The sequence below is a fragment of the Hypanus sabinus genome, chromosome 2 (assembly GCF_030144855.1).
Source record: "Hypanus sabinus isolate sHypSab1 chromosome 2, sHypSab1.hap1, whole genome shotgun sequence".
NCBI classification, from domain to species: Eukaryota; Metazoa; Chordata; class Chondrichthyes; order Myliobatiformes; family Dasyatidae; genus Hypanus; species Hypanus sabinus.
This window is the reverse complement of record NC_082707.1, coordinates 51,382,523-51,454,611: the sequence shown is the minus strand read 5'-3', so window position 1 is coordinate 51,454,611 and position 72,089 is coordinate 51,382,523. Positions and strand designations below refer to the sequence as shown.

At 41.0% G+C, this 72,089-nt stretch overlaps 1 long non-coding RNA gene across 1 annotated transcript; it reads left to right on the top strand.

Annotated features, from left to right (window-relative positions):
* The first annotated feature begins 23,886 nt into the window (after positions 1 to 23,886).
* On the top strand, positions 23,887 to 43,414 carry LOC132378693 (uncharacterized). The gene is made up of 3 exons (XR_009507160.1): positions 23,887 to 24,279; positions 24,966 to 25,116; positions 40,822 to 43,414. It is a non-coding gene; the product is annotated as an uncharacterized LOC132378693 (long non-coding RNA).
* The last annotated feature ends 28,675 nt before the right edge of the window (positions 43,415 to 72,089 follow it).

Sequence of the window (72,089 nt, the reverse complement as noted above, 5' to 3'; positions counted from 1 at the left end):
TATGGTCCCTGTAGGTTAATACAGAAGATGAAGGCTCATGAGATCCATGGCAGCTTGGATTAAAAATTGGCTTGGGCATAGAATACTGAGGGTAGAGGTGGAGATGCTGTTATTCTAAATGGAGGTCTGTAACCAGTGGTGTTCCACAGGATCGGTTTTGGGATCTCTGGATGAAAATCCAGATGGGCTAATGAGCAAGTTTGAAGATCACACAAAAACTGGTGGAGTTGTGGATGCTGAGGAAGGTTGTCAAAGGATTCAGCATGATATAGACCAGTTAGAAATGTAGGCAGAGAAATGGCAGATAGGGTTTAATCCAGTCGTGTAAAATACTGGACTTTAGGAGATGAAGTACAAAAGGAAAATATACAGTAAATAGCAGAATCCTTAGGTGTATTGATGTACAGAGGAATCTTGGGGAGGGGTATTGTTTGGAGTTCTGGATACCACATTACAGGAAGCAAAACACCCCTTAGGAACCAGTGATCGCTATATGATTGAGTTCAACTTAAAATTTGATAGGGAGGAAGTAAAGTCTGACGTAGCAGTATTTCAATGGAGCAAGGGAAATTGCAGTGGTATGAGAGAGAAGTTGGCTGAAATAAATTGGAAGGAGCAGCTGACATGCATTTTTGGGGAAAAAAATGAGGAAGGTGCTAGACATATGTATTCCAAAAATGAAGCAAAATTTAGTGGGAAGATAGAGTATTGGGAAGTTTTTACAAACCTAAGGAAAGCAACAAAAAAATCATTAGAAGGGAAAAGATGAAATAGGAAAGCAAGATAGCAAATAATATCAAAGTGGATAGTAAAAGTTTTTTCAAGTATGTTAAAAATACGAGAGAAATGAGAGTGGATATAGGACCACTAGAAGAGGAGGCAGGAGAAATAATAACAGTGGACAAGGAGATGGCTAATGAACTAAATGAGTATTTTGCATCGGTCTTCACTGTGGAAGACACTAGCAATGTGCCTGATGTTGCAGTGTGTGAAGGAAGAGAAATAGGTGCAGTTATTACTTCAAGAGAGAAGGTGCTTAAAAAGCTGAAAGACCTAAAGATACATAAGTCACCAGGACCAGATGAACTGCACCATAGTGTTCTGAAAGAGGTAGCATTAGAAATGATCTTTCAAAAATCATTGAACTCTGGCATAGTGCCAGAGGACTGGAAAATTGCAAATGTCACTCCACTCCTTAAGAAATGGGGAAGGCAGCAGAAAGGAAATTATAATCCAGTTAGCCTGACCTTAGTGGTTGGGAAGATGTTAGAGTCAATTGTTAAGCTGAGGTGATGGAGTACTTGGTGACACAGGACAAAATAGTACAAAGTCAGCGTGGTTTCCTTCAGGGAAAATCCTGCCTGACGAACCTGTGGGAATTCTTTGAGGAGATTACAAGTAGGAAAGAGAAAGGGGATGTAGTGGATATTGTATATTTGGACTTTCAGAAGGCCTTTGACAAGGTGCCACACATAAGGCTGCTTACCAAGTTAAGAGCCCAAGGTATTACAAGAAAGTTACTAAGATGGTTAGAGCATTGGCTGTTTGGTAGGAGGCAGCAAATAAAGGGATCCTTTTCTGGTTGGCTGCCAGTGATAGTGGTGTTCTGCAGGGGTTGGTGTTGGGACTACTTCTTTTTATGCTGTATATAAATGATTTAGGTGATGGAATAGAAGGCTTTGTTGCCAAGTTTGCAAATGATATGAAGATTGATGGAGGGGCAGGTAGTGTTGAGGAAATAGGTAGGATGCAGAAGGACTTAGATTAGGAGAATGGGCAAGAAATAAAATGAAATACAATGTTGGAAAATGCATGGTCATGCACTTTGGTAGCAGAAATAAATGTACAGACTATTTTCTAAATGGAGAGAAAACCAAATATCTGTGATGCAAAGGAACTTGGGAGCCCTTGTGCAGAACACCCTGAAGGTTAACTTGCAGGTTGAGTTGGTGGTGAGGAAGGCAAATGCCATGTTTCCATTTATTTCAAGAGCTCTAGAAAACAAGAGTTAGGATGTGACACTGAGGCTTTATAAGGCACTGGTGAGGCCTCACCTTGAGTATTGTGAATAGTTTTGGGCCTCCCATCTTAGAAAAGATATCCTGGCATTGGAGAGGGTCCAGAGGAGGTTCACAAGGATGGTTCCAGGAAGGAAAGGGTTATCATATGAGTAATGTTTGGGTCTGTACTCGAATTCAGAAGGATGAAGGGGGATCTCATTGAAACCTGTCTCATATTGAAAGGCCTAGACAGAGTAGATGTGGAAAGGATGTTTTCCATGGTGGGAGAGTCTAGGACAAGAGGGCACAGCCCCAGGATAGAGGGGCACCCTCTCAAAATAGAGATGTGGAGAAAATTCTTTAGCCAAAGGGTAGTGAATTTGTAGAATTTGTTGCCACATGCAGCTGTGGAAGCCTGGTTGTTAGGTATATTTAAAGCAGAGAGTGATAGGTTCTTGATTGGACATGGCATCAAAAGTTACAGGGAGAAGTCCGGGAACTGGGGTTGAGGAGGAGAAAAAAAATCAGCCATGATTGAATGGCAGACCAGACTCGATGGGCCAGAGGGCCTAATTCTGCCCCTATGTCTTATGGTCTTACGTGAATCCATTGGAGAGAATAAAGAAAAGTTTCATCAAGGTATTGCATGGATTACAAACTATGAGCTACCAGGGAGAGCTTGGACAGACTTCGATCCTTTTCTCTGGTACTTTGTAAGATGAGTGTCGACTTATTAGAAGTGTATAAAATTACGAGAGTAATTGACATGATTGATAAATTCCTTTTCCCAGGATGGAAACGTAAAATTGTAGAGTGTACCTTTCTCCTTTCCTATCAGATTCCTTCTTCTTTAGCCCTTTACCTTTCCCACCTAATACCTCCCAGCTTTTCACTTCATTTCCACCTACTTTCCCCTTACCTGGCTTCACTTATCACCTAGCTTGTACTCCTTCCCCTCCCCACTTTCTTATTCTGACTTCTTTCTCTTTCTTTCCAGTTCTGATGAAGGGTCCCTGCTCATAATATTGACTCTTTATTCCCTTCCATAGATACTGCCTGGCCGGCTGAGTTCAGCAAGCATTTTATGTGAACTACTGGAGGGAATATTTTTTAAGTTTTGAGGGGGAAAGTTTAAGGGAGATGAATGAGACATATTTGACATAGAGAATGGTGGGTGTCTGGAATACTTTGCTTGTAAATACAACAGTAATGTCTTAAAAGCATTTGAACCGGGTGGAAATGGAGAGATAAAGCCAGGGACAAACACAAGAAAATCTGCAGATGCTGGAAATCCAAACAACACACACAAAATGCTGGAGGAACTCAGCAGGCCAGGCAGCATCTATGGACAAGACTAAACAGTCGACATTTCCTGCTGAGACCGTTCAACAGGACTGTATTTGGAAAAGGTAAAGGGCTGAAGAAGATGGAATCTGATAGGAGAGGAGACGGGTACCCTTTAGTGTTTGATATTTCCACCCTGGGATAAAGACAGTGTGCAGGTAGATGGGATTAGTTTGGATTGGCCTGTTCTTATGCTGTTCCGTTCTATGTGTATTTTACTCTACTCTAAATTATAGACTCACCAGTTCCTGAAAGTAGATGTTAGGCAAACCGGGTGTGCTTTCTCTCTTGCTTTCACTTCCTTTTTTCTTTATTAACTAGTAGAGTGAATTATGCAAATTTTCAATCTGGAGGAATCGTTATCTTATCAAGGAAACTATATTTGGTTGTGATGTGCTTGTGGAAAAGCCTTGAGTGGAAATCCTCAAGTGCTGAGGATTTGTTACATTATAGTGTCAAAGTTTTCTTCTTCGCCATTTTATTTTGTAATGTAAATGTTGGCAGCTGCCTCACCAAGAATAAGTGTACTAAATCACACTGGCTCAGAGCTGGAGGCTCCAAGGGGGACCACCAGCAATCAGCAGTTTGTGGCTCAACATTGCCTCAGACTTTGTGTGCTCATGTGGACAAAAGTGGAAGCAAATTAGATTAGATGTCAGGTGCTGGTGCATCTGATCTTCTGATCCAGCACTGAAGTGTCCTCAGGTTCAGGAGACTAGAGGCATGCAGCAGAAAAGGTTTGGATGCACTTTATATCCAGCCCTCAGCTTTATCTCAGGGAGGGCTAATGCACCATCGGCAACTTGTTTCATTTGAGCAACACACACAAAATGCTGGAGGAACTGGTAATTACAGACCAGTGAGCTTTACATCTGTGGTGGGAAAGCTGTTGGAAAAGATTCTTAGAGATAGGATCTATGGGCATTTAGAGATCAGGGACAGTCTGATCAGGGACAGTCAGCATGGCTTTGTGAAGGGCAGATCATGCCTAACAAGCCTGATAGAGATCTTTGAGAAGGTGACCAGGCATATAGATGAGGGTAGTGCAGTGGATGTGATCTACATGGGTTTTAGTAAGGCATTTGACAAGGTTCCACATGGTAGGCTTATTCAGAAAGTCAGAAGGCAAGGGATCCAGGGAAGTTTGGCCAGGAGGATTCAGAATTAGCTTGCCTGCAGAAGGCAGAGGGTCGTGGTGGAGGGAGTACATTCAGATTGGGGGGTTGTGACTAGTGGTGTCCAACAAGGATCTGTTCTGGGACCTCTACTTTTCGTGATTTTTATTAATGACCTGGATGTGGGGGTAGAAGGGTGGGTTGGCAAGTTTGCAGACGACACGAAGGTTGGTGGTGTTGTAGATAGTGTAGAGGATTGTTAAAGATTGCAGAGAGACATTGATAGGATGCAGAAGTGGGCTGAGTAGTGGCAGATGGAGTTCAACCCAAGGAAGTGTGAGGTGGTACACTTTGGAAAGACAAACTCCAAGGCAGAGTACAAAGTAAATGGTAGGATACTTGGTAGTGTAGAGGAGCAGAGGGATCTGGGGGTACATGTCCATGGATCCCTGAAAGTTGCCTCACATGTAGATAGGGTAGTTAAGAAAGCTTATGGGGTGTTAGCTTTCATAAATCGAGGGATAGAGTTTAAGAGATGCGACGTAATGATGCAGCTCTATAAAACTCTAGTTAGCCCATACTTGGAGTGCTGTGTCCAGTTCTGGTCACCTCACTATAGGAAGGATGTGGAAGCATTGGAAAGGGTACAGAGGAGATTGACCAGGATGCTGCCTGGTTTAGAGAGTATGGATTATGATCAGAGATTAAGGGAGCTATGTCTTTACTCTTTGGAGAGAAGGAGGATGAGAGGAGACATGATAGAGGTGTACAAGATATTAAGAGGAATAGTCAGAGTGGAAAGCAAGCGCCTCTTCCCCAGGGCACCACTGCTCAGTACAAGAGGACATGGCTTTAAGGTAAGGGGAGGGAAGTTCAAGGGGGATATTAGAGGAAGGTTTTTCACTCAGAGAGTGGTTGGTGTGTGGAATGCACTGCCTGAATCAGAGGTGGAGGCAGACACACTAGTGAAGTTTAAGAGACAACTAGACAAGTATATGAAGGAATTTAAGGTGGGGGGTTATATGGGAGGCAAGGTTTGAGGGTCGGCACAACATTGTGGGCCAAAGGGCCTGTAATGTGCTGTACTATTCTATGTTCTATGTTCTAACTCAGCAGGCCAGGCAACATCTACGGAAAAAAGTCCAGTCAACGTTTTGGGCTGAAACCCTCTGGCATTTTGTGTGTTTTCCTCAGATTTCCAGCTTCTGCAGATTTTCTCTTGTTTGTGATTTGATTCATTTGTATCAGGTTACCAACCCTATTGAGAAAGATAAGCACTTAACTTATTTTGTTTCAATTTATTTTAACATTTTTAAGTTAAGTAAAATTAAAACAGTTAAAAAGCCCTTGATAGCCACTGAGCTGTTAATCTGAACTCGGTCATATCCCCACTGGATCTGAATGATCTCCTCACTTGGCCATCTGCATGTTGAAAATGTATGTCAGCTGAGGTGAGAGCTATGGGCAGCAGGTTTAGCAGGTGGCTGGGTCGAGGCTATCGGGCACAATACTAATTTTGTCAGAATGTTGTTATATCACTGTTGTCCATTTTAAAGGGCCCCATGGTGTTTTTTCCTAATGTAGTTTAGTTCTTTCTATGTTGACTTTGATTCATCTTGAAATTTTTACTAATATTCCCTTTTGCTACCTTTCAGATTTTCCTTTATTTTTGTGCTTCTCTTAACTACTGGAATCAGCAATCTGTTTAGTTTTTGAACGTATTTTAGTTCTCTTTCTTAGTTTTAAGCTATCCCTTGTCTGTATCACTATCTGTGGATATTTTATTGGCAGCATGAACACTTGTCCAAGTATATAACCAATCAGGGGTACAAGGCTTTGACGGCTCCCACATAAAGCTCTCAGTAATTGTAGCAAGAAGTTCTCCTAATCCCTGGTGTGCACAGATTGCATGTGATAGTATGTGGAGTATCCTGCACATCAAGACACAAATTTGGAAAATATTCTACTCCATTCATTCTCTTTAACTTCCAGATCTCTTCTTAATTATTATTGATAGCTGTTCATTTGATTATTATTCCACAGACAATCTTTGAATGTTAAATTTATAACTGATATCATTACTCTTCATGGAAGAATGACTTGTGCTTTTTTTTATATCATTTTGGAGAATGGCCTTCACATTAACCCTTTTCAAATAATTTTTCCCCTAGAAAACATAGATTAATATTGAGAAAAGAAAGTTTACAGGAGATACATGAGGCAAGATTTTTACGTAGAGAATGGCAGGTGGCTGGAATAGACTGCTAGCAGGAATAGTAGTGGAATCAGATACAATAATCATATTTAAGAGGTTTTTGAATACACACATAAATATACAGGGAATGCAGGGATATGGAACATGTGCTGGTAGAAGAGATTTAGTTTAACTTGGCATTGTGTTTGGTGCCAACATTGCGGGCTAAAGGGCCTGTTCTTCAGCTGTACTGTTTAGAAAATAGCCAATCCTTTCATTTCTTCTACCGAATTACATGACTATCCGTCATAATATCCCATCTGCCATTTCTTTGCCCATTCTCCTAATCTGTCTAAGTCCTTCTGCAGCCTCTTCACTTCCTCAAAACCATCTGCCTCTCCCCCTAACTTCATATCATCTGCAAACTTTGCAACAAGGCCAACAATTCCATCACCCAAATCATTGACATATAACATAAAAAGAAGCAGTCCCAACACTAACCGCATACCACTGGCAGCCAGCCAGAAAAGGCTCCCTTTATTCCCACTCTTTGCCTCCTGCGTATCAGCTACTGCTTTATCCATGCTAGAATCTTTGCTGTAGTACCATGGGCTTGTAGCTTGCTTGTTCAGCAGCCTCACGTGTGGCAACTTGTCAGAGGCTTTCTGAAAATCCAAGAACACAACACCAACTGATTCTCCATTGTCTATCCTTCTTGCCATTTCTTCAAAGAATTACAACAGATTTATCAGGCAAGATTATCCCTCGAGGAAACAATGCTGACTGTGGCCTATTTTATCATGGGCCTCCAAAAACCCCAAAGCGACATCCTTAACAATTGACTCCACCATCTTCCCATCCACTTGCTTCCAGAAATACTAGCCATTCTGCTCTGCCATCATCCTTGCCAGTGCTCTTTTCCAATCAATTTTGGCCAACTCCTCTCTCATGCCTCTACAATTCCCTTTATTCCAATACATCTGATGTTAGCTTCTCCTTCTGAAATTTCAGGGTGAATTCAATCATATTATGATCACTTGTCCCAAAGTGTTCTTTTACCTTAAGTTCTCATCAATTCTGGTTCATTGCACAACACCCAATCCAGAATAATTGACCCTCTAGTGGGCTCAACCATGAGCTGCTCTAAAAAACCATCCAGTAGGCACTCTGGAAAATCCCCCCTCCTGGAAGTCAGCACCAACCAGATTTTCCCAATTTACCTGCATATTGAAGCCCCCCCCCCCCCGTGACTATTGTAACATCACCCTATTGGCTTGCATTTTCTACCTCCTGTTGCAATCTGTAGGCCACATCCTTACTGCTGTTTGGGGGTCTGTATACCACTCCCAACAAGATCTTTTTACCCTTGCAGATCCTTAGCTCTATTCACAATGATTCAACACCTTCCAACCCTGTGTCAAATCTTTCTAATGACTTGATTTCATTTTTTTTACCAACAGAGCAACACTGCCCCCTCTGCCTTCCTGCCTGTCCTTTTGATACTATGTGTACCCTTAGACATTAAGCTCCCTGCTGTAATCTTCTTTCAGCCATGATTCAATGATGCCTACAACATCATACCTGCCAAAATATACCTGACATAATCTCTATGTATACCTGAAATATAATCACTATGTACTAGCTATTTACTCTACTATGTAATCATTCCTATGTACTGAATATTACTATGTATTATTTTACTAGAAACATTTTACTATGTATTGTTTTACTAGAAACCTTGTATTCTCTTAGCTACATACCATGGCAGTTAAAGAACACCTGTTTAGCTAGCAGAACTAATTAGCTGAAATGTACTCCATATATTATACAACAGCATGGCTTATGAAGAGATAACGGTGGCAGACAGGATAGTATGAACAGGAAATGTGATGTGAGGGAGGTTAAGGAGGCTGACTGAGAAACAACCATGGCCAGGAATGAGGCCCAAGATGTGAACTGGAAAGAAATACTGGTGACGCACCGAGAGCTAGGCAAGAGCGATTGATTAGTTAATGTATAGATGATATGCAACTAAAAATTGATTGGGTATGCTGATAAAACCGAAATGTAACTGAGATAAGAAATTACTATAAAGAATGCTGTACACCGGAGCTCGGCGGGCTTTTGGTGACAAGTTCATTGATTGCCTCAGCCTTTGTTTGCAAATAAAGGTTTAAACTTCTCGAGGAATTGTCTGCGTCTCCTGGTCATTTCAAGTAACCACGACATCTGCAATTGTGCTACGAGTTCAAATGTATCTTTTGACACACTTCCTATAATCTGGTTGATCATTCTTCTCAGCACTCATTCAAAATTCATTCTGCTGTCTGTATTCTCATTTTTTTTCATCAAATCTCCAGCCTTGTTTGGTTACTGGCCTACATTGAGACCCAGATAATAATAATACTTCAATTTTTAAACACTATTCATGTGTTCAAATCCCTTCACAGCCTGATGACTCTCAATCAGAATCAAGTATAATATCACTGACATACATTGTGAAATTTATTGTTTTGTGGCAGCAGTAGATTGTAGTAAATAATAATAAAAATATAAATTACAATAAGCAGTATATATAAAAAATTAACTTAAATAAGTCGTGCAAAAAGAGCAGAAAAAATAGTGAGGCAGTTGTCATGTATTGAAATGGTAAGGTCAGATTGACATTTGTCAAGTACGGTGATGATGCCGTCAGTCTGGGACAGAACAACACGTGATGTGAGGGAGCACGGAAGTGAGAATGAGAAATAAAGGCATGTTCAGAGCTTGAAGCGTTGAGTCATGATATATGCACTAATTACGTACTAAGGTGGGTTGCAAATACACATGGGCGACGAGGATACAGACTTTGAAAGTAAGTTTCTATTAATTGATGAGAATGGAGAAATCCAGGATACAATTTTTCCAAAGTTTTATGGAGCCAGCTAGGCTGGTCAGAGATGGACCAGTGGCTCAAATCATTTGAACTTTATGTGGCAGTAAAAGACTGATAGTGGGCGATAACTTAACAGATAATTCAAAACAAAGGAGAGCACTACTTTTGCACCTTGCAGGACCAGATGTGCAGGATATATTCTCAACACTACCCCACACGGGTCAAGTCACAAACTGCGTGGCAGTGGTGGATGCCCTGAATGCTTACTTCATTCCCCAGGCCAACACTCTGTCTACCCGGCAGCATTTTCATCAGCTTGCCCAAAAACAAGGTGAGACAGTTCAACAGTTCTCTACTTGCCTTCGAATGGACAGAGACAATCAAAGCAGGGATGCCATTGTGGGAGAACGTAACTCAGACTATGCGTGGAGAAACACTTGCCTGCACACTGGAAATAGCACAATGTGATCAAGTAGAGGAGTAGTTGTCAGCCATGTTACTCCAAGGAAGCCAGACAGAGACTGTGCGCCATGTTTCACACCGTGAGGACACAACACAAGGCAAAAAGACAGAGGGGAAAAAATGTCTACAAATACAAATGAAAGGAAATGCTATAGATGAGGAACCACATATGACCTGGGTAGAGACCCAAAGTGCCCAACTCTTGGACAGACTTACAGAAGATGCACTATAAAGGACCACTTTGCAAAAGTTCTAGGCAAAAAGGATTAAAGACTCAAAAAGTGAACAATGTCAAAGATGAACAGAAGAAATTTGTATTTGTTGTTAATTAGTCATCTAAAAACATGACTTTTTGTGTAGGGGGTGTAAATCTGTGCATGTTAGTAGATTCAGGAGTCAGGAATAATGTACTGGGTGAAAATGTGGGCGGAACTCAAGTCAGAGAAGATGAAGTGCCATTCCTATACACAGAAGAGAAAGCTGTACCCATATTCACCCTGCACATTACGGGAGGTTGAGGAGGTGTTTGAATGTGGAAGAAATGTTGGACACAGAACAGACTAGGCAGAGTTCATCATGATAAAAGGCAAAGGTGAACCATTCCTAGGGAGAGAAACAGCTACAGCACTGGGTGTGTTGAAGATTGGAGAAAGTGTGTCAGTAGTGACAGACTGCAGTACCTAAGAGTGTTTGAAAGGGAAGGAGAGCTGAAAACTAAGCAGATCAGTCTGCACACTAACCCACAAGACAAAGTTTTCCTCAAATAAAAATTCCCTGAGAGACCGTGGGAACGATCGAGAAAGTCTGCCGGCTGAGGCAGAGGTCCCGCCGGGAGCTAGTGGTAAGGTTGAGGGGGAAAGGCCAGACGGCCAGAGATTTCAGGGCTTGACCTGTTTTAATTGTGGGAAGAGCGGGCATGTTGCATCTCGGTGCTTTGCTCCAAGGAGGGAGACGGGAAAAGGGAAAGCAGCAGTCCCTCTCAGATGTGCAGTGGTAATCAGTAAATCGACAAGAGAACCCCGGGTAGACAGAGTACGAGAAGGGTCTGAGACTTCTCTGTCACATGGAACCGTGTCTTTGAGGAAGGGGGACCCACCAATTCCGTACGAATCTAGAGAGACACGGGGGCTGAGCTGTCGTTGATCAGCAGTAAGGTATTAGAATTTGGTCAGAAAATGGGAATGGTAGTGGTGAGGGGAATAAGTAAAAGGATAGAAATGGTGGCCTTACATGAGGTCATTATGGATTGTGAGCTGGTGCCTGGACCCGTTGAAATAGGAGTGCCATCAGAATTCCCGAGAACTGACGCGGATGTCCTTCTCGGTAACGATTTAGCAGGTGGTAAAGTTTGGGCAGCCATGACGATGACCAGCCGGCCGGTGAGTGTTGCGGCCCCACCCCTAGAGTCCCAGATCTATCCCGCATGCACGGTCACTCGCAGCATGTCGAGACAGGCAGCTGAGAACGAAAGCAGTTTAAATCTGGCCAGTTTTGATTTGGCCGAGACTTTTCTACCGATCCTGTACCACGAGGGTTTAGAGGGTGGTAAAACGAAGAGTAGTGAAGTGAAAGGGGGTAAGGGAGCAGAGGTAGATCTGCCCTTAGCGAGGAGAAAGGTCCTAGAGGCAGAAAATAAAGATGAGGAACCGACAGAGCAGTTAAGAGGTCCAGAGTTGGACAGGGATGATCTGTCTGGTTTGGCAGAACTGTTTGAAGAAGTTGAAAATTCTAAAGGTGTTCCCATTAATGAAATGAGGGCAGCCCTAGATGAAAAGGGTGCCCTTACCTCGAAGAAGTCTGCTGGGTTGGCAGATGAGGTTGTTTCAGCCCGCGGGGTTGAGTTTACTCCGGAAGGGAGTTGCCCAGAGAGTACCTGGGAGGATCGGGGGAACTTAGAATTTGAAAAGGGTATGGGTATTGAAAGCCTGGAAGAGGTCAATATCCCATTTGAGTGTGTCCAAGATGGGGATGCACGTGGTACTGAACCTAGTAATGGAGCTCAGAAAAAGTCTGAGGTATTTGATTCAGTGGAACGGGACGGCTGTCCTTGTGGGTCAGATAGACTTGGTTCAGTGAAAAAAGGGTTAACCTTGGTGACAGTGGGAAGTGAGAGTTCCCAGGTGTTTGTGCTCGAAGGTGTGTTCAAACTTAATGCAGAGCTCAGGAATGGGGAGATAAATATTATTATTGAAGGAAACGGAAAGTCTGTAGTTCCCAAGTCGAATGAAGAAATTTTAAACCCGGCAGATCGCTTACAGAGTAAGCCGGGAGATAGCAGGGCCCCCCACGCTATTGTTATGCCAGGATGTGGTGTGAAGAGGCCGAATTCGAAATGCTGCTTGAACGAAGAGTTCGAATTAAAAACCAATAGCCTGAAAGGTCCTGACGAGAGGGCTAGCCACCTGTGTAAAATTAAAGAATTGGGTGGAAATGGTCTAAGTTTGGGACACGGTGTTGATAAAATAACCCCTCTGAAAAAGGCAGGCGGGAGTTTACCTCGCCAGATTACTCAAGTTCCCCACGTGGGAACTCACCGGAAAAGAGGCGACGGCTAATGGGAATGCCATTTTAAATAGCAAAGCAGGTTGTACGGGATTGCGCCAAAGCCTGTGAATAATAAAGACAACCCCCTTGGAAGCCTGCCTGTTAAGTTGAAAACAGCCGAAAAGATTAGTATTCACATAAACTTTTGTAGGTGCACATAAGCTAAGATCACAACTCCTTAGTTTTGTTGCTGAAAAAAAAAATAGGTGGTTATTAAGTTGAAGTCTGATGCCACAAGACTTTAATAAGGTACAAGATGTTAAAATATTAAAGGAAATGCCATTGTAATCGTTAACCGTTTGGATGCTGAATTGAATGTATCACTGTATTACTCTGTAGAAAAAAAAACTTTTGTATTGTGCTAGATTCTAAAACCCTGTAATACTCTGTACTACTTTGTTTCACCGCTGGTGAAAACGCTTTGAAGAAAGGGGGTGTTATGAATGTACCACAGCTCTGAGGGGCCGACGGGTGCGGGGTAGCCCCCTCCTTTGTGAGAATCGCAAGAGCATTATTGGGTTGGGTCAGAGGACCCAGGAAATGAGAGAGAGTGACATGAACATTGTCTCCTGGAGACAACGTTTGTGGATTGGGGACTATGCTATGTGCAAGCCCTTGAGCAAAGTGGGCTGGTTGAGAGAGACATCACCTCAACCTGATTGACATCTACTACCCGGCGAGTTAAGATAAAAGGGGGGCTGTAGGGACAGCCCCTCAGACGCACCAGAAGAAACGCTAGCGATCCCATAATAGCAGGAAGCCATTTGAAGGAAGCCACGTGCGTTCGGTTCCCTTGCCTGGGGGCTGGTGGCTGGTACCACAGAAAACGACTTGGAACTAACAACGGGGAACCAACTCTCCCGACTCAACGGATTGGCCTCATAAAAGACCCGGGCAAGTTTCAAACCGTCTCTCTCTTAAACCCAAAGAGTTGCATCTTGAAAGGACAGTGACTTTTATCTTTCCATCAGACAATACAAAATCCCTTAGACAAACGATAGAGCTATTGCTTAATTGATGATTATTATTATACCCGCGTTTTTAGATTGAGTATTGACGACGTATTTTATCTTAATGTCTGTATTAATCTTATTTTTGTGCCCTTTTATAAATAAAGACTTTTAAAAATAGTACCATCAGACTTCAACGGACCTCTCTATCTTTGCTGGTAAGTGATCCAGTTACGGGAATTTCATAACACCAGATATTGAAAGCAAAGAGAAACTGGTAGAGAGACCTCAACAGTTAGTAAACAACCTCTGAAGTTTAACAATTTTGTATTGAAGTAAGCCTTAAGTTGTGGGTTTTGAAACAATGAAAACTGATGTAGGTTGAAAATAACGCTTTCAGTTCCAGAGTTATCATGAAGTTGAAGCAGAAAATGTGTTGGTTATAGTCATGCATATTAGAGAAGATGTGTTGAATTGAAACGGTTAAATTGGTGAGTTAAATGTGCTCTTAAACATTGAAGTTCATTTTTCAGGAAAGGAGGGATGTCATGTATTGAAATGGTAAGGTCAGTTCATGTAGTTTGACACTTATCAAGTGCAGTGAGGATGTCATCAGTCTGGGACAGAACAACACATGTGAGGGAGCATGGAAAGGAGAATGCGAAATAAAGACAGAGCATGAAGTACCGAGTCATGATAAATGCACTATCTAATTAAGTATTAAGATAGGTTGCAAATACACAACAATAGTGTTCATGGATTCATTGTCCATCCAGAAATCTGATGGTGGAGCAGAAGACGCTGTTCCTGAAATGTGTCTTTAGGCTCCTGTACCTCTCCCATGATAGTGGTAATGAGAAGAGGACATTTCCTAGGTGATGGGGGACCTTAATGATGGATGCCGCCCAGAGGCAAAGGTTTTGGAGCTTATTGGTTAGAAATGAGGGTGTGATTGTGTTGAATGCTGAGCTGTAATCAATAAACAGCAGCCTGATGTACGCAACACACACAAAATGCTGGTGGAACACAGCAGGCCAGGCAGCATCTACAGGGAGAAGCACTGTCAACATTTCAGGCCGAGACCCTTCGTCAGGACTAACTGAAAGGAGAGGTACTAAGAGATTTGAAAGTAGTGGGGGGAGGGGGAAATGATAGGAGAAGACCGGAGGGGGTGGGATGAAGCTAAGAGCTGGAAAGGTGATTGGCAACAGTGATACAGAGCTGGAGAAGGGAAAGGATCATGGGACGGGAGGCCTCGGGAGAAAGAAAGGGGGAGTGGGGAGCACCAGAGGGAGATGGAGAACAGGCAGAGTGATGGGCAGAGAGAGAGAGAAAAAAAACAAACAACTAAATATTGTCAGGGATGGGGTAAGAAGGGGAGGAGGGGCATTAATGGAAGTTAGAGAAGTGAATGTTCATGCCATCAGGTTGGAGGCTACCCAGCCGGTATAAAAGGTGTTGTTCCTCCAACCTGAGTGTGGCTTCATCTTGACAGTAGAGGAGGCCATGGATAGACATATCAGAATGGGAATGGGATGTGGAATTAAAATGTGTGGCCACTGGGAGATCCTGCTTTCCCTGCAGACAGAGCGTAGGTGTTCAGCGAAACTGTCTCCCAGTCTGCGTCGGTTCTCACCAATATATAAAAGTCCACACCGGGAGCACCGGACGCAGTATACCACACCAGCCGACTCACAGGTGAAGTGTCGCCTCACCTGGAAACTCTGTCTGGGGCCCTGAACGGTGGTTAGAGAGGAAGTGTAAGGGCAGGTGTAGCACTTGTTCCGCTTATAAGGATGTGCCAGGAGGGAGATCGGTGGGAAGGGATGGGGGGGGAAGAGTGGACATGGGAGTCGCATAGGGAGCGATCCCTGCGAAAAGCAGAGGTGGGGGGAGCGTAAGCTGTGCTTGTTAGTGGGATCCCGTTGGAGGTGGCAGAAGTTACGGAGAATTATCTGTTGGACCTGGAGGCTGGTGGGGTGGTAGGTAAGGACAAGGGGAACTCTATCCTGAGTGGTGTGGTGGGTGGATGGGGTAAGGGCAGATGTGCTGGAAATGGGAGAGATGTGTTTGAGAGCAGAGTTGATGGTGGAAGAAGGGAAGCCCCTTTGTTTAAAAAAGGAAGACATCTCCTTCGTCCTGGAATGAAAAGCCTCATCCTGAGAGCAGATGCGGCGGAGACGGAGGAATTGTGAGAAGGGGATGACATTTTTGCAAGAGTCAGGGTGGGAAGAGGAATAGTCCAGGTAGCTGTGAGAATCTGTAGGCTTATAGTAGATATCAGTAGATAGGCTGTCTCCAGAGATGAAGACAGAAAGATCAAGAAAGGGGAGGGAGGTGTCGGAAATGCATCAGGTAAATTTGAGGGCACGGTGAAAGTTAATGAAGTCAACGAGCTCAGCATGCGTGCAGGAGGCAGCGCCAATCAGTAGTCGACGTAGCGAAGGAAAAGAGGGGGATGGATATCTGTATAGACTTGGAACATGGACTGTTCCACAAAGCCAACAAAAAGGCAGGCATAGCTGGGACCCATGCGGGTGCCCATGGCTAGACACTTGGTTTGGAGGAGGTGGGAGGAGCCAAAGGAGAAATTATTGAGAGTAAGAACAAATTCCGCTAGACGGAGGAGAGCGGTGGTAGAGGGGAATTGGTTAGGTCTGGAATCCAAAAAGAAGTGAAGAGCTTTGAGATCGTCCTGGTGGGGGATGGCTGTATATAGGGACTGGATGTCCATGGTGAAAATAAGGCGGTGGGGGCCAGGGAACTCAAATCATTGAAACAATTCAAAGCGTGAGAAGTGTCATGAACATAGGTGGGAAGGGTTTGAACAAGGGGGGATAAAATAGTGTCAAGGTATGCAGAAATGAGTTCGGTGGGGGAGCTGCAATCTGAGACAATGGGTCTACCTGGACAGGCAGGTTTGTGGATCTTGGGTAGGAGGTAGAAACGGGAAGTGCAGAGTATGGGAACAATGTGGTTGGTGGCAGTGGATGGGAGATCCCCAGAGCTGATAAAGTTAGTGATGGTATAGGAGACAGTGGCCTGGTGCTCCTTAGTGGGGTCATGATCAAGGGGTAAATAAGAGGAGGTATCAGAGAGTTGTTGCTGTGCCTTGGCCAGGTAGAGGTCAGTACGCCAGACAACAACAGCTCCCCCCTTATCAGCGGGTTTTATAGTGAGGTTGGGATTGGTGCGGAGGGAACGGAGAGCAGAGAGCGGAGCCTGATGTAGGCATTGCTTTTGTCCAGGAGATCCACTGGTGAGTAATTATTCTATTATGGATTTATTGAGTATATCTGCAAGAAAATGAATCTCGGGGCTTCATATGGTGAGATATATGTACTTTGATAATAAATCGACTTCAATTTAATCCTTAATCTCTGTAATCTTTAGATTACAACCTCAATTCTTCCAGTGCTGATCTCTTGTATACCACTGAAATTCTTCACTCAAGAATTTGCAACAGTGAAGCTATAAAATCTCTTCTAAGAACATTTTCATCTCTCTTCTTGTTTCTTTCTTCTACCTGAGAGTTTCTGATGCTCAGTTTAATAAATGTATGGAATCTAGTAAAAATCAAGGGATATAGGACTTGGATGGGGGATGGAAGATTAGCTAAGGCCTGTTGAATGACAAAGCGGTTTTCTACTCTGAATCCTATTATCTTAATACGATGCTCCATAAAACATATTTCTTTGACAATTTTTAAACCTCCAAAAATGAACTCACTCATGCTAATCATGCAATTCAGATTGCTAAAGATCTTACTGCATTGCAAGTCATGTCCTTTAATCTGTAATCCTAAAATTTGTTTACACTGCTATCTCTTCCCACCGGCTTCTAATCTTGTATCTGTTAGCAAGCCATATGTCTGCACATCTAAGTCCTTCGGTACCACATTAAAAAACCATGGAGCAAGCCCTCTTAGTCATTCAGCCAACATTTAAAGTATCACAGATTTGATTCACTCTCCTTCCAACTTCATGCAGCTGCTGTGCACTTTCCCTTTAAAAGAAGATGCACTACAAGGCGTACTGGCCACTCAGCATCCAGAACCCCTGCTGATGCAGGCAGACAATGAATCGTGCTGGTCACATGCCATTTAACCTCCAACATGCAGTGCCATGAGGAGGTGCAAGTTACTTATGTTCACCACACTCTGTTTGAGGAGTACGCTAATTTATTCCGTGATATCTGCCAGCTTGGACCCTAAGCAGTCTTGATGTTCCCAGTTTATGATTGGTTGATTGAAGTGATCCATTAAAATTACTTTCTTTTTTTCTTTGCAATTCCTCCTTATAACCTCAAGGAGGAAATTCTTATTCACTCACCTGGTGGTCGATAACGTGCCATGCTGATGGCTTCCAAATACACCGTACCAATTGGATTAACAGATGTGCCAGTTGAGAAAGATTAAGCTGCAGATGCAAATAAAATGTTTCTGTATTGCATGGCCAAACTAGCCATGAGTTAAAAAATAAACTGTTTGTACTGTAGTAAATATATTATTTTTTTTAACAAGTTACTGGTGGGAGTTTCAGATAAGCACAGATATTCATCAATACATAAGGAGATATTAGGAAGAATTGTTGAGGACAGAATTATCATTTTAAAATTGAATCCACTGATCCACTCTTTAATGCAGGGGTCAGCAACCTTTACCACTGAAAGAGCCACTTGGACCCGTTTCCCACAGAAAAGAAAACACTGGGAGCCGCAAAACCCGTTTGACATTTAAAATGAAATAACACTGCATACAACGTTTTGTTTTGCCTTTATGCTATGTATAAACAAACTATAATGTGTTGCATTTATGAAATTGATGAACTCCTGCAGAGAAAACGAAATTACATTTCTGCATGCAACAAAAACATTTTGAACTCCGAAAAAAAGACGTTGGGTTGAAGGTTACTTTTAAGTAAAATACTCAACGTCTATTTGAGTCCTTCTTGTATTTATGAAAAACGCCAAACTTAAATTTGCCGCCAGCAGCAAACCAAAAATAACGTCAGCCAGCTGTCAACCTGAAAAATAAAAGGACTATTTCACTGAACAATGAAAACATATGAATATACGTAAAATAATAGGCAATTAAAACATTTATCATACTTGTTCAGGTTGACTCACACCTGACAATGCAATCGTATTCAGTAGGGATGGATCGATGCTTAGGGGAGTGACCGGGAAGGATAATGTGTTTTTTTCCTCTCTGAACTCACAGAAGCGTTTCCCAAACAATGTTTGCATTGCAGTGATTGCAGAATGTAAATACTCCGAATTTATCATGTCGTGACCTTGTTTGAACTCTCTCAAATTGGGGAAGTGAGACAATGTGCCTTTCTGTAAATCTCTGGCAAGCAACGTCAACTTGCGCTCGAATGCCAAAACATCCTCCAACATGTGCAGGGCTGTACGTCCTTACCCCGTTGAAGAGCTGTGTTCAGCGTGTTCAGGTGCGCTGTCATGTCTACCATGAAGTGTAGCTTTTCCAGCAACTCTGGCTGTTCCAGCTCAGGAAAGGTGAGCCCTTTGCTGCCCAGGAAAGTTTTCTCTTCTTCCAGACACGCGACAAAGCGTTTCAGCACCTCCCCTCTGGACAGCCAGCGATAAAAACACGTTGTAGCGGTGTGCTACACGCAGTCAGTAAACTGCAGTCAAAGATAGCTTTATTCGAACTAAACAGCCTTGCTTTTAAGCCTCCCTCAACCCGCCCCCCATGGGCGCGGATGCTGCAAAAGGCACGTACTCACAAACCCCCGTAGGCTATCTAACTTAGCCTGAGCGCTGGCTAATTGTGAGCCGGTTCGGATGTGTCAGGAAATGGGTCGCCACAACGTCTTATTTAGATTGTACAAGATCACCATAATCTTCAAATTTAGAATTACATTTCAAAAACTAACAAACTAACATAAAATACATTTTAATTAAATACTGACCATGTAGCGGTGTGCTACACGCAGCGCTAAAATTACGACACGGAGTCGGTAACTGCAGTCGAAGGAAAAAACTTTATTCAAAATCTTCAGCCTCACTTTTAAGCCTCCCTCAACCTGCCCCCCATGGCGCAGAGGCTCCAAAGCTCTGTGCTCGCAAACCCCCGTAGGCTATCTAATAGTGAGTCGGTTCGGATGTGCCAGGAAAAGGGTCGCCACAACCAATTATTTCCCAAAGCAACAGGGAGCCGCAGCACAGACGTAAAAGAGCCACATGTGGCTCCGGAGCCGCGGGTTGCCGACCCCCGCTTTAATGCATTGACGCTGATCGTAGTTGATGAACTCAAAAAACTGATAAGCTAAAAATCCAAGCGGCAGAGAAATCAAAGCTTCTTTCATTTATATTTCTTGTGCCATTTTCTGTTTATAGAGGGTGGTAAATAATGCTTCTTTTGCTATCTTGCTTAATGGGTTGATTTACTGGTGGTGTGCAATTGTGGAATAGGCTGCAGAAGCTGAGTCCTGTGCTGGATACTACGTCTCTTCCAGCTGCGGGCATGGGAAATCATTAGTTGTCCACGCACACCAGCAGGCAGTGAAAATAATTGGGCCAGAAATCACGTGGCTGTCCTGAACCAAAGCACTGGGCTAATTTAGAGTAGCACGAAAGGACTGCAATTGCAAGTGTTAAGCAGGTATTTACCTGCCTCTCTTTGACCAGCTATAGGCTGCAGATGTGATTAACTGTATGGTTTCTAAGTGCACAATAGGTGCTATCAGGACCTGAGTATTCCTGCGATTGCCAATGACAGTTGCTTTTGAACCAGTGAAGATATAGACTGTCTCAGATTTCAGGAAATATCATTTCCTTTGATATTAGTTATATCATTTCACCATTTTTTCTTCAAGCACTCATCAATTCTCTCTTGAGTTTGTCAAATATTTATCAGCTCACTGCCTCCCTTGCCATTTCAGTTCATACAGTCACATTCCTTCTCATAAACCCAAATGATCTAAATGATCTTTTCTGTGTGTCGTATCAGATTTAGGTTTATCTTTGTAACATCCAGAGGCAGAAAGTTATTCAGCCTTTCTGTTGCACAACAGTCATAACAGCAGAGGGGCACAAATTCAGCCTATTCTTAGTTCACAGACTCCTTGATCTTTATGAAGAGTTACCAGCACTGACGTTTTAAAGACAAATAGGGGATGATTTTGCATTCATAAAGGCAACATCCTAGGGAGGTGCAGAACTCACTTCAATCCATGCAGAATTTTGAGTTATTGACGGAAGATGTAAGTTGTAACAGTTGAGGCAATTTCTGACAGTATATAATTAAAACAAACCAGGCTAGCTGCTGATGTCAAACATCATCATCATGTGCACAGGAGATAACTGGAGCATGCAATCTGTGTTAGGACGGACATGGAGGCATACAGCGTAGAAAAAGGTCCTTATGACTACCACCTGCTGACCTTATACACGGTACCTTTTTTTCTCATTCTCCTCTCTGCACATTTCCATCCCAGTGTGAACTACAACAGCAAGTGCCTGGTCCAGTTTCCAGATTGGCTGGTCTTCCACAGGAGATGGGCAGAAATACTTCACAACTGGTGCAAAAAGTTCCTCTTTCCCCACACCAGTGTGAGGATTCTCCACACTCCTGCCTCTCAGAAGCAGTCAGTATCTACCAACGCAGGTGCAGGTGGCTGCTGTAATACTGTTGTTACGAGAATCACCCCTTGTAATAATGATCAGTGAGGCACAGAGAGTCTGTAGTTACCGGCAAGTAACTTTTATTGTCTCAGCTACAAACGCACATAGGTTCACAAACTAGAATCCTTCTGGGATCTAGAATCCCTGACTCTCCATGAACAGTCAATGAAGAGAAAAGGTATTACCTGGAAATGGAGTCTACACTGGCCAGGCGCTCCCTGTGGTTCCAATCTTCATTTATCCGTGGGGTCCTTTTTATCCACGATGGTTAGTCTCTGGTTGCTGGAAAGTTATCGCCCCTATGTATTTCTAGCTCCTGATTCGTAGTGTTTCTTATTAGTTCAGCTGGTGGATCTCCATCCCATTGACTCAAGGTCACCTTCATACTGGTCATTGTACAGGGCTACAACCAATATTGTTTCATGGCTCTGCCCACCCCAGCCTTGTGTATTTGTGCCTTTCAACTCTGACTGGTCCAAACCAGTTAAATGAGGTGACCCAAACATAGTCTAACAAGATTACAGATTGCTTCGTTGGTAGGTCTGGCGTTTTACATCATAAATAGCTACTCATCTGAGAATGGTCTCAGGTTTAACGGGCCATTACCTGAAGGTTCTTGTGTCCACATTCAGTTGCTCTGATTAGGTTATCCCAGAGCAAGAATCAGTTCCGAGTCCACAAAACAAAGAGAAACAAAGACAATTGGTTTGTCTGCTTCCCCTGTCCTTCTTTCATCAAATCCACTAATTGTAGACTGTAGTTTCATCTGGCCAACAATGTAGTTTAGACCACCTGCTGCCCAATACGCAGACAATTTAAATTCTTTTGTTTTGATTTACTTATTAGTCAAATTGCAGACACCCCTTCCCCATTCACCTACCTTCCCCATGAGTCCATACAATCACTGCTACTATGACCTTATCAAATTTCTCCCCTGGCTTCATATTGTGGGATGGATTGCGGGGTGGTGGTAGTCCCTGCTGCACTACTGGAACTGGCAACTTATCCAGAAATTACTACGGTAAAGAGAATACAAGCTGCAAAGTGTATGTGTGTTATGCAGCCTCCAGGTGGATGTGCAGTACCTCAGCACTTGCACTGGGATAGGCCACTCCAAAGATTCTTAAACTTATTGCCTTTTGCCCCCACTACCGGCTTTGTAAAATCACTCCCAAATGAGTCATTCCCCAGTATATGTTTTCAGTTTTCATAATATTATATTTCAACCTAGATGCCCTTTGCTATAAACTTTTCTCAGCCTAAAAGATGTCATCAAGATTTTTAACCCAAACTGTGCAAATGGAGCAAGGATCAATTGTACAAAAATTTCAACCAAGTGCAGAACAAAGAAAGATGGACCTGAAGGATGACATACAATGCCTAGCTTGATTTTCCTTTAATTTTAATTAAATAGTCTTGTAATCTTTCCTGGCTGACAGGAACCATTATATTCTATTCAAGTGTTATCTTTTGGTGAAGTACAAAAAAAACAATCACAAGGGTACTCCTCAGTCAGTCTGGCTTTTGGTGTTGTATCGCAGTTTTTCTCAATGGCCCTTTGCTGACAGGACAATTGAGGAAGACCTCTATGGAAATTGATCACTAACACTTTTCTGTCTAAGTCTTATACAGTTGAATTTAAGTGTCAAAAATATCTGGATTACAAATCACCAAACATTTAACTCAATTAAAACATGGCAAGTCTGGCATATCTGGAACAACGCATTGTGGGCCAAAGGGCCTGTAATGTGGTGTAGATTTCTATGCTTTATGTTTTAAAGCAGAAAATAGGGGAACTTCTCAGCAGGTCAGGCAGCATGTATGGATAGAGAATTAGAGTAAATATTTCAGTTGCATGACAGTTGATTGGAGGAATGAAAGTTCCTCATCTTGAACTCTTTTTTTCTCCCCACGGTATCTGGCAGACCTGTTGAGTAGTTCCATTTTTTTTTTGGAGCAAACATGAGGAAATCTGCAGATACTGGAAATGCAAACAACACACACAAAATGCTGGTGGAACACAGCAGGCCAGGCATCACCTATAAGGAGAAGCACTGTCGACGTTTCAGGCCGAGACCCTTCATCAGGCCTAACTTCCTGACAAAGGGTCTTGGCCCGAAATGCCGACAGTGCTTCTCCTTATAGATGCTGCCTGGCCTGCTGTGTTCCACCAGCATTTTGTGTGTCCATTTTTTTTTTTGTATTTATTTCAAATTTTCATCATCTGTATTTTTATTTAGGAAACTCCTAATGTTCACTGGTGTAGTGTCATAAAAGAGCATGAACTGCTGAAGAAATGCAGCATGAACTTCTTGGAAACAGAATCAGGTTTATGAGATGAAATTTCTTTTGCAGTTTTGAGGTAGTCTACCATTCTGACTAAACTGTGGAGATATGCCTTCTTCCACCCTGCACTGAACTGTGAGATACCCTGATTCTGATAGCAAGAACTTGCACATACAAGTTGTCTATATGCAACACTCTATTAGATGTTTCAGCCTGACGAACAAGCCTCATGTCATTCTACTTCTCAAATTTTCTAATTCATTCCTGTATTATTTCATCCAGTTTTCAAAACATAACCAATCCACTTTAAAATAAGAAAACTTGTTACTCCCTTGGACTCAGTTTGGCACTGTTCCTGAGTAACGCTCATGGAATGTACCATGAGAAAATCTAACTGGGGTGGAAGATGTGAGCTTCTCACTGTAATCCAGTGATACTATAATGTTAGAGAGGATGGAAAGCAGAAACGCCCTGGTTTATAGCCAAATTGTGATAAAACACAGAATGTACAACAGTTCAAAATTCATATTTGTTGTTCTTTCTTTCCATACTATTTTATAATAAGAACACAGTTTGATTCATCAGCAAGTTATATCTATTGTGAATGTACTCAGGCTTTTGGTAGTGTCCTTAAACAAAGTTATAATCTTGAAAGCTTTTTGGCAAATTTTCAGAACGTTGAGACAGAGAGGCGACAGTCAACAGTAGAAAAATTAAGCTGATGGGAAAATTCTGAGTTCTCAATACAGAAGGACTAAACTCATACAACAAGAAAGCTATTTTGAAAATATTGAACTAGGACTTACTGGTATCCACTGGAATGCATACATTCGTTAAAGTGGTAACATCTGGCTCAATGGTAAGTACAGAAAGAAAATATTATTGTTCAATTATTAAATTAATATATGTGTATCCATCTAAAATTAATCTGAGAATAATAAATGTTATCCTTCCAGTCAATTACCTTTTTTTTCAGTTTGTAAAACAGTATGAGATATCTGGCACCATCTGCTGACCTGTCAGTTGTTCATTTCAAATTATTACATAGAAATATCAATAGATTGGAATATAAAGTTCTGTACTGTCTTGTTCTAATCTGCAAAACTGAGCAATTATATGAAACTAACACTTCATAAAATTAGGACAATAACATAGAAAAGGCAAGAGTTTTATGTTCCACCTGATACTGTTTGAACAGTTCTGCATCAAATCGATGTAGTGAATAACTAATTATTTAAGTATGAGCAACAGCTTCACTGGTTAATACATTGATCTGCATATAAACAAATGGTTCTTCTATGTATATCTTGCGCATTGATATTTTATTATGAATTCACTAAACTCAGAGAAGTTGTTTAGTAAGGTAAATGTTGCTCTGACTTGATCAAATCAGTTGCTCTAAATGTAAGAATTGTGTGTATTATAAAGAATCACCAAATGTAAAAAAAATGGAAAAAGAAAATGGAAAAAGGAATTAAAATGCAATAAATCCCCAACTTCAAAAGTATAATATGTGTACATTTTATTTGCCCCTTGTTATTCCAGATGTACTTATGTAGCACAACAACCTGCTCTGTGCTGTTATGGAATGTGTTTGAGACCTGCGTCACAAGCCTAAAAGGCAGATGTGTGTGGTGGATGTAACTTCTATCGTCTTACACATCAGGCCGATAGCCTCAGGCAAATCCACTATTTGGTAAAATCTGTTACTACCCACCCTGAATAACAGCCATGGGGGGGGGGGGTGGGGGGCAGTAAACTGAGAAAAAGGCATCTTGTTTTCAAACTAAAGAATCTTGTGTAGGGTCAAAGACTGGCTTAATGCTATACTTGGGCAATCGACTGTGATTAATTGTTGAAGTTAAAATTGAAGAGTTTAGATCAAAAGTCAATATCACATATAAGCACTTTTTGTCAGGAATTGCATAGAAACACACTGTCCTGTGGAACAAACACAAAATGCTGTTAGTAGGACAGGCAGCATCCATGGAGAGGAATGAATTGCTTACATGTCAGGCCGAGACTTTTCATCAGGATGTGCCATCTGCTGTTTGTTTCATGTGAGCCACCTCCCATACTTTTCAGTATGTCTACCTCTATTAACAATGTTTTTTCTTTCTCCATTACATTTTCCACATTTTTTCACATGAATACATCTCATCATAATCAAGCATATCCACCTTACCCTGCTGAGTGCGGCTTCTCTGTTTCTTTACTAGGTTCATCTTTTACTATTCCTGGTTTAAGTCCCTCGTTTTAGATTTCCCGTAGGTGTTAACATTTACTCTATAAGCACAAGAGATTCTGCAGATGCTGGAAACCCACAGCAACTCACATAATGCTGGAAGAGCTCAGTAGATCAGGTAGCATCAATGGTGGGGAATACACAGTTGATGTTTCAGTCTTGGTGAAAAATTTTAGCCTGAACCACTGACTATTTATTCCCTTTCATAGGTGCTGCCTGACTGGCTGAGTTCATCCAGCATTTTGTGTGTTGCCCTATGCTTTCTGTATGTCTGATTTATTGAATGGCTTCAATTTGAAACCACTATTAGGCCACCACTCACCCTGGGATTTACTAGAGGAAAGACTTCAAGTTGATTCAGTTTGCGAGACAGTTGCTCATGCTCTATTTTAGCAATCAAACTGGTCAGCCTCTTTCAGCAAAAAAAACGCCCGAGGAACCCAGTGGGTCATGTGGAGGGGAATGGACAGTCAAGGTTTCAGGCCAGGACTATGGACAATACACACACAAAAGATCAGGTGGTATCTATGGCAAATGGTGTTAAGATTGCCCGAACAGGTTGTTGCTGACTAGCATGTCCAATTTTCAAGGTTCTGAGTATCTTTAATCCCTGCTTTTTGCACATTCTGCTAATGACCCTCTATGTGCTCTGACTTATTACTGAGGAGTCAATCAATCCATCATCGATATATATCTGTACTCTCATTAATTTCACGTGGCATTCCTATAATTCCTCGTATCAACATTTATAAGGCTTGTGTCTTGTTCTGTTCAGTGTGTGATGTGGTCAAGCAGACAGGTATTATGATAATCCTGGCAACTCACCGTCATCTTCTCCTTTGGCTGACACCAGAGTAGAAGGCGCTGTTGTACTGCCAGCATTATCAGTGATAGCTGTCTGCTTGACCGCCTCACACACTGAACTGAACGCTGGACAAGCAGACAGTTGTCACTGATAATCAGAGCACCTGAAGGAGATGCCTGCCTTTCCTCGGCATCATTCCAACCTGCAGCCATTGACCCCAACATTACAATTATCAGTGATAGCTGTCTGCTTGACCACATCACACACTGAACAGAATCTTGGTCAAACAGACTGTTGTCACTGACAAGCCGGGCACGTCACATGATAATTGAATTGTCGGGGTCAATGGCTGCAGATGGAAAGCAGGCGTTTCCTTTTGGTGCTCTTCTTTCCTTCTGCATTCCAAAGATGTGCTGCTTGTTAGATTACTTACCCTTCGTGTGTAGGTGAAAGGTAAACTATGAGGGAAACTGATGCAAATCAAAGTAAAGGAGATAGTGTAGGGTTAGTGTAAATGGGTGATGATGGTCAGTATAGACTCAATGGGCTGAAGGTCCTGTTTCTGTGCAAGTCTTCTGGCTCCAGAGAGGCTGGAGGTTACCATCCAACGTGATCTGCATTATTTCCTGTGTAACTCACCGGCCTTCCACCACCCATACTGCCAGCACTGGGGAAGCATTTGATTTTACACTGAAATTTGACACAGCAGATCATTCATTAACCGGGCTGGATGATTTCTTTAGTCAGATGGCATTACATGTGATGACTTTTATGGATATTACAGGTTGCAGTAATCTCCAGGGATAGTCTGGAGTACTGAAGAACATTTTCCTGATTTCAGCACCTCTACAAAAGTCAATTTGTAAGCCAAGGGCATGTAGAGACAGTCAGGCTATAGAAATCAGTTGTTCCTGTATAGGATCTTTAGAAAGCTATTCTACCTAAACCTATCTAAAAGACACATAAAATGACTGGACTGTGCATCAATAAACACCTCTGGACTGAAACCTGCCGCTTTTCCAGCCACAACTTCAACCTGAGGGCAGAGCAAGGACGACATTTCCAGTGGCTCTAGTTGATTGTGGTGAAGAAACATATGCTTTAGGCTCCTTCAACACTAGAGTTAGATACTTCCAATATCTCAGTTTGCTTGGTTTTCATATGCAAAGACTGTCACCAAAGCTCTCTGTCCAATGAGAGCTAGTCAATCTTCATTATAGCTTGTCAAAGACCAACAGGTAGAGAGAGCACAGGGCTTTCCTAGGAATAGTGGTGTAGAAGCTAATAACCACACATTCCTTTCTTCCAATGTGCCACAAGTAATCTCTACTTTCTATCAAAAGTCAATTAAATCCAAACTCTTCATGTTCAGCTGATGTGCAATATCTGATTGCTCCATCCTGTCACAGCCCGTTGTGTTCACAGGTTCACTGGTTATCAAAGCACCCAACTCTGAAATGCTTCTTCCCCAGGTAACCAACAAACCAAGAAAGGAAAGAACAGCAGCACAGAAAAATGAACAAAAACAGAACAGGCACATCAACTCCCAAATACCCCTCCCCTGCACACGAAAAACCAAGAAAGATCAGGTGAAAAAAATAGAATATGTAAAAAAATAAGACTGCAAAAAGTCTGTAGTCCAAGTCCATATCCAAAACGCAGAAACCCTGGCTAACATTCTCCAAGCACAACGGCGGGCCTTTCCTTCTCTGGCTGAAGAGCGATTCCCCCAGTGCTCAAAAGGCAGTCTCCTCTCTCGGCAGCAGAGTAATCCCACCAGCGATCAAAATGCAGGTAGCGTGCGCTCACCTTCTGCATTTGCCTCTATGTTTCAAACACCCTCATCGCTTTAATCTATGAACAGTGGAAGCTTTAATTGGCGAAACTGAGTCGAACGTTGGCTCATACCCTGTCCCGCAGTCTTCTCGCCATGAAGTCTGCACAAGCTGCCTCTGCCTCCCAGAATCAATAATGATTGCTGGATAAGAACTACGCAATGTCTCATGTCTCCCATCTGAACAATGAAGAAAGACATGTGATGACAAAAATTTGAGAAAGCAGATTATTCGGTGCTGAAACAATACTCCCACTCCCCATGCTACCAAGAAGCAGAAATGAGAAGTCAATGGATAAGGATCAAATATTTTACATGCTACACAACCATTATGAAAGGATAGTTTTGAAATAAACAGAAAATCATTGAGTAGAAAATGAAAGACAGAGAAGACAAAGAGAAGAAACAAGCCACGTATCTTTGATCGAACTGTTCATGAAGAATTCTTCAGATAGAATGGCAGCAACTAATAATTAGGCATAAGCGTCTCAACATCTTCCTTTCTCTTTCGAACTGTTACTGTCAATACCACATACTTTATAATGTATACAATCCCTTGTTGTTTCATAATCTCTAATGGAATATTGCACAGAGGCACAGAGCTCTACAAAGCTGATGTTTCTGTGTTTTTGAGGTCTGTCTCAGAGAGTGGACACCTGTAAAATGAGACACACATGCTGAAATGTATCATGTGCTGGTATCCCACTTATAGCACTTAAGAAACAAAAGGGTGAGACACGTTTAAGAATATTTATACATTTATGTTTAACCAGTTTTTGTGTTTTGAATTCATTTGGTGTTAGTAATTGTACTGATGTTGTTTCTGGTGATCTGCAGCTTCTGATAATGCCTGAATGTGCTGGATCTGCAATCTATCTGTTATCACAACAAATGAAATGTCTTTTGTTTAGGATGGGGTCCTGTCTCTACTAGTGAGATTGCTCGTTTACATTCTTGTGGCTTTCAATCAGGCAGACACACTTTCACCTTCATATTCAATTTCAACAATAAAACAAAACATGCTGGAGAACTCATCTGGTCAGGTAGCATCAGAGGGAAAAGAGACAGAGTTGACATTTCAGCACTGAAATGCTTCCTGTCCCTCTGCAATAACTGCTGCTAATCCTATCATCTCTAGATGATCCTCTTTCTAGTGATGATTCCTGATCATGTGTGGAGTAAAGGGCAGAGTGTGTGAGAAACAACTCTCACCTGTGTGAGCACAAAATCCAACATTCAGGGCATAGCTGGATTGTATCTGAGCTGCCATCTTCCACCATTTCCGCTTTACCCATCCCTAGCTTGACACTCGGCGATCTGCACGTTCTGCATTTAGGTCTGCTCTGCTTGTCTTAACTCAAGATCTATTCCTTCAAGTTAATGTGATTAAGAATGAGTTTTCAGACTTACAGAACCTCGTAAATATGTGGTGTCTGATTTATTTTGTAACTTCAAGGCATTAAACTAATTCAAAGGAAAAGACGGGAATGTGAAAAGTGTGTCTAACTTGGCATTACTTTAAGCAAGGTACACGCTTATCAATTCTAGTATCCTGATGGATGCAATTCATGTATTAATAACCATACAGGATTATATAAATGCTTAATCAAACAATATACTTACAAGATGACTGAAATATTAAAAACACAACTATCTCATGATGCATTTGACCACTTTATTAATTCTAACACTTATAACTCTCTTCTGTCTCATCCTCTTTGGTGGTGCAACAATGTATTCTGTATGCACCTTAGTTGGTTCCTGGCCTTTACTGGATAGCACACAGAGTAATGACTTGTAATGACACAAGAAACACAATGGGCTCTTGATGGTGTGTCTGATTAATTTGAGGGTCTTCATAGCTGGTGAGTGTGCAACAATGCACAAACGCTGCCTATGTCATGCTGTGACATTGCACTTACTTGCATTTATAATTCCTTTTAAATTGTACTGCTGCAATATCTTTTGACTGGATATGCAGCCATGCATACTAAAGAGAGGGTGTTCACTGCAGCCTTGACCCTCAGAGAGGCAATACCAGTTGATGTTATGCTCTGACTGCTCAACTTCCACCCAGAGGACACTCATTGCAATCACAGAGATGACCTCACTGACGTCTCGTGAGTATGCTGCAGATGGCACTTCACAAATGTAAATGCATTCATATTATCAGGCACTACCAGCCCAGTTTCTCACTGATCATGTTCTTTTATGGCCCAAAGGAGTCATTACAGCAGCTTAAAGCTAGTATGTAATTTGCTGAAGCCCTAGTAACAGCTCTGGTGCTGCATTAGTAGAAGATTATTGATTCCAGATAGGATCCAATTACATTCCCCCTCTGCCCATTCAACCCCCATGGGGAAGGTGTGAAAGAAAGTCTTGATTCAAGGACTTCATTCAACATCAAAGCACCACTCACTGCTTTGTATTTCCAGGCTACCATTGGATAATATAGCACAGGCTGTATTGCTCACCATTCTTCCTCGAGGGCTGGAGTACTGGAAATTTGTCCCTTCCTGTATATACCAAAGTGTAAAATTCCAGAAGTGAGCTCAAAATATGCTACATTAAGAATAGCAGGTTGTGAAAATATGGCTATCGATCTTTACAGTTATGAAATTCCATTAGTGCATTTTGATAGCTTAAATTGTGCCTAATGGACAATGATTTCAACAGCAGTCTCCTGCTGATAAGAGTGACAGTGCAACAACAAGTGTAGGAAGCTTTGTGTTCTTGCATGAATCAAAGGAGAAACGGACGTTGGTTTGTTTATCCTTCCAGTGACTCTGGAGGATTTTGTGGAGAAGGTGAAAGTGGTATCTGCCCTGTGCCCCGAGATGCCTGCTGTCTGCCAGTGTTCGTGTGAGGTCTTTATCTTCAAATGATTGAGTAGATGCTTTGCTTATGTATTGACAATGTTAGTGAGCTTCGCTATCAGTCTGGCTTTGTTGAGAGGTACAGCAGCTGGAAAGTGGTCTACACTTTGAAGTGTTGTGGATCTTGTCAAAGGGCAGTGTAGTGCGGTTGGGCAGAACGGTGGAAGGTCACTGTCTTGCAGATGTTAAGTGTAAGATCTAGCATCTACAGTGTGTCAGTGAAAGTGTCGATGATGGCTCGGAGCCCAGCCTTTGATAGTGCCCTAAAGCAAACCCTGTCTGCATAATGGAGTTTGATCACTATGGATGAGACAACCTTAGCTCTCGAAGTAGGTTGAATAGCTCTAGTTCAAGTTCAAGTTCAAGTTCAAGGTCACCGTCACTCAACTGTACGCATGCATACCGCCAAGCCAAGGTGCATTTCACAGTACACTTAGCTCACACACAATGCGCAAAGTAATATTACAACAAATAAATTAACAAATAAAGTACATTTCAGAAGATTGACATTTAGCCTAAGATGCACTCACAACACAAAGTTAAAAAGTAAACAGCATAATGCTACTGGTGTTTCATATATGATGAGAGCTCGGTAGTGGCAAGGAGTTCGGTACCCTCACAGCTTGGAGGGGGAGGGAGGGTGGAGGGAAGAAGTTGTTTCTGATTCGAACAGCCTTGTCCTAATTCTATGCTGGTAGGAGGACACACAAAGTTGTTGGATGGATGGGAGGGGTCCTTGACAACGCTAAGGGCCCTGCGCATGCAGCCCTTCTGATACATATCTCAGATGGGTGGAACAGATACCCCGATGATATTCTCAGCTGTCCTCACAATCCTTTTCAATTCCCATACCAGATGGTGATGCAGCTAGTCAATAGAGCTGCTGTAAAAATTGATTAGAATGGAGTTGGGGTGGGATGGGGGGAGACTGGCTCCTCCCCGTTAATGAGTAGAATAGCTTCTCATTTATTCTGAAGTACCATATTCCATAGCCAGTGGAAGGACATGTCAATCAACACAGTGTTCTCTCCCAGGCCAGCATTATATTAGTGTGGTAGTTCCACTCTGACAGCTGTATTTCCCAGACAGCTGACACAGATCCCCGAAACAGGCGATTCCGTCCTGTGTTATGGGAAGGGATTACCACTTAGACGCAGGAAAAGATTCAAGGATGTGCTCATTGCCTCCTCGTAGAAGTGAAACATTCCCCACTGACTCCTGGCACATTCTGACCTGTGACCAGTTCAAGGAAAAATACTCTGGATCGTATTGAGAACATACATCGGGGTCACACATAGGTTCTGCGTAATTAGAGAGGCCCAGCGTATAATCCAACCACCCAGCTGCCCCATTTGTCCAAGAGACCGCGGTTCCCCCATCGGACTCATTGAACACCTCACAACCTGGTAGTAAAATACGTCTTCATAGACCCCAGGGGATTACCGAAGAAAAAAGAGCAAACTTTAGCAGCAAGTTTTCTCCCAATCTGATTCTATTTGGTTGCAAGAATAAATGACCAGCAGCATTACTAAATCATTGTAATGCAGACAAATGAATACCTTTTATCATTTTATATTTCAAACCTTTACTTTTAGGCAAAGCCAATTGGCCCTGATTTTGCATCTTCGGCTGTTATTTCAGGAAGGAAATTGCTCGTTGTCGCATTCTTTCACCACAAGAGGGATTCCAACTCCTCTTCTTCCCCCAGGCTTAACCAGTCTGGAGCCGGCAGTCATATACATACCATTAAACAGTGTTTAAACTTCACAACTTACCACCAAAAGAAAAGCATTAACATAGATAAAATAAATAAGATTGTCACAAAAAATGTTTAAGCCACACTAAGTGCTACTTGTCACAAATAATGTTTGCTTTTACTCTTTGCAGTTCAATCCATCTTTTCACACCCGCTGGAAATTTGAGACATCTGTCAGATTTTCTACAGCAGCTTGGCTTGTTTAAAACCATATCCATTCAGAAGGAACTTTCAGAAGCTCGGTCCAGTTTAATTATTAGCCATCAAAAGCAAATAAGTAAAATGATGGTAAAGTATAAAAATAAAAATATGAAGAGTGAGCTGAAGATGCATGCAATATGGCTAAGTTTTTATTGGTTGGAGAAGTCATTCTTGGAGTCTGCACTATAAACTCAAAATCCACATAATTGTGCAGAATCAGAAGCTAATTTGAGTATTGAAATTAATCTGGACAATTGCCTTATCTGTTCTTACAGCTCTCCTTGAACTCTATACTTCAATGTCTAAAAGTCCAGTGGATTTAACTGTTGTTTATTAACTCAGCAGAATTACAGTGATGAATCAGTGCTGGAACCTGGTACTGCTAAATTCAGCCAGATTTTGTTCCTTGGCAGACTGGAACAGTTTTGGATTTAAGCGGCAAGCGATGTGATAAAATTAATTAGATTTTCTATTGAAGTTGCTCTTGCAGAAGTCAAGTACAAACAGATTATTATTAAATTTGTGGTCTAATCAAGAATCAACAGTGGATATTGCAGTATTTTGGTCCTTATGTCAGAACTGCACCAAAAGTTAAAGTAGCTGCCAAAGCATACAGTTAGACAAATGACATTTCCAAATCCTCCATTTGTGAACCAGCCCAGTTAATGTAGGACTCTCCCCAACAATAAACAGTGGCTTCAATAGTATTTATGTAACCCTTTACGTCCACCTCTAATGCTGTTCTCCTCTACTTGTTTAGTTTCTCATTCTCCTTGTTTGAACATACACCTCCAAAATTATTACATATCATTCAAAGCATTTTAGTGCATTCTGCTAAGCAATATCTTACTGTACTGACATCCATACTGTTCAAAATATTAACAGTTACAATACAGAAATTACAATAGAGGCTATAGGTAACCTGAGGTAATTTCTAAAGTAAGTACATGTTCGACACAGCATTGTGGGCCAAAGGGCCTGTATTGTGCTGTAGGTTTTCTATGCTTTTGTTAGAAATTATTATCGCTAATATTTAATTCCCTATAAATGATTAAGTTGCTTGGTTTAAATTATTTTAATAGATTTTCACCTCATTTTAAATGAACAGGTTCATTTGGTCTTTCAAATGGTGGGCAATAGAATTTTATATGACTGTTCAGAAACATAAAGTTACAGGAAGAAGGCAGGAGACTGGGGTTGAGAGGGATAATAAATCAGCCATATTGGAATGGAGGTACAGACTTCATGGGTCGAATGGCCTAATTCTGCTCCACATCTTATGGTCTAAAAATATTTTTCTGTATTTAAGCATTTAAAATCGAATCTTACCTTAACTATAAGTCAAAAACAAGAAGGCATAGAGTTAAAGTGAGAGGAAGGAGTTTCTAGAGATCAGAGAGGTAAGTTATTTTATACAAAGAATGGTTGATATGCTGCCAAAGGAGGTGTATTTACTATGTTTATGAGACATTTAGATAGACACTTAAATAGGAAAGGGATTGGAGGATTGGACCTGATGTGGACAGATGGGGTTAGTGTAGCTTGACAAAAAGATTGGAAGGGATGTGATGGTCTGAAGGGCCTGCTTCTGTGCTCAGAGTTTCTATGACAACATAATTCCAAAGTAGTACCTGGGACCTCAAGGAGTATGAATTTAAATATTTACTCAAGTTTGCAGTGTGGCTTGGGAACAGGAAAATAGTAACAGTAGTCTGTTTCCTTGCTGTATGATTCTGTGCCCCTATAACAAAAAGTAGAATTGTTTTAAACAGACATCAGAATATCTAGGATAAGTTTATGTAAATACACAACACACACTGAACAGGGTTGGTGAGCTGCTGGTACAATAAAAGGACTACAACACTTCAGCTTGGCCATAGAAAAGGAAATAATAGATTCTCAGTGGTCCTGGAAAAGTTGTACAGGAAAGAAAGGGAAAGGAAAGCTGGAAGGGGGAAACAATATTGATTGCTGTGTTAGAGAGAGAGGATGTCCTGGAATTATCAAGGACAGAATCCATCTGTTTCATATTAAGAAGTAATAAAGGTGTTATACAGTACTGGGATTATTCAACAGGCTGCCAACTACTGCCAATTTATTCTGCAGTCTGTTATTATTTTACCCTGTATAGACTCAATGTGCTGTTGTAATAATTGATCTGTATGAACAGTATGCAAGACAAGTTTTTCACTGTACTTTGGTACATGTGACATTAATAAATAAATTTGCCAAATTGCAAGGAAATAAGGAAAGAAAACATAGGGGAGTAATAATGAGAGACTTTAATAAGCAAATGTACATTGGGGTAGCGGTAAAATAAGGGAAAAGAGAGAGAAGATTTTCTGGTATGTGTGGGAGAAGATCAGTATGTTTTGATATGGGAAAGGTGGTTGATGTTGTATCTATGGTCCACCAATGGGCATTTGGTAAGATACAGAATAATTGTCTTTTCATCTATAATGAAGCCCATAGTATAAATAGGGTCGTAGCAATATGGATAGACATTGATCAAGCAATGAAAAATGGGGAGTAGTGAAGGGTGGTTTTTCAGACTGGAGGGAGGTATCTCAGGCAATGGCCCAAGAGTCATAGAATCATAGAACACAGAAACATACCCTTCGGCCCAAGATGTTGCCCATTGTACTTAACTACACTAATCCCATCTATTCTCATTTGGTCCAGCGTCTTTTGTGTCTCAGCAATTCAGGTACTTGTCCAGGTGCATCTTAAATGTTACTAGAGTATCTAGCTCCACCTCCTCCTCAGCAAGTGCCTTGCAGACTCCAATCAACCTCTGTGCAGAACAATAGCCCTCAGATCTTCCCTGGTACCTCTATCTTTCAGGTTAACCCTATGAGCCACTGATTTTCTAAATTTTACTTAAACAAGAATAGACTGTAGAGTACATGATACAATTCCTAAATTTGCCAATGACACCAAACTTAAAAGTGCAAGGACAGGATGGTGGAATAGTTAGGTAAGGGACAAAAGAAATATAAATGGAAAGTTTTACATGCTGGGAAATATAAGAGAAAGGTATATAAGCTTAAGGACATACTTCTGAAGGAAGCACAACAGCAGAGAAATTAAGGATAAATGTGAATTGGTCATTAAATGTGACAGAGCAGACTGAGTATGTTGAGATTGACTATAAGTTAAAAGAGAGCATACAGGGTCCTGAGTTTCATAAACAGAGGCACAGAATATAAGAGAAAGGAAGATATGCAAAACTTCTATGAAGCCACTCCTGGAGAATCGTATTCAATTTTGGCCAGCACATTTTAAGAGTGTTGTGAAGACTTCAGTGAGGACGCAGAAAAGTTTTACCAAAGTGGTTGCAGGGATGAGAGTTATGAAATTAGACTTTTTGAAAAAGTGTTGATCTGATATTTAATGCCATGGAGAGTATAGACAGAGTAGACATAAGAAATGCAGAAGGAATTATTCAGATGGAATCACAAGTTGAATTAACTTTACAATATCTCAAGGAAGTGAAGACTCCCGATGATTATCAGAGTGGCTTCTGTAAAATATCACAGAGAATTAAAGAGACCTCTTTATGTGAGTTATATTTAAAGGTGAAAGGTTATATTTAAATGTTAAAAGAAATATCAGATTAGTATGTGTATGGTGGAGGAACTCAGCAAGTCATCTAAGACCTGTGGAGGGGAATAAATGGTCAACATTTTGGGCTGAGACCCTTCATTGGTATGTTTCGGTTTGAGACCCTGACTTGCGAATTTCCTCCACCGTTTTGTGTGTTTTGCACAGGATTTCCAGCATCTGAGGAATCTTTTGTGTATAGTATTTGTAGGTACAATAAACTATTAATAATCTGAATGTATTACTTTGCAACTTTGAGATTCAAAATGAAATAAAGAATTACATATCAGAGAGGAGGTGTGGGCCACTTACCTTTAAATTGGAAGTGGACCCTTGGTTTGTATCATAGTCATCTTAATTCACTTTATCTCTGACTGCAGATGATAACAGAACTGATTGCTTACTCTGTCAGTGGCCATGGAAAGGCATCTTCAGTGAGGATATTATTTTTTGATAAGGCACAAAATATTTGGTAATTTGCCCCAAGCTAATTGAAGAGCTCTTTATGTGTTAGAATATTAAAATGAGATTAGCTAATTTTGCTGAGACTGGGAATTGAACCTGGAATATGCGTAGTCCAGAAAGCTCAGGTAATTACTGCATAAGGTAATATATTCTGTAAAAGTGACTGGAAAATGAAGGGAGTTTAAGCTGCACACTATTAAATCTTTTATGAGTTGACTTGCCCTCCTGTACAAAAAGATCTTTGGCAAGCTTCAAGCTTGATTTTGGCTCTGAATGTTAAACTTGTACAGCCATTCTGTGGAGCAGCACATTCGTTTTTCACTGTTCTGCACTCTGGCAGAAATTTTTCTGTGGATGGCTCCATGTATTACTACTGTATGAATCATCAGTAATTATACATATGAACACATAACATTAAACAGAACTTAGAACACATTCATTTATCTATCTATATATATATCAAGATATATACCTATCTAGGAAAAGAGAAGCACTATTAAGCCCTTCAAACTATTCAAATCATTGTTGTCTACTTTTTTACATTTAGATATCGAGCATGGTAACGAGTCCTTCCTACTTAACAATCCTACACTACCCAATTACATCCATGTGGCCAATTAACCCATTAGCCCATACATCTTTGGACTGTGAAAAGAAACCAGAGCACCCAGAGGAAACTGATGCAGTCATGGGGAGAACTTAAAAACTCCTTACAGGTTGAGCGGAATTGAATCCCGGTCATTGGCACTGTAGTTGTGTATGCTAACTGCTGTGCTACCGTGGCACCCCTATATGGAATGCTGCCAAGTTTGAGTAAAGACCACCATCTTTGAAACAGAAGGAGAAAACGTTATTGATGATTTAAAGTGACAAATAGCTCTTTAAAGTCATGTCGATAATGTTTGAAACAGCGAATCAAAATATCAATTCATAGAGGCCCGGTTGTCTTAACAACAGAAAATTGGCTGTTACCATGAGTTTGCAGGATCCTGATTCTAAGAATCCTGATCATGAAATCAGAAGCAGAATCCAATTTATTATCTATGAAGTGAAATTTATTTACTATGAAGTGAGATTTGTTGTTTTGGAGCAGCAATATAGTACAATACATAAAATTACTATAAATAGCAATAAAATATATACAAATAATTAAGCAATGCAAAAAAGAAGGAAGAACCCAAGTGCCCATGGGTTCATGGACAGTTCAGAAATCCATGGCGGAGGGAAAGACACTGTTCCTAAAACATTGACTGTGCGTCCTCGGGCTCCTGTGCCTCCTCCCTGATGGTAGTAATGAGAAGAGCGCATGTCCTGGGTGGCCGAGGTTTCTCGTGATGTCTGCTGCCTTCTTGAGGCACCGCCTTTTGAAGTCTTCCTTAATGGTAGGGCTGCTCGTGCCCATAATGGAACTGGCTGAGTCTCCAACCCTCTGCAGCTTCATTGGAGCCTCCGTGCCATGCAGTAATGTAACCAGTCACTCCATCGATAGAAACTTTCTAATCTCTGATACACAGGATCATAGAGGGCTGTGGAAGTTCCTGATGGTTCCTCCATGTTTTGATGGTCAAAGTGATCACAGAAGGTATCGAGCTCATCTGAAAGTGAAGCCATGTTGTCGCCCATGTCACTTGATTTAACTTTATAAGAGGTGATTGCATTCAAGCCTTAACACAACTGTTGAGCATCCAAGTTTAGTCCGGAATTGCTGTTTCATCCACAAGCTGGCTTTCTGGAGATCGTACCTGGACCTCTTGTAACTTTCTTGGTCGCCAGACTTGAGTGTCTCAGATCTGCCCCTCAGCAGATTGTGGATCTCATGGTTTGTTCAGGGCTTCTGACTGAGGAAGACTCTGAATGATTTTGTGGGGACACACTCATCCACAACTGTTTTTATGAAGTCCGCGACAATCATAGTGTTTTCATCCGGATCCACAGATGAGTGCTTGAATACAGCTCAGTCCACCGACTCAAAGCCATCCCATAACCGCTCCCCTGCCTCCTGCAACCACCTCTTGTTGTCCTTCTGTCTGGACCTTTTCTCTTTAACCTCTGCCTGTATGCAGTCAGGAGATTTCCTCAGATGCGGTTTGGGCATGGAATGATAGGCATTCCTTATCTTAATATAACAGTGGTCTAGTGTGTTGGGGCCTCCAGTGCTGCAGGTTATACGCTGATGGTAATGGAGTATGGAGGAGAACTTCCTTAGTAAATAGAATGGGTGGCATTTGACTGTTAGGTGTTCGAGATCGGCAGAACATGAGTTTGACAAAGCCGCCAGATAGAAGCGTCACAGAGTTTCTCATGAAATATACACCTCTTACTTTTTTCCTTTTCTGAATCAGCAGTTTGGTCTATCCTGTGTGTTGAGAAGCCTTCGGGTCTGATCACTTTGTCTGACATGGTGGGAGTAACCCATGACTTGTTAATATACAGAAAACAGCAACTTCGTATTTCTCTTCAGCACAGCAACCTTGCCGTGAGGTCCTCAGTTTTGTTCTCCAGTGACCGCACATTTTTAACAAGATGCTGGGTAGAAGGGGTTTTATTCTTTAGTGTTTCAGCCCAGCTTGGAGTCCCCTCCCCCATTCCTGCCCCACTGTTGGGCACGGTGATGTACCTTTGCCTGCTTAAAGGTTCCGTACTTGCTTCCTTGAAAGTTCAGTCCACCAAGTCCTTCAGAAGATCATGAAATCTGTAGTTCATTAAGTCAGTTTAAAGGAACAGTTTTAATGGGAAAGTACATGCTGCAGGTTGTAGTGAGAGTAATTCAAAAGAGGTGTATGTAGAAGCACTGCAGGTAGCCTGCAGAATATCGTTGTGGTTCACCAGCGCCATCAGAGAAGTTGTGCAATTAGTCAAATACATTAACAAGACATTTAGATAGAAGCTTAAGTAGACAGGACAAAGAAGGTCAAGTCTATTGTTATTGGCATGCAAGCACAAGATATAAGTACTATGGAAAAGTATCTTTGTGGTGGCAGTGAAATACATAACAAACCTAAATTAACATAACTTATACTTACACATGCATGAAACTAAACAACAAAATGCACGTAACAACATCAGCACAAATTGAGAGAAAGTGAAAGAAATTTAGTCTGAGGTAGTGTTTGGGTTTTCAAGGCTGGTTCAATAACCTGATTGCAGTGAGGAAGAAGCTGTTGTTGAACCTTGTGCTGTGGGTATTTGGGTTCCTGCACCTCTTGCCTGATGGATTAAATACTAACATAGGCAAAGGGAATTAGTGTAGATGGACAAAAAGGTTAGCATGGATGTGATGGGCCAAAGGGCCTTTTACTTGGCAGTACATTAAGATTCTATGATTACTCATACTTTACCATAAGCTGGGCTCTCCTTCCTTATTTTATTTTACTTTTTCTTCACCTCACGTCACACATGCTACATACACAAGTCTGATATATTTGCATTCAATTGCTTGAAAGTAACTGAGTCTTGTTGAAGGATCTTAGCCTGAAACATCAGTTGTTCTTCCTGTCTATTGATGCTGCTGGATTTGCTGAGTTCCTCCAGCATTTTGTGTGTATTGCTCTGGATTTCCAGCATCTGAAGAATCTCTTGTATTTATGGTCATTAACTCTTATTTTTTTCTCTGCAGGAGAAGCCAGAGCACAAAAAGATGGAATTAAGACCTAGGAGAAGCTGTGCACTCTACCTCCTTCACTCAGGACTCGAGAAAGATTTGGGACCGCTTGCCCAAAGTAATAGCCAGTGTTTACCTTAGCGGGATGGCTGTGTAATGCACATAAATTAGTGTGGCTTTACTGTATAGTGTATGAGATCATGGGTGCATTATTGTGCACATATGCACTTTCTGAGAAGGGTGGTGAATAAACAGCTTACAGTTCCCCATGTTTGCATGTAGCTGCACCTAATTACTTCTGAACTATTTCCAGGTACACCTAAGTTTAGGAATCCACGGTGGCAAATGCACAACAGTCTACATGTTGCTTGCCTTTGTGGTTGTGTTGATGGTGAAAAGGAATGTTGCAAACTGCAGAAAAATATTAATAGTCTGGTTAGGTGAGCGTAAAAGTGGCAAAGAGAATTCAGTCCTGAGAAATAGGAGGCATATTGGCACAATTAGTAGAACTGCTGCCTCACAGCCTCAGGGTCCCATGTTCAGCACTGATCCCAGCTGCTGTTGACCTGGAGTCTGCAAATTTTACTTCATGCTCCACTGCTGTGATTTCCTCCCGCACCTCAAAAGGTAAGTAGCTTGGCATGTTAGCTGACCGCTACTAATTGCCCTGAGTATGTAGGTGAACTGTAGAATCTGGAAGGAGTTGATGACAATGTGAGATAATAAAAGAAAGTGATTAATTCAGGAATACGGTGATGCTGGGTGCAGAGGCAGAGGGTTCAAGGGCCTCGAAGACTTTAATGCATTTAGGGAGGACAATCAAAACAAGAGATAAATAATAGACGGTCAATACTGTGTGTGGGTGGGGGGGATTTTGTTGTGCACTTCAACAGATCTTTGAAGATAGTGCAAGTGATGGATTAATTAAGTGCATTACTTAGTGTGTGTAGTTATTTAACCGTAATGACCAGAAGGCTGAGCTATTGATCCAGACTTAGAACCTTAGTATGACAGCTGAAGAATTTAAACTCTAACAATGATGTAAACATGAAGTAAATGCATGAATCAGAAATGGTAATCACAAAACAACTGGATTGTGGCAAAAACTCTTCTGGGTCTGCACTCTTGAAAGAAGGATTTGTGCCATTGTAGCCTACAAGTGGCTTCAGGCCCACAAATGTAGTTAAAACTTAACCAAACCCTCAAATTAAGGGGCAGTTGGAATTGTGAACGCAATGCAAGTTATTTCCAGCAGCAGTCCCATTCCACGAATGAATGTATTAAGTACATTAAAAACGATGTGGTGTAGTAACTTAGAGCAAGAGAGTTCATGCTAAAACTATGCACAACAAGCTATGGCCATAAGAGTCCGCACATTACAGGGAGCACCAAATAGCACAGTCCTCTCCAGGGTCTGCTGAGCAGGATTGGGTTGTGGACATGACACTCCAGATATAAAAGGAAAATTTGCACGATGACACACATGGCTGGCTGCTGAACTGGATGGTCCGCACATGTGCATTGGTTGTAAGCTAAGGATGCCTGTAGACTACGCCATACATTTCATTGAATATCAACATCTGACAACTTGGCCACTTGCAGAGCTTTGCAACTGAATGCACAGCAGGGAAAGAACTTGCATCTGCTAATGCAGAACAGATTTTGGCTGAAGCTGATAGAGCTTCATGTTGAAGATGATGGTAGGAGCAGATAATCAGGTTTTCAATGAGTCACTTCAGTTTGATTAATGAACATGAGATATCCAGACATGTGGTGGAAATGCCATGGGAGGAGCATTAATATGTGCGTCTCTTCAAGATGGCAACATATCTGTTCCTTTGCCAAATCCTTGACTGCTGTGGAGGCAGGAAACTGGCTAACTTACTTTGTTCTTTTTGAACCCAAGGTGCAGGAACTGAAAGGAATACACAAGCTCGGTTACCCAAGTATCAACAGCCTTGCGCATCTCAAGACTCCTTCCATTAGAACGTCCACCATCAGTATTGCTTAGACCTTGTAAGAGTAGGAAAGTCAACCCCACAATGAACAATGAACCCTGTTCAGAATAATGGCCTTGCAAACTATCATGTGAGTATACAAATTAAGAGCAGGATTAGGTCTCTTTCTCACTATCCATCTATCTATTTGTAATTATTTAATCTTGCAGCCATGACACATGTGGGCCATAATAAACCTGATTCTGATTCTGAGGCTGCAGTTCCTCAAGGCTCTGCCTTAAAAATACTCAAGCCTCCATCATCTTTGAGAAGCCATGTGGATAGATTTCTTTTGCCCTTGTTTGAAATGTGCAAATCTCTATTTTTAAAGTGTCTCCAAGTTCTAAGTTGCCCCCGTCACTGTCAGGCTGCGCAAATCCTCACATGATTAAAAGGCAGAACAAGTCTGAAATACTCTTCACTGGTGGTGATCTGACTGACTACAAAGGGTTGCCAAGATTTCATGCGTGCACATTAATTTCTAATATCTGTTGATCTATGTATGACATTGTGTGTTGATTATGATCTAATCTTGATTTTATGTTATCTTTTCAATATCCTGATTATAATGCTGCCTTGTTATCATTCCAATCATTCATTAAATGAATTACAAGGACTTCTGTTACATCTGCCTGTGTGTTTTAGTTTGCCAGTCTTTCTGTGAATTCTTACCTATTGTTGGTCGATATGAAACAATTCATTCTAGATGCATCTTAATATAGTGTCAATGCATGTGAAGGTCAGGAACTAACTCAGTCAATTGCACTTAAATAAATAAGTACATCTCAGACTCAGAACATTGTTAAATGTTATATAAATCATGTTCTCTAAAACTCTGATAATATAGTTGAAATTATATGAAGATCCACACTTAAATAGAATACTCAGCATGCCTGGTTTATGAGATATTTGATTTCCCAATGGATCCTGAGGGCAGGTATAAGAAGTTCTTATGATTTTGGTCACCATCTATCCCAGATAATCCAGATGGAATCTCCTGGAATTAATGATTGATGGGCACAGGTAGAAACAAAAGCAATAGGCACTTGTGTCTCACTCTGTTCTTATTTTGCTCAGAAGGATGTCCTCCAATCAGCACCTGCCTCCACTCTTGTTGGCCAATCAGATATTTTGTAGGCTTGAAAGTGTAAATTCATTTGATAAGAAAAATATCAGGCAATTCTAAAATATGTTACATCAATATCTGTTTTTCTATTGATAGTTATAACACAGGCATGCCCAGGTTTTGATAGGGTTCCTGGGAACTGTTCATAATCCGAACTGTCTGCATGTTGGAAATGATGGGAGAGGACCAGAGCAGAATGAGCAGGCGGGGTAGGACAGCTACCAGCTCAGTGTGCCCAGCTTTGGTGGCTCAGTGGCACAGAGGGAACCAGATGGAGGAGGGGCAGGGAAGAAGACTCTTAGAGTTCTGCAGCGGTCAGCAAATCCATCCCTATCTGCCACAAATGCTGGTTTGTGTGTTATGTACAGGGCGTCCATGAAACAGTCATTCGTAACCTAGCAAGGACTTGAACGTCGACTGTTCAATCTTTAGATCCATAGATGCTGTGTGGCCCACTGAGTTCCTCCAGCATTTTGTGTGTGTTGCTTTGGATTTCCAGCATCTGCAGACTTTCTCGTATTGATGCTTAACTTAGTCGAGTTTCTCCAGCAGTTTATTTTTGTTGTCAAATCCCTTTATCATTTTAAACAATTAGTTTACCTCTTAACCTTCTAAACACAAGGGAGAGTATGGCAAAGATTACGTAAACTGCACTGGTAATATAATCCCTTTAAACCCTTGTATGATTCCAATAAATCTGAGGTCTTTACTTCAATACTAGTAAATCTCTTCAGAACGTTTGGCATGCAGAATTAAAGATGTTTGTCCAGATGGTGTCTTCCACACTAGATTCTCTCTTTCCTTCTTTCAGAGTCTAACTCCATCGAAATAAATTGTGCCTAGTCTATTATGGGTGGACTTTTATTGTATGTATATTTAGGAAAATATGTATCTTTTACACTAGGACCAAATATTTTAATAATATTATGGCTGGAAACTGCTATTTTTTTAATTCTGAGATGGTTGATCATGAAACTTCCCTCTCTAAACCTTGCATTGCTGCAATTAAAGTATTTGTTGTGACAAAGGAACTGCAGATAACTCAGACACTGAGATTTATTTTTCCAAAGAGAATTCACCAGCCCGAGACATTCATTCTGTTTCTCTCTCCACAGATCTGCCTGAACAACTAAATGAAGTATTTTCAGTCTTTATTTTAGGTTGCCTGTATCAGCATATATTTTGATATTTTTTACCACATTTCTGCCCCATTGGTTTATTAATCAAATCATTCTGATTGAATACGTTTTTGCTGCTCAGCTTGAAGTAGTTGCCTGACTGGATAATTCAACTCCTTGGCAACACACAGAAAATGCTGGAGAAACTCAGCAGGCCAGGTAGCATCCATGGAAATGAAAAAAAAACATTCAGCGTTTTTGGCCGAGACCCTTCATCAGGCCAGAAACGCTGACTGTTTACTCTCTTCCATAGATTCTGCTTGGTGTGGAAGCAAGGGAATGGTCAATGCTTCAGTTCAAGACCCTGCATCAGGACAATTTCAATATCTGTTTTCAATAAAGTAGTCACCGTGCTTCTATTGCAGTGTGTTCCATGTATCACATACCAATTGATGGGGAGGAAACGTTGGCTGGTCTTTCCAGACTCAATGGTTAATCCTTGTGCCCATGTGAGCTTTCTGAGGCATTCCGCACAACAAAGAAAAACATTGTCTTGAACACTTTATTGAATGTTTACAGCCACTCAACCTTCAACAATGGTATGCCATGATATTCAGATACACCTGTATAAAATAGAAGATTGTGATCATTGTTTAAAGTAGCTTCTTGATAATCATCCATAAGTATCCCAGCATTCTTTATGCTTGATAGTCCGCGTAAAAAATATGATTCAAGGTGAACAACGTGCTCATCTCATCCTTGTCCCAATGGCTGAATTCTACTCCTATACTTCATGGTCTTATGGTATTGTTAAGGGCGTAGCAGTAGTGTAGAAGTTCACCTAATGCTATTATAGTGACCAGCGACCCGAGTTGAATTATGCTGCTGTCACATTCTCCCTGTGACTGCATGGATTTCCACTCAGTTCTCCAGTTTTCTCCTAAATTCCAAAGATATGTGGGTTAGTAGTTTAGTTGGTCATGTAGGTATACATGGGTGGCACAGACTCATTGGGCCGGAAGGATTTGTAACCGTGTTGTATCTCTTAATAAATAAAACTAAACAAATTGCATTTCCTCTTCATTTTCTTCTTCAAGGTAATGAATGATTGCATTGACCTAATCAGATACCATATTACATGCAGCTGATTCATAGGAAACTTTATCTGTTACAACACCATAGAGAACAATGCCTTCTCAGTCCACGCTTAGTCACCACCAAGACTTCTAAAGGAGATCATTGAAGAGTTTCTCCCTTGCTGGATTTCAAACTGTATATGTACCAAAGGGTTTCCATGCAATCTGACTGTGGAGCAGATGAAGCATCTCAAAAGTCAACATGGCCCAGCCATTGCATTGGGGGCTTGGGTGTTGTTTTTCATTTTAGACTTGTCTTTTGCTTGGGGTCAAAATACACATTGCGAATGAAAAACACAACACAGTACTTAAATTTATTTATTATAGATACAGAATGGTAACAGGCCCTTGCTCCACAGTAAGACCGTGTCACCCAATTACACTCATGAGACCTATAAATCTGTATGTCTTTGAAATTTGAGAGGAAACTGGAGCACCCATTGGAAATCCACATGGTCCTGAGGAGAACATACAAATCCTTTGCAGACAGTGGTGGAATTGAATCCAGGTTGATGGCGCTGTAATAGTGATACGCTAACTACTACATCACTGCAGACTCCTCAACAATACCATAACGTATAGGAGCAGAATTAAGCCATTTGGCCCACTGAGTCCTCTCTGCCATTCAATTGTGGCTAATAATTTTTCAACCCCATTCCTTTACCTTCTCCCCATAACTCTTAACCCCCTTACCAAGCAAGGGCCTATCAGTATCCTCAAATGTTTGAGATACAGGAGCTTAAAGGAAGACAAAGGCAGAGGAAAGATTTTTGATTAAGAGGAATGACACAGCAGTAGTCAGAGATGAAATCACTGAAGGATAATTCTGTAAGGTTTTAGGGGCGCGCTCAGAAATGTATTCGTTTATTTAGAGATAGAGCATGGAGTGAGTCCTTCTGGGTCTTCGAGTCATGCTGCCCCAGCAGCCCCTGACAAACCCACTTAACCCTAATCTAATCACGGGACAATTTACAATGGCCAATTAACCTAGCTGCTATGTCTTTGGACTGTGGGCGGAAACCAGATCACTGGGAGAAAACCTATACATTCCATGGGGAGGACGTGCAGAGACTCCTTACTGAGGACGCTGGGATTGAACTCCGAACTCCAGAACTCCCTGGACTGCAATAGCATTGTACTAACCAGTTAGTTAATACAATTTATTTTACTTAGAGATACACTGTATAGCAAGCCCTTCCATCCCTACGAGCCGTGCTGCCCAGCAACCCACCTCTTTAACCCTTGTGTAATCACAAGACAATGACCAATTAACCTATTGGCTGGTACATACTTGGACTGTGAGAGACAGCTGAGTCCCTGCAGTTAACTAACGTGGTTATGGGGAGGAGATTCAAACTCCTTACAGACGGTGCTGGATTGAACTCTGAACTCCAGTGCCCCGAGCTGTAATAGCATCGTGCTAACTGCTATGCTACCATACGCCTAAAGAAAGGGGGAGGGGTGGGGAATGATTATATTTTTGGGATTACTCTATAGGTCTAACAGGAAAAGCTGAAGGGAAATGGTGTGGAGTTGAAAGAATAATAGGGTTGTCATAGTCAGGGATTTTAAATTTTTGTGCATACATTGGGACTGCCATACAATTAAGAGCTTAGATGGGGTGGAAGTTGTCAACTGCATTCACAGAAGTTCTTCTGGGCAACATATAGAGAGCCTTTTGTGGCAAGCGCAAAGTTAGCAAAGCTGGACACTCTGTCATAATAGGGTGGGGCAAATGACTGAGGCAATCTTTGGGACCAGTGCCCTTAGTTCTATTAGTTTTAAATTGGCTATGGAAAGGGACAAAACCGGTCCACATTTTCAAGTTCTGAATAGGGGCAATGCAAATTGTGATGGTATGAGACTTTGATGAGTTGATTGCAGTAGATTGTTTGTGTTTGGGCTAGAGTTAGGTTAGCGTTAGGGTAAACAGACCACAGTTAAGTGGGTGGCTTTTAAAAGTCAGATACTGAGAGCTCATGGTCTGTTAGAGTGCAGATCAAGTCTAGTAACAACTGGAGAACCCTGTTTGATGACAGATATTATGACTCTGGCCAGGAAAAAGGAGGAAGCATGGGTCAGGTACAGGCAGATGGAATCAAACAAAACTCTGGAGGAGAGTAAAGGATGCAGAAGTGTACTCAAGTAGGAAATCGAGAGTGCAAAAAGGAGGCATGAAATAATTTTGACTGAGAAAGTTAAGGGAAGTATCAAGAGGTTTCATGTCTATGAATGGAAAATAAGTAACTAGCGAGAGAATAGGTCCTCTCAAAGACATTGAAAACAATATGAAGACTTCAAAACAAGAAGAATTAAATAGGGAGGTTTAGGGATAGTCTGCATTACAGTAGAGGAGGATTTTTGTGTCTTAAAAGGCATGAACATAAATAGATTACCAGAGCCTGACCAGGCATATCCAAAAACACTGTGGGTGGCTTGAGAAGAAACTCAGGAGTCCTGGCTGAAGTAGTTGCAACATCATTAGCCATGGGAGCTGGGTGGTAGGAGAAACCTGGGAACTATAGACCAGTAAATCTAGCATCAGTGGTAGGTTGTTTGCTGGAGAGGATTCTGAGCAGTAAGATAAATGTACATCTGGAAAGATGGATTGATTAGGGGTAGGAAAAAACATAGCTCTGTGCATGGGAGATCACGGCTTATAAACTTGATAGAGTTTTTTGATGATATGACCAAAAATGTTAACGTGGTCTGGGCAGTACACTGTATATGGTTACATGGACTTTAGTAAAATCTTTAATAATGTTCAACATGATAGGCTTCTGAAAATGGTCTTTGTTGGCAATCCCTTACCTTGCTACTTACCTCAGGAATTGGGCCTCAATCCCCTCGTTTAGTTTCCAATCATTCCCAGGTTCCACTAACTACTCACACCTGCTTTCCATCAGAAAATGTAGGATAAAGACCCTGTGATCACAACAAGGAGCTGCCAGTTTGTTGGTTGACTCTGGTGAGAGGAACCTTATTTCATGGTTATTAGGACTGCCAGTTCTAAGTCTAGCATTGCCTCTGGATACTGATTCCATGCTCGCTATGTCAATAATGCCTCCTGACACTGCCTCCGCGTCTGTGTTCTGACCTTGGGTGTGTCCACTGCCATGCTTGTGTAATAGCTTCTCTGTAAAATTACATCATATAGAATCCATTGTGAGCAGACTGATTGGTACATAATTGGTTTGATTGTAAAAAAACAAAGGGAGTTGGTAGAAGGTTGTTTCTCTCACTGGAGGCCCATGATGAGTGGTGGAGTAAGCATTCAACATACAACAAACAGCAACAGCAACAACAGTGAGAAATAACAACAGCAAACATGTGCCTTTCAGCAGTTGGTGCTAAACCCATTGTTGTTTGTCATCTATATCAACAGCTTGGATAGGAACGTACAGTGCACAGTAAGTAAGTTTGCAGATAGTAGTTACAGTGGACAATGAAGAAGGTTATTAAAAATTATGGGGGGGGGATCTTTATCACCTGAGTATTTTGGCTGAGGAATGGCAATTGGATATGGGCAAGATGTTGTGTTTTGGAAAATCAAATCCAGCCAGGACTTTTACAGTGAATGGCAGGACCTTGGAGAGTGCTGGAGTACAGAGGGGCCTGGGTACAAGTACATGGTTCACTGAAAGTATAGTTGCAGGTAGACAGGGTGATGAAGAATGCTGGCCTTCACAAGTTAGTATAAAATCTGAGAGATCATGATACAGTTGTACTGAATGCTGAAGCCACATTTGGAGTGTTCTATTCAATTTTGGTCACTCTGCTACAGGAAAGATGATATAAAACTGGGAATATGGCAGAAAAGATTCACAGGGATGCTGTCAGGGCTCATGGGACTGTATTATAGGAAAAGGCTGAATGGCTGGGACATTTATTCCTTAGAGTGTAGGAGACTGATGGGAGATCTTATGGAGATATAGATAGACTTTGTCTTTTTCCCAGAATTGGGGAATCAGGAACTTGAGAGCACAGGTTCAAGGTGAGAGGAGAAAGATTTGAGAAGAACTTGAGGGTCAGCTTTTTTTTTTACAGAAGGGGTGGTACCTATGTGCAATGAATTTGCAAAGGAAATTTAGTTGGACAGATATGTGGATTGGAAAGGTTAGAAGGTTATGGGCTAAATGTTGGAAGGTGGCTCTAGCTTGGATGGGGCATCTTAGTGGGCCTAGAGAAGTTGGACAGAAGAGCCTGCTTCTGTGCTTCATGATTCTCCAACTATATCTCCATCTCCCCATCACACAACCATTTGTCACACTGGTTCCCCTTGTCACCTCCTTCACGTTATTCCATGCTCCTACTTTCTCTCCTATAAGATTCTACTAGTTTCATCTTTTTCTCACTTCCACCTATTGCTTCCCAGTTTCTGACATCATTTCCACTCCACCTCATTTTTCATCAGCTCCAGCTGACCCACCTGCTACCTATAGCCCTTGCTCCATCCTTCCCTTCACCATTTTATTCTGGCTATTTCCCTTCCTCCTTTCAGTCCAGGTGAAGGGTCTCGACCCTAAACGTTGAGAATCCGTTTGCCTGCTTAGATGCTGCCTGACCAGCTGAATTCCTCCAGTATCTTTGTGTGTTGCTCCAGGTTTCAGCATCTGCAGTCTTTTATATCCCCACATCAATATTTTGTGATTAACATTAACATTTAAGTTTTAAATTATCTGTAATCATAACTGCCAAACATCTTGTACACTTTTTTTAAGGAAACATTTGTTAAGGAAATTTTTTGGTCTGTTTTTCTTCTATTTCAGTTGATCCACAGATCACTATTTTGAAAATTCTGCAGAATACTTAGATATAAATTATTGAAAGTTTCCCCAAAACAGTTTAAAATGGTTACTTAAAAGCAAGAATTCTGTTAAAGGAGTGTTTAATGGAAACTAAGCAATTAAAATTGCTGAAGTTTCTAAGTGATGCACCATCAATAACTCACACTGAGACGTAAGGCGAGATATCGGCTTTTATTGACTGGAAGAAGGAACCAGGAGTGAGTGTCTATCATACAATGTCCTGGAGACTGAGGCCGAGCGTCAGGCCTCAGAACTCCTTTATACAGGGGCCTGTGGGAGGAGCCACAGGAGCAGTCAGCAGGGGGCATGTCCCGACAGGCACATAGTTCACCACATTAAGGTACCAAAATTTCCCAATTTTTAAGTTGCTTCACAGAGCAAGATTTGATGATGCCTACTAAATCCTGTTAGATCCTTTTCCTTTACAAATCCCCAGTGGCTCATCATAACCTATTGGAATCCATTGCATGGGAACATGGGACATTGAGCCCTTGAGGCCATTCTGCCATTCAGTGAAATCATGCCTGATATAATCAGACTGCACATATCCACCTTTACACGCATTGCATTTTTATCCCTGGTCGAGGCAGGGTTGTGACCTGACTAACATAAATCTGTAAACAGGAGCCCTTTCTTAATGCAGAGGAGAAAGCTATTCCTCTTTATGGGAAGTTGTTGTATTCCTCTGTGCTCCACAAGGAAGCAATGTTTCCTCTAGGCAGGTAGCCTTCTCATCATCGTCCACACTCTTCGCCTCCCTCTGAAGTAGAACTGGATCCTGAAGGCCTCCAGGCTGCAGGATTTTCTAACGTTTACTTCTCTCTTTTAAAATGTAGGTCAAGCAGCAAGGTTTAGAGCAAAATTCATTTCCTGGTGTTCCTTCCTGCTGACAGATACAAGTCAAGGTTTCATGCAAAATAAAAACATCCCCAAAATAAGTAATTATATAATAAGAGTGAATTATCAATTGTTTCCTTTAATTGTTTCATTTTAGCAATTTCCTTCAAGCCCTCATGATCCCAGCAAAGTAGCAAATGGGAGTATATCTTAAAAATATTTGGTAATAAGTCACAGAAATGAACAGAAGTAATACGTTGCCATTGTGTTTGCTCAGCTGGTACACACTCATCCTCACTTGTTCTCTAAACTTGCATTCCTTCTGTTGCCAGTAAGCTTGATTAAAGAAGAATAAATAACTAATTTTTTCACATGGAACTTGATAGCAAAAAAAAATCCTCTTTAACAGGATCATTCCCAGTTTGAATGGAATGAGCTTTGGCGTAGTTTCTCAGCATTGAGTCAGACATCGAAAATCAAGCGTCACTGCAGGCACCTGGTAGTCGGAGATTTGAGTTTGGTCTGCAGGTACTTCCTGTCCACATCCAGCAGAATACTCTCAACCAAGATGGCGTGCACCATGTCAGTGATAATATTCACTGCAGAGTTCAATTCTCTTCCAAACAGCCCTAGAAAGAGAGCAGAATAAAGCACATGCCCATCAAATGGATAAGCAGAACTCTCAAGCCTTGGTTGAAATCTGCCTTGGAAAGGAAAGAGGAAAAAGTCATGAGGAGAGCCTGGAAAACTGTTATGGTGTGACTAAGTGGCTCATGAATCTCCAGTGGGACTTAACGCTGCATAATTTCTAGGTGATTGTGCATTATGTAGGTTGACGTCCCTTCTGTTGTTGTGAAAGAAGTATGCAACATGCAGCAGGTCATTCTACACTCTGTGGCCTCCTTGTTTGGTACTTCCTGTATGTAATGAAGTAGCCACTGAGTGTATGTTTGTAGTCTTCTGCTGCTGTAGCCTGTCCTCTTCAAGGTTTGACACGGTGTGCTTTCAGAAATCACAAGCAAGAGAAAATCTGCAGATGCTGGAAATCCAAGCCACACACACACACACACACATACAATACTGGAGGAACTCAGCAGGCCAGGCAGCATCTATGGAAAAAAGTACAGTCGACGATTCAGGCCAAAACCCTTTGGCAGGACTGGTGAAACAGAGCCGAGGAGCAGATCTAAAAGGTGGGGAGAGGAGAGAGAGAGAGAGAGACACCAGGTGAAACTTGGAGGCGGAAGGGAGTGAAGTAAAGAGCTGGGAAGTCGATTGGTGAAAGAGACAGGCCATGGAAGAAAGAGAAAAGGGGTGGGGGAGGAGCATCAGAGGGAGGCAATAGATGGCTAAGGAGATAAGGTGAAGGAGGGAAAAAGGGATGGGAAATGGTGAAGGAGGGGATGAGGGTGGGAGTCATTACCAGAAGTTAGAGAAATTGATGTTAATACCATCAGGTTGGAGGTTCCTCCAGCCTAAGTGTAGCCTCATCACAACAGTGGAGGAGGCCATGGATGGACGTATCATAATGAGAATGCAGCTCTGTGGCCTCCTGTATGTCGGTGAGACTCGACGTAGATTGGGAGACCACTTCACCGAACGTCTACGCTCCATCCGCCAGAAAAAGCGGGATCTCCCAGTAGCCACCCATTTTAGTTTCACTTCCCATTCCCATATTTCCATCCATACCCTCCCCCACCTTTCAAATTTACTCTTCAGCTTTGTTTCTCCAGTCCTGCTGAAGGGTTTTGGCCCGAAACATCGACTGTACTTTTTTTTTCCATAGATGCTGCTTGGCCTGCTGAATTCCTCCAGCATTTTGTGTGTGTTGCTCATGCTTTCAGAAATGCTCTTTTGCACACTGCTGTTGTAATGTGTGGTTATCTGAGTTACTGTCACCTTACTTTCAATTTGAACCAGTCTGATCATTCTCCTCTAACCTCTCTCATTAACAAACTCTGTTTGCCTACAGAACTGCTGCAGGATGAATGTTTTATGGGTTTTCACACCATTCCCTGTAAACTCGAGAGATTTTGTGCATGGAAATCTCGGGCAGTAAGCAGTTTCTGAGATACTCAAACCACCCCATCTGACACCAACATTAATTCCTTAATCAAGGTCATTTAGATCTCATTTCTTCCCTAATCCGATGTTTGGCCTGAACAATAATTGAACAACTTGACCATAGCTGAGTGCTGTTATGCATTGAGTTGCTGACACATATATGGCTGATTAGATATTTACATTAATGAGCAGGTGTACCTCATAAAGTGGCTACTGAACATATGTTATCCTTGTTGAGCAAGGCTACTGCCTTTTAATCACACATGCCATGAATATTTGCACTAATGAACAGTGTACAGGTGTACCGAATAGAGTGGCCATTGAGTGTAGATAGGTTAAAATTACTCTTGAAGTTTTGAAATTCTGTGCTTTGTAATGAAATAAGGAAAACCTGACGGGCAGGTAATCTACTTCTAGGAAAGATTTAACCCCTATAACTCAAGAACTGATTTTGGTGGTGCTAATGCGTAGAATGGGTAGTGGATGTGTTGATGAAAATGGATTTATGAAAAAAGTAAATCCATGGTCTAAAGCTCCCCCCAACTGTGAATATACTGTAATGCTTTACTGGAGTATTTGTTATCAGGAGATAGTAGGATGACATGTGCCTTAACTTTTTACATTCACCCGATGTGAGACCAACTACTTCGAATCGGCTTTATGTTTAAGGAGGAATCTGACATATATGGAGTTCCTAATTAGCTTTACAACGTAAGGGCTTGCATGTGGAATGATGAATATATGGTGCATTCTATGCATAAATGCATTTCTTTAGGTCTCCTGTTGACACTGGATGAAGTATCCAGTTTCTGACAAGGATCACTTTGGCCCTTAGTCAGGAAACTGTGTTCTTATTAGTGAATAAATAATATGAAAATACATAATTCATGATAGCATATGATTTAAAATTAATTTCATGTTGATGTTGAATACGATTGGCTCTTGAGACCATCTGCATATAAAAAAAATATTTCCTGGAACCATGCATACACATTCTACTTAATATACTCACATAGAAATTAACAAATGTATGCCAGACATCTGTGGACACGGCTAATTGAGAAAATATGCTTGGACTTCAATCAAGTTTTGCCTCAAAGGAAGCACTGTGAATGTAATATTTAAAAATTTACAGATACAGTGAATTCCAGTTAATTGGAACACATTGGGACCAGTACTTTATGGCCCAATTAAGTGGCTGCCCCAATTAGCTAAAGTTTCATGGTAATAATTATAAAGGCAAAAAAAGTCAGAATGAGAAACAAATTATGCATTTAAATGAAATACAGAACAACTTAGAACTCCAGCAATAGTACTGTGGTACTATAAAACTCTATTAGTTCCGAATAGTTATTGATGGAGTAGTTCATCCAGTGTATGCAAAGAAAAAAATCAGTGCAGATACCATGTGCCAATAATGGACAGCCTTTGTACAGTGCTGTCAGTGATTGCTTCCTCGAAATCTTCATTTTCATTGTGACATTCAAAATATTTGTAAATACCTTCAAATTCTTCATAGTTTTTAATTTGTTGAAGCAGTGAGATCATATCATTTTCATACCTGGCCGTTTCTGGCATCGCCAAGACTGCAGTGAGCAAGGTAGCTCTGAATTATTGTACTATTTATTTCTCACCAACTATCAGTGACAGAAATTCCTACTTTTTTTGTACACAAACACATACAATTGACCCTAATTAAAAATTGTTTGCTCTAAGCATGTTGTAGCGTCTAACAGACGCCCAAGTGCACATGAGTGATATTACTTAGAACCTGTTCGGGAATAGTCCCCTGCCCTAATTAAGCAGCACAGTGTCCCAAATGGAATACGGGCAATTTTCTCACTGAGTTTTTGTTCTTTTAGAGTTGTTCCAAATAGACTGCTGCCCCGATTAACCGATGGCCCAGTTGACTGGAATCCACTGGATGAGGGAAAAATGCTATAATTATAAACGGTATGTTCTAATATTTTCACTGTCCTGTTATTTTTCTTCATTTCTGGAACAACTGGAAGCAAACAACATTGGGTTTATTAATGAATACATAATATCCACTCTATAAATTCCATTGCTCTAAATTACTTCATGCTCCAATCTTTAAATCTAAAATGTAACCACATATTGACTGATTTGGTCAAACTCTGAAAATTGCTAAAGTCTTATTTGAAGTCACAGCTTGCTTTGACAAGCTTTCATAGCTAGTCTCGTTTGAAGTTAAGTGATATTTAATCTTCTGTTTGATCTCTAGCATATAATGCTCCACTGTATGTTCTTTTCTGTAGCTGGAGCCCTACATGTTATGCACTGTTGGTCTCTGTGATTTGATCTTATCTTCTGCGTACTATTCAGGCTTTCCTGTAACTCTCAATATTAAGCAGCAGTCTGACCTTCATTCTTTAACCCAAATACAAATGTATTTAAAATCTTCCATACAACAGAAGGACTACATTTGAATTTCATCCTTCAGATATTATTGTACTACTAGCTGCAAATGTTTTTCTTCCATTTTTAAGACTGATGTACACAATCAGTACAGTTTGCTAATCACATCACCCTGACAATCAACACATATAATTAGTATAAATTGCAAAATAAATAAATAGTGTAGAAAAGAACAAGAAGGTGGCTTTCATGGGTTTGTGGAGACTTCAGAAATCTGATGTCAGAGGGGAAGAAGCTGACTCAGAATCATTTCGAGTGGGTTTTTCAGGTTCCTGTACATCCTTCCTGATTATGATAATGAGGAGAGGGCATGCCTTCAATAGTGAGGGTCCTTAATGATGGAGGTGGGGAGGGTTTGTGCCCATGATGGAGTTGGGTGATCTTGCCTCTTGCGATCCTGTGCATTGGAGATGCCACGCTAGGCTGTAATGCAACCAGTCAGAATGATCTCCACCATACATCTGTACAAATTTATAAAATTCTTTGGTAAAATACCAAATCTCCTCAAACTCCTAATCGAGTGAAGTTATTGGTGAGCCTCTGTTGTGACTTGACTGCTCACCCTTTTCACTACAGATTTTGTACTGTGCTATTGCTGCAGAACAACAAAGTTCACTTCATTTGAGACAGTTACAATAAAACAAAGATTCTGATTATTTTCTTTTAAATTGAAAATTCCTACTTTTAGGCTCTCATCAGCTCCCCTACTCATAAGAAAAATAATAATAAATAGAAATAAATTTTCAAAGGTGACTTGCTTATTTGTTAATTATTAAAACAAAACCAGCGATGTAAGCAAAAGTTTGAACCAAGAGCATTTCAGCTTGTTCTTATACAGCACATTGTGGGTGCGAAGTACTTCCAAGCTCCATAAACTTTGTGCTAATCACTGGACAGAGTTGTATGTTCTACTTCAGTTATGCCTGAATTGTTCATTACAGAAAAATGCAAATAACTTTTCTTTTTCTGAATGATGCAAAACAATTAAATATCTTTGTCAGACTAACAAAGGTAACAAATTAGTATATCTACTGCTTTCTATCAAATAATAAGGACCTTAGTATTATGTGGAATGAGCTCAGCTGGCTATCTCTTTCCACCCAAATTACCTATGGCAAAAATTTCAACAATCCCTTCCCATACTGCATACTCCATCCATTATGTGATTACCAGATTCCTCAATTCTCTTTCCTGAATGCTCATTCACTCATGAACAAAGTCCTTACATCCAGAACTTTAATAGACATCTTTGAATTTTAGTAAAATTAATGTCATGATATAATGGATTTGATGCAATTAAGTTTTGAATGTACTATTGCAGGGCATCACACAATGCATAATGATAGTAGAACTTTCCTTGCTTCTCTCTGTTCATAGACAGAACTGAGAATAAACAAGAAATAAACTAGAATGGAGGGAAAACTGGAATGTGTAAATTCAATGAAAGCCAGGTAAAGAAGAAGAAAAAAATTAGGAGAGCCAAAGAAAGATTGGATTAAGAAAGCAAAAAGAAATAGAAAAGGATGAGGAAAATAAAATTGGATATAAGTGCCATTATTATTTTAGCTTGCTTTTAATCTCAATGGATGATAATGAAGCAAAGTATTCATCATGGAGATGTAAAGGTAGATATTTTATTGCACAACAAACAAGAGATACAAGAAGTTACATTATCTTTTCAAAATGTTTTAAGATCTGAAGATACTTAGATTTGGATTATGCACTTGGATCACCGTTGGATGCAAAATTAAATTGTCAAAAACTCTTTGAGTATATGCAATAGTCAATAGTGCAATGAGGCAGTATTTCTAGATTTAGGTAAGGAAGGTGGGAAGGCAGATAAGCATTCGGAAACTTAGACATCCTGAGATGATCCCTTTTCAGGAGCATGTGGCTGGGCTCACTGATGATCCTTGTCATCTCTGGCATTCTGACAGGCAAACCTGATAAGCTGTGGTTCTGAAAGCACCTCAATTGTTCCCTGGAGGCAGTGTTTACCCTCCAGTAAGTCTTGCAACAAATTATCTGTATCTAATGTAGTCCAATAGCATAGCAAGCTCCTACAATACTGATCAGCAATCTGGGCCATCATTGCTTCAAAACTGTAGTTAGCAAACTTATAGTCATTTAACCATCCATAGTATATGTGGTACACCTCTTCATTTTACTATACATTACCCCTTTATGTTGTTAAATGTAAAGAATCAAAAGAGAGTTGATGGGCTTTGAGAGGAAATATTTGATCTGTTATAAATCCCCGCAGCCTCTGCTTCTCAGTCCTCACACTGTTAGCCATTGTGGTTATGCTGTAGATTTTCAGACAGTGTGACAGACATCACCCTCATCCACATTATGTAGAAAAAAATAAACAGGATTTTGGAATAATTCAGCAGGTTAAGCCACATCTGTGGAGGTAAAAAGTGTATGTGAATATTCCAGGGCGAGACCAAGCAGTAGAACCGACAGTGAATAGGACAGATTGCCAGTACATATAAAATTATGAAAGGGATAGATAAAACAGAGGTAGGAAAGTTGTTTCCACTGGTAGGTGAAACTGGAACTAGAGACATAGCCTCAGAATTTGTGGGGGGGGGGGGGGGGAGGAGTAGATTTAGGAGGCAGATAAGGAGGAACTGCTTTTGCCAGAGAGTAGTAAATCTGTGGAATTCTCTGTCCAATGAAGCAGCGGAGACTATCTCAGTAAATATATTTAAGACGATGTTGGATAGATTTTTGCATAGTAGGGGAATTAATGATTATGGGGAAAGGCAGGTAGGTGGCGATCAGCCATGATCTTATTGAATGGTGGAGCAGGCTCGATGGGCCAGATGGCCTACTCCTGCTCCTGTTTCTTAGGTTCTTGTGTATGTGGCAGTACGTGGGCGGGGTGGGATAAAGGCTGGTAGGTGATAGGTGGATCCAGATGGGGAGGGGGATAACAGGCAGGTGCAACCTGTTAAACAATGCAAACATGAGGAAATCTGCAGATGCTGTGAATTCAAGCAATACACAAAAAATGCTGGTGGAACACAGCAGCTCAGGCAGCATCTATAGGGAGAAGCGCTGTTGACGTTTCGGGCCGAGACCCTTCTATGGATAGGACAAGATGCTGGTTGGTGGTACTGGATCCAGATGAGGGGGAGGAGAGGGTTGAGAAAACTGACCAAAGGGAGAATACACCCAAGTGGTCCTAGGGAACTCCATTGTTGTTCTATCTGGGGTATGAGAGCAAATGTGCAGCAAATGGAAGGAAGTGAGTGAGGGCTCCATCAACTGTGGCAGAGGGGAGGCTATGGTCCAGGAAGAAGGAAGATAGTTCAGAATCTCTGGAGCAGAATTGTCTAATACAAATTAAAATGTGTAATAAAAATGCTAAGATGTAATAAAACACTAATAGGTGGAAACTGGATTGTGTAGACCTGTTTCCTTGGCATTATATGGAATAATTTCCATTTTACCCAAAGAGGATTGTGTTGTGCAAGACTGAACTGGGCAAGCTAATGGTCATGACACATGTTAGAACTCTGATATCTAGAAATTATATTCCATTTATTTTTGTTGCACTAAAATATTCCTACATTTATTTAAGTACCAATATTAGGTTCTCATCAAAAAATGGAGACGTTGGTTTATAAGACATTTGGAAGAGCTAGAAGGATTTCCAATGGGATCAGGTTCAACTAAAGAGAGTTGACAACAGCAGTCAAAGAAGGGCATTTGGTCTAAAAACATAATATTGCAATGGCCAGACTACAACACGATCTACTCCAACTTCATGAAGGAGAAAGAGTTTGCCGGGGAGGAAAAGATAACTCTGTGATTCACTGAAAGAAAGCAATAAGGTCTGGTGTATGGTACATGTACCGGGATGTTGGTCATGTGTGCTAGGGGCCAGAACATACTGAATGTCTGGACCAACAGACCCGCAGGTGATGAGAATTATCCCCTCAGAATTGAGAATCCCTTCTTAAGTGTACAATGTCCTGTGTATGTTACTCAAAATGGGTTTTTTTGGTTTGTTAAGAGTAGGAATGCTTCTTTGATAAGTGTTTCTCTCGCAGTTGTTTTGCTTTATACTTGTTGATATGGTAATTGTATTCATTTGTTAACCAATGGGGAATGTTATTTTGTCTTGTGAGGCTGGGAACTTGGGGGGGGGGGGGTTTTCGCGGGCTTTTGGGAGAGAGCCGGGAGGAGGACGTCGAGGAAGGTGGACGTGCGCTGCACTGCTCGGAAGACCACCGGGCATGGTCCTAAGTGCGAAGATGTGGAGAGTCGGGAGGAAGACGTCGAGGAAGATGGACGTGCGCCGCATTGCTCGGAAGACCACCAGGCGTGGTCCTAGGTGTGAAGACGTGGAGGTCGGAGGCAAGTGATGAGGGGTCGAATGGTTCGATGTTTGAGCTCCAACGATGTGCACTAAACTGACTGAACTTTGATAAGTTGGCGCCTTTTTGTTTTTTTCCCTTGAATATATATTGTATTGCCTAATACTCTTTTAATTTTAGTAAACTCTTTAAAGTGTATTTCATAACGGTATTTGTTGTGGGTTTGATACTGTGGGTGGGCGCGAGGCATAAACTCGATTCTCACAGCACCTGCGTGTACGGGAGCTGGGATTGGTGTGTAGCTGGATCTCCTTTTCCCCTAGACATATACCAGCCTGTTGGGTAAGTGTTACATAAGGAACAATGTCAGATGAAAACTCGTGATCTTATTAGATACATGAAGGTGAACTGCATTCCAGTGACCACATACATATACATATATGGGTAAACACATACCCAAAGTCTGAAAAATGTGAGGGTATTTCTGGAATTTATTTTAGAAAATGAAGGTGGAATAAGAATGAATGAGAAATGACTTTATGAATCATCTTCGAGTTAGATTTAGTATTGTTTTTGGATTAAGACAAATAGGAGTAAAGATTTCTAATTGGTGGAAGGGAAATTTTATTGGCCTGAGGAATGACTTATATCCTGAAAGAAAAAAATGTGGAATTGCTCAATCCTTACCCATCATTGCTCTCCCACACCTACTCACCCCACCAATCCCACAGATGACAAGGTGTGTAGAGAGCAAAATAAAAGCGAAACTATTGTTAGACACAAGGAGTATAGTGTTGCAGAAAGTCTAGAAGAGTATAGGCAAAGTAGGCATGTCATTATAAAAGCATTTAGAAAAGCAAATTGCAGGCATGAAAAGGCTCTACCATGGAATATCAAATAAAGTTCAAATATGTTTTTTAATTACATGAAGAGTAAGAAAAAACTTCTCATATTCCACTTCTCATCCCAGTATCTGTTGTTGCCTTGAAAAGCTTATGTGTGCTCTTCTGGCTAGACACATCCACCACCCTTCCCACACCCTTATCACTTTTCCATTTCAGAGACTGGAGCAATGCCACTTAGAAAGGCTGCAGGTGAAACTTTATACTCATGTGGATAAAATCTGACAGTGACAGTCACCAATCCCAATTCTGCACTTTATGTGATTTACAGATGGGATTAACCTATGATATATTACCAGACAGGAGCCAGACCAGGGGGAAGGATAGTTCATTTGCCCATTTATCTGTGGGTAAGATTGCACACCGGCTCTGCTCCAGGGGTCTCAGAAGATGATGCAATGGGCGGCCTATAGATGTGCTTAATAAGCATGTCATCAATATACCTAAGGCATTATCTGGCCTGTGTGAGATAGAAAACGGAACAGCACAACACAGTTCAGACACTCCAACCTACAATGTTGTGCCAACCACTTAACCTACTCTGAGATCAATGTAACCCTTTCCTCCCACATCGACCTCCATTTTGTATGGACCTCCATGTTGTTATCTTTAATGTCCCGAATATATCTGCCTCTACCGTCACCTCTGGCAGTGTGTTCCACACACCCACCACTCTCTGTGAAGACAACCTGCTTCTGACATTCCCTATACCTTCCTCCAATTGCTTTAAAATTAGGCTCTCTTGTAATAGCCATTTTTGCCCTGGGACCAAGGCACTCAGGCTGTCCACTCTATCAATGCCACTTATACACCACATCCCCTGCAGTACCATCAACAATATGTTTTGTCACTTCCTCGAAGAATTCAATCAGGATGAAGGGGCACAGCCTACTCCTCATAAAGCCATCTCTGCCATCCCTGATCAGACTATGCTTCTCCAAATGCTCATAAGCCCTATCGCTAAGAATAAGAATCATTGGTCTATATTTCCCAAGATTATCCCTAAATGCTTTCTTGAACAAAGGAATATAGTTTGCCATCCTCCAACTCCTGTGGCCAGGGTAATAATGGCCTAGGGTATATCCTATATGGCCCCAGGGACTTATCTATTTTAATGTTTTTCAAAAGTTCCAGCATATTATCTTTCTTAATGTTAACATGTTCCAGCATAGTAGCCAGTTTTATGCTGTCCTTACATTTGTCAAGGCCCCTCTCACTGGTGAATACTGAAACAAAATATTCATTAAAGATCTCCCTTATCTCCTCTGACTCCAGGCGTAAGTTTCTTTATTTACCCCTGACGTGTCCTATACTCACTCTAATCATTCTTCAGTTTGGCATATACTGCATGTGTAGAATGCCTTGCGGTTTACCTTCATCTTTCTTGCCATTTCTTTTCTTGACTCCTTCTAGCGCTCCTAAACCCCTTCTTAAGCTTCCTGACTACCTTATAAATCTTGAACCCTATCTGATCCTTGCATCCTAACCTTAAGCAAGCTTCCCTCTTCCTCTTGACTAGATTTTGCACATCTCTTGTCAACCATAGTTTCTTCATCTTACCATTCTTTCCCTGCATCAATTGGTCAAGCCTACTCAGAAATCCATGCAAGTGGTTGTCCCTAAGAACATCTATTCCTCATTTATGCTCCAAAGTTCCTGCCTAGTAGCATCCTAATTCGCCCTCCCTCAATTAAATACTTCCCTATGCCATCTGCTCCTATCCCTGTCCAAAGCTATCCAAACCCTGTCAGGAAGTTGTGGTCACTACGTGGGGAATGCTCACCCACCAAGAGATCTATCACCTATGCAGGTTTATTGCCTAGTACCAGATCCAGTATGGCTTATCCACTAATCAGACAGCCAGCTGTCCTTCCTGGTAACACCTAACAAATTCTGCCCTTTTGCACTAAGGAGGTGACAATCTGCCTCCATCTACCGCTCAGTGTCTCTGTGCAATTGGGGATGGGGGCATGTTTACAGAATAGTCACAATAGAGTGAGTACCTTTCTGTTTCTGACTTCCTCCCATATTGACTCTGTAGATGATCCCTCTATAATGTCCTCCCTTTCTGCAACTGATTAGCAATGCTGTCGAAACATCTAAACCCCAGGGCATCCAGCAGCCAGTCCTATCTTGTTAACAACCAAGTCTCTGTAATGGTCACAAAGTCTTATTTCTATGTACTGATCCATATTCTAAGTTCCTTGCTGGTGTTACTGATAGTTCTAGCATTAAAATAGATACATTTCAACTAATCCAATTAACTGTATTTCTGCTCAAAGGTCCGTCTACATGTTGTACCAACCTGTACACCATTTGCTTCCTCCTCTGACCTATCCCTCCAGCTCCCAATCTCTGCCAAATTAACACCCTCTTCAACAGTCTTAGCAGATCTTCCTGCAAGGATACTGGCCGCTCTCCAGATGCTATGCAACCAGTCCCGTTTATATAGGTCAGTATCTTCCCCAGAAGAGATCCAAACGATCCACAAATCTGAAACCCTGTCCTCTATGCCAGATCTTCAATCCACATGTCTAGAATCCAGGTGCAATCCCGCTAAGATATTTGGGTATTTGCTGGAGGTGGGTGCAGGTGAGTTTGACACCCACCTTTGTAGCAATGAAGTGGCGGACAGTTCAATGTTGACTCTTGTGCACACAGAAATTGGAGCAGATTCTGATAGGTGAGCGTTCAGCTTGCATTGCCATATAGCTAGCAGCCATCCCGTCTAAGCATGCTAAGGTAACCTCTGACATCCAAGGTCAGCTTGCTGACATCATAGCTGTGGATTCCAGTGTTCACAGGGAATTTGTGAGTGTCACAGACACCAGCAAACTGCCCTACTAGGACTATAAAGGCACATATTAGTGTTATGTCAATGACTGTCAGCAGCGCCACTCCTTCCACTAATTTTTGTTTTCTGGTGTGACTGTGTTCTCTTTGCTTACTTTAAGTAATGACAATATGGAAACAGTAATTTAATATTGTTAATAGTTGTGAGGCTTCATCTGCCTTGATTCATTATAAATTGGCTGGTGCTGTAATATTCATATATTTTTCATTTGCTCTTATAGCTATTATTCAGGTTTAATTTGTGAAAAATATTGTGTATTTTAATGTTAACAATAGTCATATTGGACTTTCTGTGTCCCCTGCCAATCCTCACCTCAATTATTACCTAAACATATTTAAAATCCCAAACATCTGTTGTGAACAAATGGGAGCTTATATTTCATGGAAGCCTTCCCCATCTGAGAAACTGATGTTGCCAGAAGTATTATTAAACTTGGCTTCTGAATGTACCCTTGGGAAGAAAAATAATAGGACAGCAAAACTACCCTAAAGCACTTCCTTAATGTTTTCCTTGTTAGTATTTTGAACTATAATGTCAAGCTAGAATTATTTGAATTAGAATGTATGAAGCATGAAAAATTAATAACCACAATCATTGGAGGTTTATGCTTGGCTTACAGTTGCCTTTGTGTTTGTTTGATAACAGTCTTCTGAAGTGATGTGGGATGTATTAGTACATTAAAGGTCTGATATAAATTGAAATTATTTTTAAAAAGATACTTTTAATCTTCTGGAATAACATGTGGAAACCTAAACTCTGGAAACAATTTATCCTGGGAATAGTATTCTTGAAATTCATCCTCATATAAGATGGCTTTGTATGGTGACCTTTGACTAGTGGGGAGTGATTTATCTGTGTGTTTGCCTTTTAAGGAATTGTGCATGTACAGTAAGTGGGTTTTTTGTCCAGTTCTGCAAATTAATTGCATGTAATGTTGAGAGTCACTCTTGAACTATGAACTGGCCTCCATTATTTGCCTTTATAGCTGAAGTCTGAAAGTGGCAGTTCTCACCTGGAGGTCTGCTGTCCGTGTGATCAGTCGTGCACATGGTGGCAGAGCAGACCAAAATAATGTAGAAAGCTTCAAGAGTAATGAACAGAAATGATGCTATACCTGGCTGAGTACTGAAAGTCTGTACCAACTAACTGGCTGGTTTAATCAGAACATACTTAGCCTCTCACTGATCATGTCTGAGGTTAGCAGCAAGCTTTAAAAGGGCAGCAAGAAGAGCAGGGTGACTCGACGACTATCTCCTAGTAGCATTCATATCTACTATAATGAAGTGCTTTGAGAAGCTGGTTATGACTAGAATTAACTTCAGTCTGAACCGGGAGCTGGACCCACTGCAATTCACATACCACCCACACAGGTCTATAGCTGACAACGTAAGTGCTGTTGGTGAAATCTCAGATGGTGACAAGAAAGCAGGAGTGAGCTAGATTGACTGATCGATTGATGTTGCAACAACAATCATACTCAGCGTCAGCAAGACCAAGGTACTAACTTTGACTTCAGGGTGGGGAAGTTGGAAGAGGGGTCAATGGAGGAAAGGGTGAGGGGCTTCAACTTTCTGGGCATCAGCATCTCAGAGGATCTATCCTTGAACCTAACACATTGATGCAATCATGAAGAAGTGATGCCAATGGCTCTACTTCAATAGGACATTTGCTATATTACCAAAGACTCTTACAAATTTCTATAGATGTATGGTGGAGAGCATTCTGAATAGTTATATCACATCCTGGTATGGAGGCTCCAATATTCAGGATGGCAAGAGGCTGAACTCTTTATAAACTCAGACAGCTCCATCATGGACACAGTCCTCTCCATGACTGAGGACATGTTTGAGAGATGGTGCATCAAGAAGGTGGCATCCATCATTAATGACATTCACCTTCCAGGATATGTTCTCTTGTTGCTGCCATAAGAGAGGAGGCACAGGAGCGTGAAGACACACACTCAATAATTTAGGTACATCTTCTCCTCCTCCACCATTAGATTTCTGAACAGTCCATGAATCCTTGAAAAGTACTGGATATTGCCTCTTTTGTATTACTTATTTAATTTTGTAATTTATAGGGTTTTAGTCTTTGCTGCTGCAAGATAACACATTTCCCATTATACAGTCTGTAAATGATAATAAATCAGATTCTGATCACTGTTGCCCCAGTGATACAATCAATATCTACGATTGTGGACACACCCACCATGAAGCAGGAAATGCGTGCATTCCTTTCTGAAGCACCTGTGCAATTCTGTTTCCATGGATTCAGGAACGGTGATCTGTTCTTGGTGCTTCACAGACTTTGTTCAATATTGCAGTAGTGGCGTTCATGTATGTTGCAAAAAGTTGACATCGCAAATGTGCTTTCAGTGTCTTTTGTGCCCAGATATGTGTTTCAGACAGACACATATAATCCAAAGTCATGTTAGCTGCTGTGCAGACTTTCAAATCTTGATTGCATTCAAAAATTAATTTTATAACTCTATTCGGTCATAGGATTTTCTGTCCTTCACAACCTATGGGCTCACTTTCAATGATTCTTCATCTCGCATTCTCAATAGATAGAAATATAGTGGATATTTATTTATTTATTTATTATTCTTTTTGTATTTGCTCTGTTTGTAATTTTTTGCACACTGTTCTGTTGCTATGGTCTTTCATTGATTATTATGGTTATTGGATTTATTAAGTATGGCTGCAAGAAAGTGGATCTAGGGCTGTATATGGTGACAGATATGCACTTTGATTATAAATTTATTTTAAACTTTGAACTTTTTTTGTAATTTGTTTTTTTATTGAAGTTCATCATGAAACATTTCCATAAGATGTATTTCAGATATTGTACATATCTATCATATAGTCATATATGCCACAAATGTCCACATAATATTTATCTGAGGTATACACTTACAGAAAAGAGAGGAAAGAAAGAACAAGCGAAAGGAGAAAACAATGTACAAGTAGGGAGTGAAACTTTTTAAACTTCGTAAATGGGAAAATAAAATCCTATGCTCCAAGTGGACATGCTAAGTGCCTTAACTTTTTTAAATTTTAGCATTGACATTTTTCTCAGGTAATCCCACTTATTCAGGTCCTTTTCCACAATATAAACCTAATTTCTTACACTGTTTTGAGAAGATTAATCTTGGCCTGAAGTTTGTCACCTTCGAGGCTTGTGCCAGTATCCAGCAGTTTGCAGCTTTAGATAGACATGACCTTTCTCTAGTTAGGAAGCAACCCACCAGCAATACAATCTGGTAATGAATTGACAGTAATAGTTGCATTCACAACTTTACTCAGTGAATACTAAAATTGACGACATATCTACTATAATGAAGTGAATGATAAATGAAGTGCAGTGGTGACATCAGATTTAATGGTTAAAAACAACATTCGGCAAAGGTGAATAATTGGCAGTGAGTTCAGCGATAATTGAGTTTGAGTATAAAGCTGAATAATCTCTTTTGACCAATAATTTATACTTGTTACTTTTTAAATAATTGTAGGTAATATTGATATTTTATTGGCTGTCAGATCTCACTTAACCGGCAGTGTGTGGAAAGAGGGAAAATAAGCTTTTGTATGTATTCAGTTAACAGGCTAAGGGGAAATGATCTAAAAATTCAGACGTGGCACTGTTCTTCCAGTGCAGCAGTTGATGTTTTTCTTCTGAAGCAAAATCTGATAATAATCATTTCAGCTACAATAGAGCTTTTCCATAGAAATTAGACCACATGGTTCTGATGTGAGCTTGTCGTTAGGCACTCTGAGAACATGTTTTGAATGTCATTGTTACTCCCTAGAGGAGAACTTCCTGAGGAAGTCCTAGGCTGGTGCAGAAAACCAACTTCAGAACTTGCTTTGAATACTTACCTGCTTACTACAGGCCTCCTGCCATTTATACAGTGTGACCAACATCTTGCTATCTCTCAATCACCTTTAGCAAAATACTCAATGGGTCCCCAATCCCTGACTCCATTCTGTCCACACTGTAGAACTTGATACTCTAATCCGGGGGTCGGCAACCCGCGGCTCCGGAGCCACATGTGGCTCTTTTACGTCTGTGCTGCGGCTCCCTGTTGCTTTGGGAAATAATTGGTTGTGGCGACCCTTTTCCTGGCACATCCGAACCGACTCACAATTAGATAGCCTACGGGGGTTTGCGAGCACAGAGCTTTGGAGCCTCTGCGCCATGGGGGGCAGGTTGAGGGAGGCTTAAAAGTGAGGCTGAAGATTTCGAATAAAGTTTTTTCCTTCGACTGTAGTTACCGACTCCGTGTCGTAATTTTAGCGCTGCGTGTAGCACACCGCTACATGGTCAGTATTTAATTAAAATGTATTTTATGTTAGTTTGTTAGTTTTTGAAATGTAAATCTAAATTTGAAGATTATGGTGATCTTGTACAATCTAAATAAGACGTTGTGGCGACCCATTTCCTGACACATCCGAACCGGCTCACAATTAGCCACCGTTCCGGCTAAGGGAGATAGCCTACGGGGGTTTGTGAGTACGTGTCTTTTGCAGCATCCGCGCCCATGGGGGGCGGGTTGAGGGAGGCTTAAAAGCAAGGCTGTTTAGTTCGAATAAAGCTATCTTTGACTGCAGTTTACTGACTGCGTGTTTTTATCGCTGGCTGTCCAGAGGGGAGGTGCTGAAACGCTTTGTCGCGTGTCTGGAAGAAGTGAAAACTTTCCTGGGCAGCAAAGGGCTCAACTTTCCTGAGCTGGAACAGCCAGAGTGGCTGGAAAAGCTACACTTCATGGTAGACATGACAGCGCACCTGAACACGCTGAACACAGCTCTTCAGGGGAAAGGACGTACAGCCCTGCACATGTGGAGGATGTTTTGGCATTCGAGCGCAAGTTGACAGTGTTTGCCAGAGATTTACAGAAAGGCACATTGTCTCACTTCCCCAATTTGAGAGAGTTCAAACAAGGTCACGACATGATAAATTCGGAGTATTTACATTCTGCAATCATCACAATGCAAACATCGTTTGGGAAACGCTTCTGTGAGTTCAGAGAGGAAAAAAACACATTATCCTTCCCGGTCACTCCCCTAAGCATAGATCCATCCCTACTGAATACGACTGCATTGTCAGGTGTGAGTCAACCTGAACAAGTATGATAAATATTTTAATTGCCTATTATTTTACGTATATTCATATGTTTTCATTGTTCAGTGAAATAGTCCTTTTATTTTTCAGGTTGACAGCTGGCTGACGGTATTTTTGGTTTGCTGCTGGCGGCAAATTTAAGTTTGGCGTTTTTCATAAATACAAGAAGGACTCAAATAGACGTTGGGTATTTTACTTCAAAGTAACCTTCAACCCAACGTCTTTTTTTCGGAGTTCAAAATGTTTTTGTTGCATGCAGAAATGTAATTTCGTTTTCTCTGCAGGAGTTCATCAATTTCATAAATTCAACACATTATAGTTTGTTTATACATAGCATAAAGGCAAAACAAAACGTTGTATGCAGTGTTATTTCATTTTAAATGTCAAACGGGTTTTGCGGCTCCCAGTATTTTCTTTTCTGTGGGAAACGGGTCCAAGTGGCTCTTTCAGTGGTAAACGTTGCTGACCCCTGCTCTAATCCAATGCCTTAAGCATCATTAGTGACTTCTGCTGCACTCCATTTTGCAGACAGGATTCCCAAGAATCCAAAGTGACAGTATGAGACCTTATTAATGATTTTAATTATGATTTCTTACTCTTTCAAGAATAATTTTAAAAATTATATTTCAGCCTAATTTACTGCAATGACATAGTTCATATAAGAACAAGCCTGTTTACTGTGATTATTAGTTAGGGTCACCTACTCTAACCCCTAGTTAAAAATGACATGAACTTCAAAAACTGCAGTGTCATTTCATATTCACCAGTTCATCTGATTTCTAAGAGTGAGGTTTGTGCCACAGATTCGCTGGAGTCACCTTACACAAGGTCAACTCAATAATTAAAAAACAAAATCTAATTTTGACCAAAAATGGAAGGATATTCTAAATTAATAGGTGTAAGAAGAAGATGCTATTCCTGGTGATGCCAGAGGATCTAGTTAGCAAACAATTACCATTCTGCTTTCATATTCGACCCACTTCTACTCTGTATCGGATGTTGCTGCTCTGTTTTGGACTGCAAGTGAAATACAGTAGAGAACTTTTTCCCAGAAAGAATTAACTGTGAAAGGCTGTAGTTAAGAACTATTAGGAACAGTGTAAGTTCATACAAACTGTGCAACACATACAGTATGCTGGAGTAACTCAGCAGGCCAGGCAGCATCAATGGAAATAAGTACAGTCGATGTTTCAGTCTGAAACCTGGAAGGCCCAAAACATCGACTGTACTCAATTTTTTCTATAGATATTGCCTGGCCTTCTGAGTTTCTCCAGCATTCTGTGTGTGTTGCTTGGATTTCCAGCATCTGCAGATTTTCTCTTGCTCATATAAACTGTACGTGGTTAGTGGCATGGAATGGGGAAAGAGCAGGAGTCAGCAGAAAGTGTACAGTGTCCTTTTGAATTAGGATATTTAAAAAATTATTTTTCCTTATGAATTAGCAGGAGGCTAGTTAGCTAATCTAATCAATGCCAGCATTCAAAACAATCCCAAGAATCACATTTCCAATCCTCCACTTGTTTCATGGGGGAGGAGCAACGGATCAACGTATTTCACTAAGTGAAGTCACTGAATGCAGTGATGGTGGAGAAGTACATGCATGTGACTGAAATTATTTACTGCTCTACTGTTTATTGTATGGATGTAAATTTGTGGGTTATGTCACAGGCACATGATTTTTTTTAGTTTCCCTCTATATGTCTAATCAATGAGATAGTTCAAACTCAGATATCAAAATGAAAGTTGATTCCTACGTGCAATTGCATATTCATCCATCAGAGGGAGTTTACAGACAGTGCTGAAGAATTCAACTGTTTGTTCAGATACTGGCTGAGAAAGATTATCGACAAGTTAGAGCAGAAAGTTATAAGAAAGAGGAAAAGGTTACAATTTTGTAAATCGTGTGATTGATCATCTGTTCTATTTTTTGAAAAAGCTCCATGTTTATAATGTTTCTAAATGCTCTTGCTTGTCATTGAGAACTTTTTTTTTACAGAACTTCCCAAATCTATTTTAAACTTGTGGAAATTACTTGGCATCTGCCCTTGCTGGGGTTCTTTCCAAGAATAATCATTGACATCATAGCATCGAGAAGCAAGACCTCATATTGGAACTCATTGTGCATTGCTGGAATTGTCAATGAGTCACTTGTGGACTTCAAACAGAAATAAACTTGAATTTCTTTTGGTTGTGGAAAAATATTTAACGAAACTTTGCACTGTATCACTTATACTTCCTTTTACTGGACTGGTTTCTTTGCAAATCTTATATCTGAATGGGCTTGATGAAGTAAATATCTAATCCTTGTGTTTTGTGTTTTATATAATAATATATTCAGAGATTACTGGGCCTTAGATGAGCTGAATTGTTTTGTGTTTGATTGATAGCTAAAAATAAAACTAGATAATGACATTGTGGATAGGATGCCTATCAAGCGAGCTGTTACACCCTCCAGGGTGTCAAATTTCTTGAGTGTTGTTGAATCTGCCCTCGTCCAGGCAAGTAGACAGTATTCCATCACATACCTGACTTCAGCCTTGTAAATGATGGACA